Here is a 72,089-nt window from a genome sequence, read left to right on the forward strand (position 1 = left end):
AGGCGCGCTCTAACTAGCTCTTATAACTTAAATTAACCTATATTTTTATTGATCTGCATTCTACCACGCGGCTTTTACCTCTATCTCATTTTCTGTGTCCAACTTGTTCCATGTCTGTCTGGCTTCTCTGATCTTCTTCCCAGAATTCTTTCTGCCCCCAAATCCTGCCTAGCTATTGGCTGTTTTGCTTTTTATTAAACTAATTACAGTGACATATCCACACAGTGTAAAGAAATATTCCATGACAGGTTTCACCTGAATGTGGAGAGTCACTTGAGGGTTAAAGGAGCTAAAGATAGTCTAAGACAAATTGGCTCAGGATCTGTAACATTTTAACCATCTATAACAAAGCTGTAATCATTCAATCCCCCTCTAGGATTTTTAACATTGTTTGGGCTTGCAGGGAGGGACTGGGGGCAGGAGTTAGTCAGTTCCTGTGTTGCACCACACTTCATACCTGCAGAAGCCCATTGTTTTTTTCACACCCTACAGAGCTCCGAAGGCCCCTTTCTAGGCTCTTACAAAAATCATGTAGAGTAGGCAAGAAGGAGGCCTTTAGGAAAAGGAAATAGTGTTAAAGCCTGAAGGTGTAAAGCCTAAAGCGGCTGAATTGTCTTAACACCATTAGTCACCATGATCTGGGTCCCATTTTTTTTTCTTCTGTCCTTTGTATCTGGCTTAACATGCACATGGATATGTGTTAGGAGTTATTATACCTAAAGTTAAAATCATCAAGAATGTTCTATGTCCTAAGGAAGTAAAGGCAGCAGATGAAGGAAACAGGCGTCCTACCCAACCAAAACGTCTAGAATGGTGGGGGCTTCCAGAACCTACTAAACCTGATGGTAGTATGTAGAGCATCTAGAATCTGAGTTCACCAAATCACTCTTATGAATTTGTGTGGTTGATAGGTAAAGTTAGGACCCATACTATGGGATATGTAGCCACTTTTACAATTATGCAGATGGTACTCAGGATAGATCATGCTGTGACAGGAAGTGCCACACAAGCTATAGCACAATGACCAATAGGAATTTGTTGTATCTTAACATTTTCCATATCAATAACAGCATAGATTAGATCCAATTAATAATAAATCCCTTCTGTTTGGAAGGGGTTTTGTTGCTGTTTGCTTGTTTTTTGTTTTTGTTTTTGTTTTTGTTTGTTTTTTGTCGGGGTGTGGAAAGAGTTTTATTGCTTTGGCTCTAGGAGTTTACATCTAAAATAGAGGCACTCTAGGAGGCTAAAGAGATGGCTCAGTGGTTAAGAGTAATTGATGTCCTTCCAGAGGTCCTGGGTTCCATTCCCAGCACCCACATAGTGGCTCACAACTGATTCTAGTTCCAGGGTATCCAATACCCTGTGGCCTTCTAGGGCACTACAGGCACAAGGTCACAGATATGTATCCAGGCAAACATCTATACACATAAAATAAATTAATAAATCTCTTATAAAGAAGATCTAAATGTGAAAGTGCTTAAGAACTATGCTATAAAGGAGAGACTTGGTAGAGCTGTTGGGGACTTTTGAATTTGGTTCTTGGGACACTTAAATGCTAAGGTAGTTGAAGATATGCCAGCTTTTCTCAAGTCCACTTGGATGTGTCCTTAGAAGAGGTCAGCACAAATTAGAAGTGAGTTGTACAAAATCTGAAGTTTCAAGTCACAAAGATTGTAAGGAGTGGCTGACTGGAGTCTTGGATGTGGTATCTCTTTAAATTGGCAACATCATCTGGCTTTAGTTCTCTTTCCTACAGATGGTCACCTACTGGGAGCTCACTGTGGAAAGACTCTGTAACCAATTTTGAATTGTAGCTATTATTTTAAAGATTATTTATTTATGTATTTTATATGTATGAATGCATATACATATATCCGCCTATATTCCTCCATGTCAGAAGAGGGCATTAGATCCTATTATAGATGGTTATGAACCACCATGTAGTTGCTGGGAATTGAACTCAGGACCTCTGGAAGAACAACCAGTGCTCTTAGTCACTGAACCATCTCTTCAGTCTGTAGTTATTATTTTAAAAGTCTCTTACAATAGTGTGCAGTGTTTCTCAATGGTCCTTTGACCATTGTTCTTTCTGTTTCTTTGATAAACACCATCACCAAAAGCAACTTCAGGGAGAAAGGAGTTTATTTCATCTTACTCTGCCAGTTACAACCAGGGATGTCAGGGAAGTCAGCACCTGAAGCAGAGACCACAGAGGAATGCTACTTACTGGCTGGTGCTCGGGCTTCTGCTCTACTAGTTTTCTTATACTTTCAGATCTGCTTGCCTAGGAATGGTACCACCCGCAGTGGACCGGACCCTCTTACATCCATTAGAGTCAAGAAAAGCCCCATAGACCTGTCCACAGGGCATTCTGATTCATGCAATTCTTCAATTGAGGTTCCCTCTTCCAGGTGTCTCTAGTTCATGTCAAGTTGACAATAAAAACACCCATTAATGGTTTTACAAGGAGATAATTGGTGTTTTTCCAAAATAAGTAAATATTAGATTTAGAATTAATGGGAATATTTTGACTAAGGAAGATGAGAGCTTAAAATAATTTTAGCAACTGATTTTTTATGCTGCCACATGTTCATTTAACCACCAATCCAGAGGACTGAAGACCATTGTAGACACAATGACAATATTGTACAACAGCCCAAACTTTACAAAAAGATTTAAACATTTGCCCAGTAAAATGAGTTCCATACTTATGTAATTTAGCAGAAATGCCCCAAGTAGGAACAATTATTTCTAGTAAATTTTTTTTTCATACTTCTCAAGTAGTAACCTTCTGACAAGGGAAGATTCAACCCAATGAGAAAATATACACATTTTGATATCCTCATTTCAGAGAAATCTGGATTAAAATATAATTGCTAGGTTTTAAATGGTCCATTCAATAAAAAGATAAAACACAAAATTCTTTGTGTAAGTTTTTGTAAATGTAAAGACTTATTGCTCTAAGTTGAAAATTAGGTTTTAGTTTTATATCTGTGTTTAATTTTGACCTTAGAATGTTTTTAAAGCAGAAAATGCTAACTTTAAAAATATAAAAAAATTTTTGTTGATGTGTCTGAGTGTATGCCATGAGTGTGCAGATGCCCATAGAGGCCACAAGAGGGCCCCATGGAGTTGCAGGACATTGTCACCCAGAACATGTGCTGGGAATTGAATTTGGGTCTTCTGGAAGAACAGGAAGCACTCTTAACCACTGAGTCATTTCTCCAGCCACAGTAATTTTAATAACTTTAATTATAATGAAGTTAATCATTTACATATTATCTTAATATGTAATTATGTTTTATCTTTCACAAGCTTTCTTATGACATACTACAAATTTTAGTTTTGTCTGAGTCTACTTTTTCTTTTTTCTTATCAACGTCTATTTTTTCTTATCAATAAATATTAGTGAACTAATTTTTAGATTTGTTTAAATCCTGTCTTAATTTCTTTTTCTGATGCTCTGATAAAATGCTTTGACAAAAGTCACGTGGGGGAGCAAGGGCTTATTCTGGCTCACAGTTCAAGGTACAGCCCGCCATGGCAGGAAGTCAAGGAGGCAAGGGCTTGTAGTTTTGTCAGATCATAGTGACAACCAGAGAACAGAGAGGGTGAGAGGATGCTGCTGCCTCTCGGCACCCCTTCTTCCTAATATCAGTCAGGAGCCCAGTCAGGCAATGGCAACACCTATAGTAGGCAGTTCTTCCTGTCCTTATTAATGCCATCAAGATAACGTCCATAGGCTCATCTCTCAGGTGGTTCTAGAGTCTACCAAGTTGATGACTGATATAAACCGTCACAAGTCCTATCAATTAAAAAGGTATTTGTATTGAATTTATATGACTGATTACATAGGAGCCATTTTTTAATTGAAGCTTTTTTGGGGAAGACTTTTATTATATAAGCATACTACATAAAACATATCTAAAACTTGAAATGTAGATAATATAACCCAAATGCATAAATAGTATGAGGATCACCTTTCTCCCTCCATACCTAATCTTATGAAAAATTTTTAATTTAAATTTTATATAATGCACATATGGGTGTTGTACTAGCTAGTTTTATGTCAACTTGACACAAGCGTGAATCACCAGAGAGGAGGGAGTCTTGAGTGAGAAAATGCCTCCATAAGATCTGGCTATAGGAAACCTTTTCTTAATTAGTGGTTGATGGGGAAGGGCCCAGCCCATTGTGGGTGGTGCCAATTCCTAGGCTGGTGGTCCTGGGTTTTATAAGAAAGCAGGCTGAGCAAGACAGTAAGCAGCGCCCTCCATGGCCTCTGCATCAGTTCCTGCCTCCAAGTTCCTGCTTGTTTGAGTTCCTGTCCTGACTTCCCTCACATGATGGACTATTACCCAGAAGTGTGAGTCAAATAAACTCTTTCCACCCAAGTTATTTTTGGTCATGGTGTTTCATCACAGCAATAGAAACGCTATGACAAGTGTTTTGCCTACATGTATGTTTGAGCACCACATATATGCTTGATATCCACAGAAGCCAGAAGAGGGGCACCTGATACCTCAAAACTGGTTACAGGGTATTGAGTGGGTGCTGGGAATTGAACCTGGTTCTCTGGAAGACCAGCCAGTGCTCTTACCCAATGAGTCATCTCTCCAGGATTGAACTATAAAAACACTTTTTCCTTTTAAAAATGACATTTGGGTTGGGGATTTAGCTCAGGCCCTGGGTTTGATCCTCAGCTCAAAACAAAACAAAACAAAACAAAAAACAAAGAAACAATAAAATAAAACAAAATGACATTTGTTTATTTATGAGTCTATGTGTGCACACACACCCATGTTATGATGTCTGAGGACAGCCTGCAGACATCAGCTTTTGTCTTCTAGCACGTGGGTCCTGGGGATTGGGTTCAGGTCATCAGTCTTGGCAGAGCCTCTGCAGGCTTGGTCACCTCACCAGCCCATGACTTTTCTCTTGGACACAGTGCTTCATTCTCCCCAGGATGTTAGAGCACAGAGCAGGAGGAGGGGAGAGGCAGGACCAGAGGAGAGAAGGTTCCTCAGAATTAATTTTTAGTTAGGACACAGTCTCTAACATTTTTTTGTTAATTTGTTATTCTTTAACAGCCCTCTTTAAAACACTTGATACAATTTCCAAATTTGTCTTTGTTCATTTGGTTTTGTTTCTGTGAGAGGAGGTCATAACATGGAGCCTTCAATGACCTGGGACACATGGCAGCTCTCCTCTTGTCTCTGCCTCTCAAAATTCCTCACAGATTAGCAATTTTATTATATTTTTCTTAGATGTTATTTGAGTAGGCTACCATTTCATAATATTTAATTCTATAGCTCAGGACTTCTAGTTTAGTGCAAGTGTGTGTGTGTGCGCACGTGCACACGCGCGCGCACACACACACACATACACACACACACACAATCTGGGAATGTTCCCCATTTTGTTCAGATACTTGCAAGTTAAGTTACCATAATTATCAGAAATAAAACCAGCTGAAGAATAAAATGGCAGTTTTTCTCCAAACATTTCTTTCTTTCCTGAACTTCTGTTTCCTGTTTTAATGTACTTTTTTTTTCTCCTGAAAATTGCAACGTTGTTAGCTATGGAGATTTGTGTTTTGGATCAGATTTATATACTGCTTATGTAGATCCCATAGGTGTCGCTGCAAGGATGGCTTCTCCATTGCACTTTGGGTTTATCCCTCACAGTATGGAGACATGAAAGCTCAAGACACTGGCTAAGCAATGCTTGTGTTTTCCTAGCTAAGGAAATAAGGTTTCTGCCAATGCAGGAATACTGTATGTTGTCTTGGGTTTCCCTGTGAGGGAACTGTATATCCTGAGGAGTTTCCCCTGACACTGACCTACATGTGCCTCTTATCATCATCATCACCTTTATGATCCCTCACCATAGAATTTCGAAACTAAAAGGGGCATGTGCAATAAGCATGAAAGGATGTAGGAAAACCATGAAGTTAGATACAACAGGTGCAGCATGAGGAAGAAGTGGGGAGGGGCAATACTATCAAAGAAATGCCTTGGCCAAAAACGCACCAAAGTAGACAAATGTTCTGAGGCAAATACCAGGTTCTTTTGTTTGTTTTGTTTGAGACAGGGGCTTCTGTGTAGTTTTGGTGCCTGTCCTGGAACTCACCCTGTAGACCAGGCTGGCCTTGAACTCACAGAGATCTGCCTGGCTCTGCCTCCCGAGTGCTGGGATTAAAGATGTGTGCCACCATGTTTTAACAAATAGTTCAGAGGCACATTTGCCTGACAAGACAAAATGGGTGGTTGGGCACACAGACTCAAGTTGGTACTTAGTACCAATCTGGGTGACTCATTTGGTGAACGTGGTTCATTCTTGGGGCCCCATATTGGGTACTCAAACTGTCAATACAGAACACAGGTCTCATACCAAAGGGAGTACGGGATAGTTTTATAGATACAAAGCAGCATGAGAAAGGTTAGAGGGAGCCCAAGAGATAGATAGGGGTTAAATCCTAGCTCTCCCTATGAACAACGTTCAATCTGAAGAGATATTGCCTCTAAAAATTTCATGGCTTTGAAATTTTTTTTTTCTTCAGAGCTGAGGACCGAACCCAGGGCCTTGCGCTTGCTAGGCAAGCGCTTTACCACTGAGCTAAATCCCCAACACCGGCTTTGAAAATTTGTTTCAGATGCTGGGTAGTAGTAGTGCATGCCTTTAATCCCAGCACTCAGAGGAAGGTCAGCCTGGTCAACAGAGTGAGTTCCAGGATGGCCAGGGCTACACAGAGAAACCCTGTCTCAAGAAACAAAACAAAACAAACAAATAAAAATTGTTTCATTAGGCCTGGAATAGGCTCTAGGAGTTCATTTCATTTTCATGGAACATGGTGGCCCACAGAGGCTCTCTAGTGAGACCTTATTGAAGGTCAGAGAATCTTAGCTTGCTTTACCCAGAAGGGCTGCATAATGGGATGATTTGACCATGGGTGAGGTCATCAGGTGTTTGGAAGGGTCTACACTTGGCTGTATGGTATACTTCGATCTTGCAAGGGTAAGATCTTTTGCCTTTCCCCTTGGCCTATTATAAAAAGCCATTTTGAATAAAGCTCTGGGCAGTTGGGTATTGATCCAGGGCCCTCACAAAGCTATCCTGTGTCTGTCTTTCTCCTTGTCTTCTTTCTACCTAATACTTTCTAATTCATCTCTCCTCCACCCAAGAACTCTTCAAAAGATGGGATCAGGTTGGAGCTAGACTCCCACAGACTCCCACAATGGAACTGAGGGCATTTTAGGCAAGCACTCTACTACCAAGCTCCACCTAAGCCCCTGGCTCCCTACCCTGTAGGTGTCTCACACTCCTGCTGCCAAGGACTGAGCCGTGTCAGCATGCCTTCCCCAGAGTATGGACCAAAACCTCGGAAACTGAGACAAAATAGACTCCTCCTGCCGCTGTTTCCATCAGGTATTTCAGTCACACTGATACAAAAATAAATCACAAGCTTGCTCAGCCCGTGTGAAGGCTTGGGGTCAATCACCAGCACCACAAAAACAAAACACACACTCAAGGGCTACAGACAGTACATTTAAAAAATTATTTATGTGGCGTAGCATGTACATGTGGAGGTCAGAGGACAACTTCCAAGAGCTGGCTCTCTCCTTCCACCTATTGGTGAAATTATTAAGGCCACTCCACGTAGTTAAAAGGGAGGTTTATTTTGTGGGGTAACTTACAAATGAAGGGGTAGGTTGCAGGCAAAGGTATAGGGTAGTCCGGCGGTGTTCTCTGGAGAACTCTGCTCGGTCCACCTCTAGTGTCCCGCATCCCGGAACCAAGAGACCACCTCCTCCTGCTCCTCGGTCCTCCGCTCCTTCCTCTGCCCCGCCTTGTGGGCGTGATCATTACTGAAGCCTCAATGGGGGTTGAAACTTCCAGGCCAATGCTGGGATGGCTACCCACTACATCTCCCCCTTTTGTCTAAATAAGAAAGTTCTAACCTAATACAAGACTATACACAAAGAGATGGTTATCAAATATTGTCCAGGAGTAATGAGGGATAATGACTCAGATAAGTTGGAATTACAGTAAGTGCAAACAATATCAAGCAAAAAACATATAGTAAAATCCAGGGAAGTCTAGAGCGTGGGTAGGTGGCATGTTACAAAGATCATTCCAAAAGGTATCCTATCCTAAAGAACCTGAGTCTAATACTTAATATATTCTATCTAAGATATTATATATGTATATATACTAAGTTGTAACTATAACTGTTAATCTCCAACCTCATCAAAGACCTGAGAAGGAATATAATAATACCTGAGAAATGGGAGAAGGATGCAAGCAACTTTCGGGAGTCTTGCAAGAGTAGACAGAGACAGCTAGCAGCCTGGACAGTCACCTAACGGTTCTCAGTATCGTTGGTGCATTCAAATTGGCTACAGGCCTAGAGTATCTGACAGACCATTTTCAGAAGCAGGAATTCTGAAAGACCATCTTACCCTGTCTTGGCAAAGTACAGTGGTTGCTTTCCTTGTGTCCCACTTGTCCAGAAAGGACAGCATTTGTACTGTCAGCAGTTGAGGCAAGGGCATTTCTTTGCCCAGTAGGCCATTTTGTGCCAAGAAGACAAACTTCCAAATGGAAATGTCTTAGAAGCCCAACATTCTCTCGGGATCAAATTGGTGCTGCCAGGAGCAATTGTGTCTCACGTCAACAGAATTCTAAGTTATTTAAATGCCATATTCTCTAGGTCCATGAAGTGGTTGAAGATTACCTGTCCATCTGACCTATGTATTTATAAATCTGGATAACCTAACTAACATAATTATAGAGGTGACAAGCATAGGTGACAATAACTCTGTAAGTCTCATCTACCTAAACAGCCTAAGGACTAAGGCTTCCTATAAATAAGGCAAACAGTCTGTAAGTAATTGTACAGTAAAAGGACAATGACTTCAAATTGTGACAATACACAAAATATCTTTAACAGAGGTAGGAACGTATAGTGCAATATGCAATATGATAATAATCCTAAATATATATCAATATACAGAATATCTTAAACAGAAGTAGAACATACATACAGTATGACAGGCATAAATTTACATTTGTATCAATATACAAATATTTCAAATAAGAGTAAAAATATGTGTACAATATAACATAGTTCTATATTTGTATCAATATACAAATTATCTTAAATAGGAATATAAAAAGTTTATATTTGTATCAACATATAAGAATTCATAACAGTGCAAAGGCTGCTATATTGCTAAATTTGTTTACTAATGTATGTGATAGTCTACCATAATATCTTATACATATCCATTCCATTTCTTCTTTTCCTTTTTTTTTTTTTTTTTTTGAGACATATTTTCTTTCCTTAAGGAGAGTACCGAGTTTGACCATTTCTTCTACCCCCCAACCCTAGAACCATTATCCATAACCCTGAGAAATATGAAACCCAAGGGATAAGGGGCGTCGTTTCCTTAGAATTGCTTCCTGCTGTTTAGGGGGCAATGGTATCTCTGTTGGGTATTGTGAGAAAGCTCAGATAGGTAATCTCAGTCAGACTAGCTGTAGATTCTGCAGCAACTCTTAGAGTAATGGGTAAGATTGTCTGAAATTCTGGCAAGAAGTGTAGTATGATGATGATTACCATGGTATCATTCTGGATTGAGTAGAGTTGTTGTTGTTGTTGGGGCCCCATCTTCCTTCTGGAGACTTCAGAGATTGCCTGTGTAGATTGGTACCAATAGATTCTTTCTTCCTGCTGTAAACATCCGGATATCCAAGGCCTTATGATTTCTGGAAGATGGGTATTTCCATTATCCTGGAAAGACAAAAACAGAAGCCTACCCCAACCTTTGATTGTTAAATTTTTCTTACAACCTGAGGAGATGTCACATTGGTGGGTGATCTTTTATTTCTCCTCATCAAGGGGTTTCTCCTGTTCAAATCGAATTTTTATTAATTTTGTTGGTATCCATAGCTTTTCTTCTCCTGTGGAAACAAAAGCAAAACCCCTTCCCCAACGTAGGACATATCCAGGTTTCCATTCTGAGGTCAACACATCTTTGAAATAAACCGGTTGGTTTAGCTCAGGAGTTTTGTTTGTCGTCCAATGTCTCTCCACAGCTGTTGTTCCTTTCTCATCAGCATTGAGAAAATTCAAGGTTAATAAAGCACTATGCACTCTATTTCTAGGAGTCAGTGTTACCTGTTGCTGTTTATTTAGCATATCCTTTAAAGTTCGATTGGATCTTTCTATGGCTGCTTGGCCTGTGGGATTGTGTGGTATACCTGTAACATGCTTTATATTGTAATAAGCAAAGAACTGTCTCATTTTATTGGAGACATATGCTGGGGCATTATCTGTCTTGATTTGTACAGGTATTCCCATGATGGCCATAACTTCTAATAGGTGTGTAATCACAGAATCAGCCTTTTCAGAACTCATAGGAGTTGCCCACTGAAATCCTGAATAAGTGTCAATGGTATGGTGTACATACTTTAATCTTCCAAATTCTGCAAAATGAAATACATCCATCTGCCAAATTTTATTTCTTTGTATACCTTTTGGATTGCTCCCTGCAGGTAATGGAGTTTGGTTATAGAATGAACAAGTAGGACATTTTTTTCACAATATCCTTAGCTTGTTGCCAAGTAATGGAGAAATCCTTCTTCAAACCTTTGCTATTTACATGGTGTTTCTTATGAAATTCTGAGGCTTCTAGCACATTACCTATTAGTAACTGATCAATCTCATCATTACCTTGTGCTAGAGGTCCTGGCAGACCTGTATGGGATCTGATATGTGTTATATATATAGGATGTTCCCTTTTTCTGATGATTTCCTGCAGTTGTATGAATAATGAAGTTAATTCTGTATTATCAGGAATAAATTCAGCAGTTTCAATGTGTGAAACAACTCTCTCTGCATATTGAGAGTCAGTGACTATATTGAGGGGTTCTGTGAAGTCCATCAGTACCATAAGAATGGCATACAGTTCTGCCTTTTGTACAGAGCTGTATGGACTTTGTACCACTTTACTTAAGTCTCCTGATTTGTATCCTGCTTTCCCTGATTTATTTGCATCAGTATAGAATGTGAGGACTCCAGAAATTGGCTTATGTCGTACAATGTGAGGAAGGACCCATTCAGTCTTCTTTATGAATTCTATCCTCTTGCTTTTGGGATAATGGTTGTTAATCTCTCCCAAAAAGTTACTGCAGGCTCTCTGCCAGTATTCATTATCTTTCCATAGTGATGAAACTTCCTCATTAGTTAAAGGTACTACAATTTCTGCTGGGTCCATTCCTGTCAACTGACGAAGTCTTAATTTACCTTTTTGAATCAAATCAGAGATCTTTTCTATATAAGTCTTTAATTTCTTATTTGGTTTACGTGGTAGGAATATCCATTCCAATATAATATCTTCCCTCTGCATCAAAATACCTGTGGGGGAATGTCTGGAAGGGAATATGACAAGAATGCATTTAAGTTCTGGATCCACACGATCCACATGTGCTTCTCGAATTGTCTTTTCTACTAGAGCCAATTCCTTCTCAGCTTCGGCTGATAATTCTCTAGGACTATTTAATTCTTTGTCCCCTTCTAGAGTATTAGCCAAATTTTGTAGTCCATCTTTGGGTATTCCCATGATACCCAATAAGTTGGAAATGCTTCCTAACAACTTTTGAAAATCATTAAGAGTCTTTAATCGATCTCTCCTCAGTTGTACCTTTTGGGGTCTAATTTTTTGTAACTCTATCTTATATCCTAAGTAATTAATAGAATCTCCTCTTTGTATTTTTTCAGGAGCAATTTGCAGTCCCCAGCGAGGCAAAACTTTTTTTACTTCTTCAAACATGCTTTCTAATGTGTCTAACTTTGGATCAGCTAATAGGATATCATCCATATAGTGATAAATTATGGATTGTGGAAACTTTACACGAATTATCTCCAATGGTTTTTGCACAAAGTATTGGCATAAGGTAGGGCTGTTTAGCATTCCCTGTGGGAGGACCTTCCATTGATATCTCTTGACTGGCTGAGAATTGTTATAATTAGGAACTGTGAAGGCAAATTTTTCTCTATCATTTTCTTGTAATGGTATGGTAAAGAAACAGTCTTTTAAGTCAATAACTATTATAGGCCATTCTTTGGGTAGCAGAGAGGGCAAGGGCATCCCAGTCTGTAGGGAGCCCATTGGCTGAATTACTTTATTAATAGCTCTCAGATCTGTCAGCATTCTCCAATTACCAGACTTTTTTTTAATAACAAATACAGGAGAATTCCAAGGGCTGGTAGATTCTTCAATGTGTTGAGCATTTAACTGCTCTTGAACCAGCTGTTCTAAAGCTTGTAGCTTCTCTTTTGTCAAAGGCCACTGTCCAACCCAGACAGGTTTATTAGTTAGCCATTTTAAAGGTAAGGCAGTTGGTACTTCTGAGAGTTCAACAGCAGTTGTGCTCTGTTTGTGTACAGCCTGAATGGTTGGTGACTGGTTTTTATAGCATGTTATGATATTATTCCTAGAAACATGCATTGGCCTGTATTCCTTTTCTGAGAGTGTAGGAATTTTAATCTGGGTATTCCACTGTTGTAACAGATCTCGGCCCCATAGATTTACTGCTACATTCGCTACATATGGCTTCAGCCTTCCTCTCTGTCCTTCTGGCCCTATGCATTCAACCCATCTCGAACTCTGTTTTATCTGAGATAGGGTGCCAATTCCTAAAAGTTGGACATCTACCTCTTGAAGAGGCCAATGTGGATGCCATGATTTTGGTGTAATTACAGTCACATCTGCACCTGTGTCTACCAGGCCCTCCAGAACCAAGCCATTAATTCGAATTCTAAGCTTTGGTCTTTGCTCATTTATGGAAGTCTGCCAAAATATTTGTTTTATTGGGTTCTTTGTAAACTGTGATTCATCTATCAGAGCTGTTTTATCATCCATTGCAGTATTGGTTTTTACAATAGGCATTGGTTTATTCAGTTGTCCTGGAGAGGAATGTCTTCCACAGTGGCCGGGAATGTTCTTACCACATTTGATTTGGGGGCCTGCAAGAGGCCCCCTGAGGCGTTTCCCGCCAGTAAAGGGTTGCCTTGTATATCTATTTTTGATCTGCACTCACTGGTCCAATGTCGGCCTTTGCCACATCTTCTACATAATCCAGGAGGTGGTTGGGGTCTCCTGTTTAGGCTATTCCTAGAAGGAGTATTACTTCTAGGATTACCCCATGTACAGTTTTTACTTATATGACCTGGTGTACCACATCTAAAACATTTGGTACCACGGGGCCTTCTTTCACCTCTGGGATTTGTCTCTCCTATCCAAGCCTCATTACTGTAGTTAAAAGATTCAACACCATTAGTATACTGAATCCATTCTTCCAAAGGAGCTGATCTGATCTTTAATGGTGTAAGTATTCTTTTGCATTCTGCATTAGCATTGTCAAATGCCAAGGACTCAGTTAATACTTTTCTTAATTCTTTATCTGATACAGCTTTTGTTATAGCTGTGTTCAGCCTTTGTAAAAAATCAGTGAAGGGTTCATGTGGTCCCTGAAATATCTTTGTGTATACCTCAGTTGCTTTTCCAGGTTCTGGAATTTTTTCCCAAGCATTTAGAGCTGCTGTACGGCATAGGGATATTGTATGCTCATCATAAATGGCTTGTACATTCCTGTCAGCAAAACATCCCTCACCAAGTATTTTATCTTGGGAGATCTCAAAACCTCTGAGTTTACCTTGTTGTTCTAAATTTCTTGCCTCTTCTCTCAACCAGCTTTTCCACTGTAACTGCTGGCTATATTCTAGAACAGCTGAAATTAACTGATGCCAGTCATCTGGAATGATTCTATGTGAGGTAGACCACGAATTTAACATCTGTTTTACATATGTGGATTGTATCCCATATGTAACTACTGCTTCCTTTATATTTTTAAAGTCCCTTGTTGAAATTGGTTGTAATGTATATGTCGTATATGGCTCGGGGTGTGTGTCATCTGCTGGCTTCTCATGGATGATAACAGGATAAGCCATTGTATGAGAGCCATTTGGAGATGTTACAACCTGTATGATCTTGCCCTTCTGCTTATTAGGTCCCTTGTCATGTTTATTGAGAGTTTCCTCCAGGGCTTGTAAACGAGCTCCTAGGGTCTGTTCCAGGGAGTAAACCTCCTCTCTTGTAAGGGATTCCAGATTTTTCATGGAATCATGGAAGTTTTTATGTTCTTCTGAAACACATGATTCCATGGACCTTATCTTATCAAGTAATGATAATTTTTCTTCCTTATATAGTATTTGAGTAGCTACAACTTCGCTCTGGAGAGTTAGTGTTCTATCCATTAAATACTCATATTTATTATCAATAAAAGCAATTTTGGGTACAAGCTTGTTTCGTAAATTCTGGTTAGCAGATTCCAGAGAGAGAATCTTTTTATGTAAGTCCTCATTGCTATCTTTTAAAACCTGTAATTCCTGGTTAGCAGATTCCAGAAAGAGAATCTTTTTATGTAAGTCTTCATTGCTAATTTTTAAAGCCTGTATCAGTCCCAATAATGACTCATCTTTGTTCTTACTATTAAACCAGTGTTTGAACACTGTGTGAATTATTACAATGAATGTCAAAATGGTACAGGCCAGCTATGTCTTAGGGAGGTCGTATATTTCCAGGAAAATGTCATTCATCATACAGGCAAAAAGGTTGTTAAATTCTTGTGAGGTAATGTTGTCAGCCATATTACAAGAATTACTCAAGATTTGTTAGTTAGTTTTAAGGTGTAAAATTATCAAGGACTTTTACTTGAAAGAAGCTTACCTTTCCGTGGTTTTGGGGGGTGCAGTAGCACTTTTCAGCCAGCAGGAGGTGTTGGTATAGCTCCAAAGCAAGGCCTGCTAGTGACCTTGGCTGGCGGCAGCTGAAGGCAGGAGCCACCGGAGCCGAGGTGGCGGGGAGCCGGCACTCAGGGAGGAGTGGGAATGCCTCACTCACAGCAGTTTTCGCTGGTCTGGGGGCTAAGCCAGGAAACTGAGACCAGACTTGCTGTTTCCTTTTTCGGGAATGGGACCGTATAGGCGTTCCCTGCTTAAATGGAACTTTGCAGGTTTAGGTGCCCGCCAGCCGGGAGGAGGCTGAGGGAGGGAGCCGAGCCGCCTGGGCCTTTGGAATTTGCCCCACGTGAGCGCCAGATATTGGTGAAATTATTAAGGCCACTCCACGTAGTTAAAAGGGAGGTTTATTTTGTGGGGTAACTTACAAATGAAGGGGTAGGTTGCAGGCAAAGGTATAGGGTAGTCCGGCGGTGTTCTCTGGAGAACTCTGCTCGGTCCACCTCTAGTGTCCCGCATCCCGGAACCAAGAGACCACCTCCTCCTGCTCCTCGGTCCTCCGCTCCTTCCTCTGCCCCGCCTTGTGGGCGTGATCATTACTGAAGCCTCAATGGGGGTTGAAACTTCCAGGCCAATGCTGGGATGGCTACCCACTACAGCGTAGCATGTACATGTGGAGGTCAGAGGACAACTTCCAAGAGCTGGCTCTCTCCTTCCACCCATGTGGGTTCTATTGATCAAACCATGTTGTTAGGTGTGGTGGCAGGTGCCCTAACCCTCTGAGCAATCTTGCTGGCCCTAGATAATACATTTTAAAAGTATTTATTTTATTTTGTGTGTATAGGTATGCCCCTGACTGTATTATGTGCAGAAGCTTGTGGAGTTCAGAAGAGGCATTAGGTCCACTGGAACTGGACTTACAGCAGTTGTGAGCCAGCATTTGGGTGCTGGGAACCAAATCCAGGTCCTCTTCAAGAGTAACAAATGCTCTTAACCACTGAGCCATCTCTCCAGCCCCTGGACAATACGTTTTATGGACAACAAAGGGAAGGACTATTCATGGACTAAGATGGGGGTGGGGGTGTTCCAGAATGGGCTGTAATTTTACCAGAATAGGAGGCCCCTTCCCCCTCCTGCTTTTCTGTCCCTTATATGTGGTTTTTAGATGTGTCATGGCATTAGATGTATGATGGGAATGGTTAAAACCACAGTGCTGATAATATGGAAATGTCATAAAAAAGTAAAGAACAGTTAGAGCTTGTCTGTTGACCAAGTTGGTCTCTCTCTGCTGGTTCTGGCAAAGTCTTATTTTTTCACTAAGAGGTCACACTATGCCCTGACGTAATGTTCTTAGCTGTTGCATAGCTTTTAGGCATCTTGAAGTTGCTTAGATTATGACATCCTAACTGTCTCATCTCAATTCAGAGTAGTGATTCCCAACCTTCCAAATGCTGTGACACTGTAATACAATTCCTCAGGTTGTGGTGACCCCCAACCATACCATTATTTTTCTTGCTACTTCATAACTGTAATTTTGCTACTGTTATGAACTTTAATGTAAACATCTGTTTTCCAGTGGTCTTTTAGGTGACCCCTGGGAAAGGTCATTAACGCCCAGGTTGAAAACTGCTGCTTCAGCGACTTCACCCCTTCAGATTTAAAGGCTGTAGAAGGGCAGACATCTGGCACTCCGAACTTCTTCCTGCTGAAGTTAAGGTGGCTGACTTTGCTTGCTTGGAGAGTAGAAATTTCTGGTTGTCTAATAGGATAGCCAGAAGCACCACAGGCAGTTTTCAAGTTGGGATGATCTCAAAACTTTGGCAGAATCATTATTTTAGCACAGAAATGTTGAACCTTGGAAGGTTCCAACTTTACAAGGTGTGCTGGTTCAATCTTTTTTTTTTTGTCGACTTAACAGAAGCTAGAGTCATCTGGCAAGAGGGGGGTCTCAATTGAGAACATGCTTCATCAGATTGGCCTGTGGGCAAGTGTATGCAGCATTTTCTTGTTTAATGACTGATGTGGGAGATCCCAGCGCAACCTGGGTGGTCCTGGGCTGGAGAAAACAGGCTGAGCAAGCCATGAGGAACAAACCAGTAAGCAGCAATCCTCCAGGGCCTCAGCTTCAGTTTCTGCCTCTAGGTTCTTGCCCTGACTTCCTTCAGTGATAGACCATGATCAGGATATATGGTATATAAGCTAGATAAATCCTCTCCTCCCCAAGCTGCTTTTGGTCATTGCGTTTATTGTAACAACAGAAGGCCAGTTAGGACCCAAGGCTAAAAATACAGGGATCAAATACTGGAGGTAAAACAATGGCTTCCATAATAATAAAATTCCTTTGGCAATTATTCCCTGACGGTCAGAGGATGAGTATTGGGGGAAAGGCATGGTCAGAGACAGTTACAGTTTTGTCTGAAGTCAATGTTCTGCCATTTGGTTTCAGCTGACACATAGCCTACACTAACCCTTATCCTGGAACTGGGCAAGAAACATCATGCCAGAACCAAGGGAAAGAAGGCTACTCTCTGGTCTACATTAGGACTTTTCTAAGGTGGGATTTTGAGAGGGGAAGAGTGGAGGACATCAGCTGCTGAGAGAACTCTTCTTTGGACATTGTGTCCTTAGTCTGGTGATCGCCTGTTACTTGCCTTTCTGCTATGGTTCCAAAAACCTCTTTAAAAACTACATTTGTTTAGTGTGTACGGCATAGCATGCTTATGGAGGTCAGTGGACAACTTAGGGGAATTGGTTCTCTCCTCCTACCAGGAACAGAACTCAGGTCATCAGGCTCGGTGGTGACTCTATCTGAGGCCATGTGAAGGAAACAGCACAGAGCTGGAGGGTCCTGTGTTTTGTTTTGTTTTGTTTTTTCCTTTTTTTTTTCCTTTTTTTTTCTGTCCTTCAGAAATAAAATTCCATCCCTGAGTACTTGATATCATGGCTTGGGGCTCTCCTGGGCTCATTCTCATGGCATGAGTTACTTCACATAAGGAGGAGCTCTGATAAAACTGAAGTCTGTCACAATATTAGTAAGCCAGACCACAGATTTGGATTAGAAATTAAAGAGGCTGGGCAGTGGTGCACGCCTTTAATCCCAGCACTCGGGAGGCAGAGGCAGGTAGGTCTCTGTGAGTTCCAGGCCACCCTGGTCTACAGAGTGAGTTCAAGGACAGGCTCCAAAGTTACACAGAGAAACCCTGTCTAGAAAAAACCCAACACCCCCCTGCCCGGAAAAAAAAAAAAAGGAAATGAAATAAAATAAATTTCTTTTGTTTGGCTAGCTAGGGGCAGTGTAGGGTTAGGGTGGTTTGTGAACTTTGTACAGAAGAATCTGTCTAGAGACATCTTTTATGCTTGGAGGAATTCCAAGTAAAAAGAGCCTAATTCCCAGATGTGGTTGGCAGTGAAAAATCCAGCAACTAGCCAGACTTTGGCCCCGAAAGCTTATGTGATTCATTGTTTACTTCTCTCTCCATTCTGTGACTCAACACTAGACAGCAGCAACACGAGAGGAAGGGCTGATTCCCAGCTTTAGCCCAACACTGTTGGAGGCATGTCGGAACACATGTGATGGGAGCACAGGATAGAAATCCTGCCATCTTAGCAGACATGAACCAGAGACGGGCTGGCCCCCAGTGGCCCGCTCAAGTCCCCAAAGATCCCACAACCTCTGAACAGTGCCACCAGATGGAGACTGAGTGTTCAGACATGGACGCCTGTGCGGACAATACAAACCCACTATAACAGGTGAGGGGATCTAAGTATTATTTCAGTATCTGTGTGTTAGGAGGACGTATTATTCCATTATGTTTGTTAGGGGGACGTAAGTATTATTCCATTATTTGTGTGTTAGGGAGAATTGGGATATCATGACTTGGAAAGACATTAGCTGAACAATTGGGGTAAAGTGGGCTAGGACGACCTGCAACAGAAAAGCCCCCTCTGGAAACACACAGGAACTTATAGGAAAAAACTATTAACAGAAAACTTTCGATTTTCAGAAAAACTATTAGTAAGAAACCTACTTCAAAGGGGGACTCCTAGGCAGAAGCCTTTAATCATATTACTTAAAATTGACGGATGGCTTTTACAGGCCTTTTGAAGAGAAGCCTTCCCTAGAGTTGCAGGTCCAGTCATAATCTGCTACCTTTCCTGCGAGCCCTTAAGAGATTCACAATAGTGAATAGGGCTTGGGCCACCCTTCTGTTTAGACTGATAGGGGGTAAGCCTTCAAGGTTTTAGCAGGGCTGTATCTCCTAGGACTAAGCAGAGAGCTATGGCTCAGGAGCTGGTAAGACGACCATAAACAAGATCAACTGTAAAGCAGCTCACAAGAACTAAATTTTAAGGAATTAGGAGCTCTTCATATCCCAAGAAGGCATGTGGGTAGCAATTCTAGTCAGGACTGAGTTCTCTGAAATAAATGAACCAGGATATTTTTGTCTATGATTAGCATTAAAAAAAATATTTTTATGTGCATCAGTGTTTTGCCTGTATGTCTGTGAGGGTGTCATATTCCCTGGAACTGGAGTTACAGTTGTGAGCTACCCTGTGAGTGTTGGGAATTGAACCTGAGTCCTTTGGAAGAGCAGCCACTGCTCTTAACTGATGAGCCGTTTGCCAGCCTCTATGATTAGCATTTTTTATATGATAGCATATGTTACATGAAAGTGACTGGTGATTCTCCAGTACAGAAGAGACCTGTTGGGTTAATTTGCTGTAAAGGAAGGCCTGCTACTACTCTATAGGGACCTTGGTAGCTCAAAGAATGATTCCTTTAAATGTAGGTAGGGTGTCATCTTTTATAAAGCTGCTACTGTTAATAAACCATTCTTCCATGGGTGGTGGTGGTGGTGCATGCCTTTAATCCCAGCACTCAGGAGACAGAGGCAGGTGGAACTCTGTGAGTTTGAGGTCAGTCTAGTCTACAGAGCAAGTTCCAGGGCAGCTAGGGCTACACAGAGAAACCTGTATCAAAAAACCAAACCAAACCAACAAAACAAAAAACAAACCCCATTCTTCCTCTAACAGCTCACCTCTTAAGTAACGTCTTGTTTCTACATGGGTGAGCTAATCTGTTGTCCTGGGCAGGCGTGAGGCTAGACAGAGTTAAGATCTGACAGATTCTAAGGATAACTTCTGGGAGGCAGGCCCCTAGAGCCTGACATCTGGCTAGGCATTCTCCAGTTAGTCTTCAACCTCTAAGATCCCTTATATTTGACGAGGGGTCTGAACCTGTAGAGGCTGTCCCAAAGTCAGCTTAGAAGCCTTTCAGCTATAAGTGGAAGGCTGCTACAGAAACATGACACAGCCCATTGTCTTTCAGTTTGGGGGTTGGCATGATGAGGGCAATCCCTTGCCTCTTAGCAACACAAGGTGAATGATGTTTTAAATTAGGGAGGCTCGTTCAGGAGATAGCTTTTAGTTAGGACCTGTTACTATTTTTTGCATTTCTTTTGAAGAAAGAGTATCCAATACCTATACTATCTTTGCATTTTGGAAATATAATAATTTGTTTAGTTTTGCAGGCTCATACATTCTCAGGATGAATTCTATCTTATTACCTGTATCCGACTTACACGACCCTCTGAATTTACACTTTTGAATTGGTGCTGGAGTAAGAATTTTGGAGCTATTAGATTATTTTCTAGGTAAGAAAAAAAATTTTTCCCCTGGATGCTGGGGCAGAATTCTGTGGCCTGAATATATGCCCTCAAATTCATCAGTTGAAACTGATTCACCAATGTGATAGTATGGGTGGGGCTTTTACGTAGTGATTACACCATTTGGGTCAGAGACCATATGAACGAACTGGAGGGAAACTGTTATGTCTTGTTTGGATTTTCATTGTGAGGATGCAAGAGGCACCATCTCGGAAGCAGAGAACACTTACTGTAAGTCTGCTGCTTGCTTCATCCTGGACGTCTGACCTCCAGAGATGCTGAGAGTAAATTTCTATCCTTTACAGAACACCAAGTTTCACGAATTGTTTTATGTGTGTATGTGTGAAGGTCTATATGCATATTTGTGCATTTGTTGGCCAGAAGCTCAACAATTGGGCTAGATTGCCTGGCTAGTGAGCCCCAGGAATTCTCCTCTGTCTCCTGTGCTGGGATTACAAGTATGTGCCAGCACACCCCACAGGTCCTTATACTTGTAAGGCAAGAACTTTACCAACTGAGTTATCACATGTTCTTTTACAGCAGCAAGAACTAAGGTAGATATCCATATGTATTAGTTAGCTTTTTATCACTATTTTGAATACCTGAGATAACCAACTTATAAAAAGTCTTTTTGGGAAGCTGGAGAGATGGCTCAACATTTTAAAAGCACTGACTATTCTCCCAGAGGGCCCAGGTTCAATTCTCAGCACCCATTTCTCCAGCTTCACAACTGTCTGTAAAGTCCAGTTCCAGGGAATCTGACACCCTCACATAGACATACATGCAGGAAAACACCAATGCACATAAAATAAGAATAAATTATTAAAAACAAAACATTATTTTGGCTTACAAGTTCTGAAGGCAGGTTTCAGATGATGACTGGTCACATTGCTTTGGGTCTAACAGTAAGATGGAAATTTTAAGGTGGAAATAATACTGCTCATCTCACTAGCTAGGAAGCAAAAAGAATGGGTGATGTCACACCCATTCCTTCCAAGGGCACATCTGGATCCTTCCAATAACCCAAACACCTTCCATTATGACCTACCTCCTAGAGGTTCCAGTGCACCTCTCAATAGTGACGTCTGCCTTAATGCACAGAATTTTAGGAGGATATTCAACATCTAGGTCATAGCAACTTAAGACATTAATGACAGTAGAGTGTGGTGGTTTAAGACTATAGTTCCAGCTACTGGGAAGACTCAGTCAGGATGACTTAAGCCAAGAAGTCTGAGACCAGCTTATGTAAGACAGACCTTGTCTTCAAATGGCTTGTCTCATCTAAGGAAACAGGGTCTAATGAGATTTTGCTACTTAACCAAAAAAAGGCACAAGACTACCAGTATTATATTTTAATTGACTTTAATGATTATTGCTCATCTGCAAGGATTAATATTGCATTCATTAAAAATCACTCAATACAAAATGAATATTTTCCTCCCAAGTTGGTCTCCACATGTTCCCTCTGATGCCAGACATTTTCCAGTGTCCTTTGTTACATGGCTTGACAGAGACGAGCCCTTACCTATTATTCCTATGGACACAGTAATAGACACAGGACCAGAGGGCAGCAAGAACTGGGCCCCTTCCCTCCAGCAGAGCTGACCAGATGGATATACTGTTGTTGGCCAAGATAAATCCCTACTGAATGTGGTGTTCTGACTGGCTGGTTAAGTGCCCTAGGAAAGGGTCTTTAAATGTTACCATACATACAGAAGAAAGCATGATCACATTGGCAAGGAGTAGGAAGGGACTGGGTAGGGACGAACGGGAGAGGAAAGGCAAAGAAGTTTTGGCAAGCTAATTGTTCCCTGATAGAAAGGTACAGGGTAAAAGCTTTCCTTTCTTGTATTTCTGTCTTTGATGCCTGTTTCTCTGATCAGTGAAGAGAGAGAGAAGTAAATATTTCTAGTACCTAGAATTGACGAATAACCCATCTTTAAAGGATCACAAGCTACGACACGTCGAGGACTTAACATCCTGGATAATTATATACTTAAAGCTTGTGAGCATGAAGCTCATTTGACCATGCAGTGATGCTGGCAAGCAGGGTGAGTGGCCTGGGAATCAACCTCCCTGATCGGTAGAGGGCCTCTTGGAATTATCTTGGAGCATGAATCAGGATTGTACTTTCTCTACCAACTCTTCCTTAAGATCTCAGCTTATAATTTTTATTTATGTATTTTTTGTGGCAAGTATCAATCAAAAGAGGCACCATGTCTATAAAACTAACACCAGACAAGGCCCACAGCTTTGGACAGATTATACACTTGTATTTGTTTCACCTTGGCCCAATATATCATTCTTTCTCCCCATCTGTACAGATTTCCCTTCAAATGTTTAGATTGCAGAAGCACAGCTGCCCACAAGTTTGCTCTTAAAGACAGGGCTCAGTATTTTATACTGAGGAATGGCTCAAGAAATTGGCCGTCAGCATAAGCTGCATGAGGCAGAGCTAAGAAATTCTGCTTATGGCTCCAGTTCACTGATGCTTATAAACTATGGGCTGGAAACATGAGGGGCTCATCAGAGTCTGAGACTAGTATTTTTCTAGCCCCAAATCTTCACACTTTGTTTCAAAGGTTCAAAGAGATATTGGTAACCACCTGAGCTGTTCCTCAGTGTTAACACTAAAATTTTTCCTTAATTAAAAGAAATACAGCAGAAATAAATGCTAAGGGACAAAATTCAACTTGACAGAATGCAGTTTAGTTAAGAACTAGAACATGAGGGAGATTGGTGGAAGGAAGGCAGGGCTGAACTACAAATCCAAGTGACCCTCTGAGTTCAACAGTACAGCTCTACGCCAGACATGCCACCTTACACAGGAAACAGGGCTGAGAGTGTCTGGGGAAGCTGACATGCACCACCTACATCTAACCTACCCGGCTGGGAAGTACGTCCTGGCTCTTCTGAAGGAGTGAAAGAGCACTAGTTCCAGAAGCTAGGAAACTGGCTCTTTTAAGGCAATTTAGACACTGCAGACGGTTCCACATAGAAGATACCTTAGCATTTTTTGTTAATATGGTAATTAAATATAACCAAAGTCCCCAGAAATGGTTCAAGAATCAACTTTCTGGGCTGCAGAGTTACCCTTCTTTAGTGACTAGGGTGAGAAACCTTCAACCTCAGTTTCACCTACAGAGCCATGGGGCAAGTTCCTGTGTGGTCTGCAAAACTTAAATGACAGATGAGAAAACAAAAATGAAATTATAGAAAAAAAAATCAAAAGGAAAGTAACAAGAAAAGAAAAATTATCTTAAAAAATATTCTATTTGAGTTGGGTGGTTCATGTGGACTGGTCACTGTAATACATCCATTAGTATCTGAAAAGAGAGAGATAGACTAGTTAACATGTTTCCTATATGAGAACCAAGAGATTAGCTATAGCATCTTCTCCAAGCTTCCTCCCAGCCCAGACTGGGGAGGATTCCTACATGGGTTCCTCTTGGTATGAGGCTCCCCTTCTAAAACTGTAGAATCCTCTTAGTCCTTTACACTTATTGGTAGATACATGACTTCTCTACCTTGTTAATTTGGTATTCTGCAGGGCTGGGCACAGAACCCAGGGAGCATCTCACTGTGCTAGTCAAACATGCCAATACGGAACCACCTGGTCATTACCATGTTAATCTGCAGTGGTGGCCTTATTCTCTTCATTATCAGGCACAACACATCTTTACTGAAGGAAGTTGGCTATACTGGCTGATCTAACATTGGGGAAAAGGGCTTTTCATTGCTTTCTCTCAAGTTACCTGTAATAATTAGGTTTGAATGGCCCATTTTTGTTGAGTCCCAGATACTTGGCTTGGTCATCTGTCAGCTCTGTCAGGTGGGCATCGAATGATGGCAGGTGCAGGCTGGCAACATACTCATCTAGGAAAGGAAGTAGCAGGGAGCACGAGACTTGTCAGATACGCCTCCTAGGATACAGCCTCCTCTCTATTTTCATTTCTTAAAAGCTATGTAGGAAGAGGACAGGAATGGAATAACCCTGAAGAAATTCACAACTTGAAATATTTGCTTAATTAAGAAAACTTTCAAAGCTGCATTTCTGGGAAATTACTTTTAGCACCAACAAAGAGCAAGTAAAGGGTCATCTACCAGGTCAGTAAATGAGGTGTCTTACATTTCCCTGTCTTTCTGTCAGATTTTGGCTTCACCTGAGTGGTTACCCATGTCATATACTGCACTCAGCTTCCTGTGGCAACTTCCTTAACTAGATTAAACTATCAAATCATGAGTCACAAAGATGATTCCAGTAGGCTCAAAAGAGCCTATTGTCACTGACATTTGTTTAGGACAGGAGTCCTAAAACCACAAGTTTTAGGCTCATGGATTTCTAAGGCACATGTTTAGTAGCGTTCCATAGATAAACTTCCCTAACTTTTATGAATACAAGTTCTTTTTCTTTTCTTTTCTTTCTTTTTTTTTTTTTGGTTTTTCAAGACAGGGTTTCTCTGTGTAGCTTTGGAGCCTGTCCTGGATCTCGCTCTGTAGACCAAGCTGGCCTTAAACTCACAGAGATCCGCCTGCCTCTGCCTCCCAAGTGCTGGGATTACAGGCATGTGCCACCACTGCCTGGCTGAATACAATTCCTTAAAAAAAAAAAAAAAAAAAAAAAATTCTAGAGGCTAGAGATATGGCTCAGCTAAGGCACTGGCTGTTCTTTCTAGACTCAGGTTTGATTCCCAGCATCCATGTGGCAGCTCAAACCATCTGTAACTCCAGTTCTAGGCAATCCGATACCCTTTTCTGACTTTGACAAGGAACAGTCATGCCTGTGGTCAGATATACATATAGGCAAAATACCCATACACATAAAAAAAATTAAATAAGAACAACAAATCCAAAAGCAATTTGAGGTAATAAGCCATTTGAAGAAAACAGTAAGAATTTTTTTTTCCCATTTTTCGAGACAGGGTTTCTCTGTAGCTTTGGAGTCTGTTCTTGACTAGCTCTGTAGACCAGGCTGGCCTCGAACTCACAGAGATCCACCTGCCTCTGCCTCCCGAGTGCTGGGATTATAGGCGTGTGCCACCACCGCCCGGCAAAAAATTTTTTTGTGCGTACCCATCTTTACCTGCATATTTGGACCACATGTGTGCCTGGTGCTCATCGAGCCCAGAAGAGGGCACTGGGTCCCTTGGAACTGAAGTTACAGATTGTTGAGAGCTATCATGTGGGTGCTGGGACCTGAACCTGGATCCTCTGTAAAAGTAGCAAGTGCTCTCAATCACTAGCATCTCTCCAGCCAGCAAGTTGTTTTTTTAGCTTAAAGCCAGGCATTTGGACTGGCTGTAAGTTATGGGTTGGGTATCACTCCGTAGAAAGGCAAAGGACTAGAGATGGTTCACGCCACACGAGCAAAGTGTAAGTGCTCCTATGGAGGTGCAGAAGGTTGAGAAAGATGATGGATAATACAACTTGTTTCTGTTTCTCTCACTTTGGTCTAGGCTGTACTTATTTGCCCTGGCAAGTCTGCTGAGCTTTGGAAGGGTACCTGAAGATAAGAACATCTTCCTTATTTAGCTCAGATTCTTACTAAATTCTGTAAAATACACAATATTATCCTCCTGTTATTACTCACAAAAATGGAGGCTCCTGGTGCTAACAGAACATCTCCTGAGGCCAAGCATCTAGTAAGCACTAGAAGAGCAATCAGAACCCTGACTCTACATCTTCTTAGGAAAGTCATTTTACAAAACCATGCAGCCAACCAGGATCAATGCAGTTTTTCACTCACCCATTTTCTTAGGAAGTAAGTACACATCCTGTTTGTAGCGTCCCTCTGGTGCATTATAGAGTTCTATCAGTGCCAAAGCCTAAGGTGGGAAAGAGGGTCAGAGAACAAAGCACTTCTTAGACAGGGACATAAAATAAAACTAGGTTTAACAGTGATTTAGGATAAGCATGACAGTAATTGATCATCCTGAGAGCACCCACGACTCTGTCTTGAGATACAGGCTAGCTGATGTAAGAGGAAGTGATGTTTTTGTTTAGTTTCTAACAAAAGAACAAACTAAACATAACTAACCTGGAACACTAAAGTTTCAGTTGAGTAGTCAATTCAGAGACACAATCACTAATGCTCTTTAGAGGAGAAAGTGTAAGCATCAACAACTTAGGAGACAGAAAAAGGTCAGTAAGAACGTACAGTACACTCATCAGAACCATGACTGGTGCTGTGCCAGCTCCACACATCCCAGTGTAGGAAAAGCAGGCATCATGTCACATACCTGTGTTGTAGCTGTGATGGAGAGAACAAAGGTAGGAACTGTGGAGCAGCTCAAATTGAGTAAACGACCCTGGGAAGGGAAGAGAGATGGAGTGAGCTGCTGCCTTTCTTTCAGGTTCTCATGGTACCTGAGTCAAGCAGACCAGGAAAGGCTTTACACCTCTATGCACTCCACTTGGAGAGGAAGAATTACATTTTCAGATCAGGACTCCAGACTTTACAAATCTGTGTGAAGGCTGAATTCAGCCAAGGGCAGGAAACAGTGTGTACTTAGTGAAAAGGAGGTTTTCCTGGAGTGCTTCTCTCTTAGGGGGTAGACAATAGGGGAAATACACCTCTATTTGAAGACAGAACACAGGGAAACACAGGCCCTAGTATTTCCCACTGCCTCCCCTTCCTTACTCTGTGGATCTAGTATCCTGCCATAGTCCTTGGTGTGTATTACCTCTGCAAGAAGGACGACCCGTTTGCCATCAGGCCAAATGACATGGTCCACCTGAGAACGTACTCGCTCCCATGTTAGCTCTGGAGTGCGGAGGCTGGTCTGGAAGGAAGAACAGACAGTTTGTTGTGACTCTAGTGAAATGCAGAGAAAAGTGTAACTCTAATGGAGAGAACCTCACCACATCGATTTCCGTGTTGGAGTGGCCCATATTGCACACGATGCAACTATTTTTCATTCGGTCCAAGTGCTCCCGTGTCACTACATTCTTATTTCCTAAAGTAAAAAAGAATGGCTGAAGAAAAAGATGCTGGGCACGATGGTACCAGCTATTTCCACTAAAACCTGGGAGACACTGCTACCATCAGAGAGCTTGCACACACTGTGAGAAAAATGTGGACAGCTAAAGCTTGAGTGCAATTATTTGGATTTAAGACAAAGTAATATGAAAAATCACCAAGGGAAAAACTCTTTCTTTTGGAAAATGTTCAAAGTTCTGAGCACGTACTCCAAGACTTGACACTGAGCACAGGTCTTACCTTCTGTGTCCCTTTTGAGATTTAGCTTGAGAGTTAACATTGCTCTACACATACCAAAGCACTGCTACTCACCTGTGCAAGTTATTACAACATCCACCTGCCGGATGACTTCATTTAGCTTCACCACCCTGAAGCCATCCATGCTGGAAGGAGAGAAAGCAGCACTATAAGCTTTTAGAAGAAAAGTGTGTGTGTGTGTGTGTGTGTGTGTGTGTGTGTGTGTCACACTGATAAAACTTTCTGAAACAGTCACAAAGTTAGACAACAAAATCCCCTTCTGAAGTAAAAGCTAATGCTATCTCCCAGAAGTGGTAAGTGATAAGCTATACTAAATTACACCCTGGCTTCTGCAGAGTCCCAAGATTCTACATAAGAAGAAAAAAATGTCAAGAGGCCCTAGAAAAACATGAAGGCCCTAGAATAAATGTGAAGGGAACAAAGCCATATTACTCTTTTCTTCCTGGGAGACTTCTACAAAAACCAATTCAGAGATTCAATCATCAACTCTCAGAAATGTAAAGCACCTAAATCAAATCTAATAGAGTATCATTACTCAATCCTTACCAGGCCTGCAGAGCACAGATGGGGTCAATTTCTGTGATGTAGACAATTGCTCCAAGGGCCTTGAGAGCAGCACAGCAGCCCTTTCCTACCTGCAGAACACAGGAAAGGCAAAGTTGCTGGGTCTAATAAGACTTGGTCATTGGGGGCAGACAAGCTCTTGAGGAGGTAGGAATTAGCCTCCTTTAAATTACTCATCATTTAGCGAACACTTCAACCCCAGCTGGAGCAGAGAGAAACCCAAACCAGGTTGTAAACTTCAATTAGAGATAATTTAAAAGACATGTTGTAACAAGAATTGGGGAGAGGGAGGCTTTGGCTAACAGTTACCATTATGGAAACAAGATCAAACAAGAACAACTCTGAGTTCTTGCTCCACAAAAACCTGGTAAACTTGCTTGCAATGTGTCCACTGACAGCCAGTAGCACAAGAACTTGAGTGGATCATTGCTGAAGACAATAAGACTTCCCAGAACCTATTCCAGTTTAGAGACATTCTAATACAGTTTCTCCATTCTAATACAAGTCAGAAAATGGGGATAAAATAATGCTACTTATTCACTTGAATTGTATTTCAAAAAAAGTTGTAAGTAGGGGGGCAATAATGCTGACATCAGTCAAGACAAACTGGTGAAATATGAAAATTCAATACATGCTATACCTTTAATTCATGAATACAAAATTGACTTCTGACACTATTTTCAAGCACAGTATTGAGAAACATACTTTGACCAATTCATCAATGTTTCTAGACTGTCTCCTTCATCCAACGTTTCTACTAAGCCCCTTTAGTAAGAAAAAACAAAGACATGGGGGCCCAGCTATTTACCTCACCATAACCACACACCACCACTTGTTTCCCACCAAACATCACATCTGTGGTCCTCTTCAGGCTGTGGAAACAGACAATGGCTCAACTCAAACATTATTAGCAACTCAATCCCTTTGTACCAAATTAAAGTGTAGGGCAATGCCCAAGAGAAATTCATTTGGAAGATGGCTGAAGTCAGTCGGAAACAGGCTACTTTAATAACATGTAAAGGAGGGAGACCACAGAGGCAAGCTGTAGGTGTCAGACTCTGTCAAACAAACCCACTGGTCCCCGGAAGTCTGTACGTGCACATTCCAACATACCCATCCAGAATGGATTCTCGGCAGCAGTACAAGTTATCAAACTTCTGTTTGGTAACAGAATCATTGACATTCATGGCTGGAACACAGAGCTTCCCAGCTTTGGAGAGCTGATACAGCCTGAAGGGAGAAGAAGCCACAAAAACAAACACACACCAAGTTAGGGGATAAAACAGTACACAGCAAAATCTGCTTCAAGTGCCACGCTGCCCTCCCTCCTTAGTGTTTTTTATCGCCTAAGTCTTATTTGGAAATATGATTATTTTCTTGTCATCTCTCCTCAACTCATTTTCTTCTATCTTTCTCCTTTAATTTTGGAAGGAAAGTAAACATTTTTCAGTTGAAGTAATTTACTGCACTTCCACAAAGAGAACACGATATCCTTAGGCCAGCATTTTTCTAACTTTAAACACTCATGCCTACTTCTGGTAAACAAAGATTATGATGATTTTGATGTGGTTTACTGTGTCTGTGAGAGCAATCATGTGCAATGTGCCCCCGCAGAGTAATACTCCTAGACATCCTTTAGTTATTTCCACCAAGCCAAGAGTATGTCTCCAGTTTTACTTTTTGTTGCATCACATGTGGTTTTTCAATAGGCTTTCCCTCCATATTTAAAATATAAGATTAAAATACAACATTGAGTGCAATTTTTCCAAGACACAATCCTCCCTACAGCCCTTTCCCCAAGTAATTAATAATTAATTACTCAGTGGAGTAAACGGGAGATAAAAACATGTGAATTAGAATCTGGAAAAAGTTCCTTCTAAGATCACTTTGATTTTTAAAAGTGAAAACTCAGTTTTATCTAAGGAAGACACTCCCACTTAGTTCTTCTAAGTCTGAAACATAGCCCTGAAGCCTAGAAGAGACCAGAAGAATCTGATGAGGCAAGGACACAAGGGGCAGCTACTCCAGAATCTGTTACCTGTGAACACCAGTCACGCTCTCTTCCACAATGCCTCGGATCTTCTTAAACACGTTTGGATACTTCTTATAAACCCAGTGGGTTAAGTCTCCCCCATCATCCAGGATCTACAGAACAGCCAGAAGACTTCTATGGGCATTCAGGCTGCTAGAGCTAGGGGGAACTTTGAGCCCACTTTCTATACTAGTGAGAGAGCCCTGTATGTTTTGGAAGAGCACTTCTTAAAGCTCCACAGAGTAGGCTTAGACAACGGAAATATAGTTAAATCTGTTGGTGTAAAGTGGTTGAAAGAATTCCTAAATGTGTTCTAGGCTACAGTGGAAAGATTTTTTGTTTTTGTTTTTTTAAAGATTGAATTTGTTATGTTGCTCAGGCTGGTCTGAAACTCCTGAGCAAGTACTCTCCTCCGCTTCAGCCTCTCAAATGCTGGGATTATAGGCATGCATAACCACGCCCAGCTATGGTAAACAAATTTTACAAACCACGGATTCATTTTCAGTCTAGCTGAAATATACAGTTCCTTTGAATGCAAAAGGAGAGCTGGAGCAGGAAGGTAAGAAATACAACTCCTACTCCAAAGAGGGACCACATCACTTCCTTCTGTTCATTTTGCTGTGTTTTGAGCCATGTGTTTTGAGCCATGTGTCTACCTAAGCTTACCCTTCCCCCACCTTTCCATTCAGTACTCAGAGACTTTTTCTTTTTCTTTCTTTCTTTCGTTCTTTTCTTGGTGCTGGAGATTGAATCCAGGGCCTTGTGCATCTCAGACCCACACTGAGTAGGTATTGTGTTATAAACACTTCAGCAACAGAAACAGTAAATAAGACCAAACATACAAAACTGTATGTAGGGAACCATGCTTTAAGGGAGAAAAGGAAATAAATCCATAGTCAGAAGTATGGAATGGACATGAATCATTACCATGTTGGCTTGCCACCCATCCATGTTGACACAGCGGTCAATGCACCACCAGAAATCATCTTCGGACTCGCCCTTCCAAGCGAACACTGCAACGCCTATGGAGACAGAAATAAATCAGCTCATTTTCCTTTGAGGTGTATCCTACATCCATCAGTACCACTTTCTAAGAACGGATGTGAGATCGGAAGGCAAAAGGAACAATTCTGAAGATGGAAAACTTAAAGACTAAAAAGTAAAAGTCAAATAGGACTTTCAGTTCAGAAATTACTTTAGTTGAGAAATTAAGAGGTTTTTGTTTTAAAAGTGTCTTGAAGCCATAAAGGCCAATTTTGCACTTTATACTGTATCTTAAGGACGTAAAATGAAATATGAAAAAGCTCCTTCTAGAGCACTGTACATCAGCAAACATCTCACAATAATTTAAATGTTCAATTCTAGGGAAATGAGGAAGAAAATCATGTGGCCATATAAATGAATGATGTGGTCAGTTTTTAGTAATATGAAAAAAAAAACACTTTTGAAAATGCAATGTTTAGGTTATAAAAATGTAAACATACTAAGATTTGATTCATCAATATAATGCATAGGGAATAGCTTGTCAAATCTTGTTATTTTGAATTTCCTAAATCTTCTACAATAAACACTTATCACAGAAAAAAATCAGACAAAGTCCTATAATGTGAGTTTCTAAAGATCGTAGGAAGGTGGAAGTTACTCAGACAAACTTCATGGTGATGTTCTTCTGAATATTTTAAGAATAAAAATTTTTATTTTTAACTAATTAAACTTATCAGCACATACATTTTAGTGCACTAATGAATACCAAATAAATAATTAACTTTCAATATAAAAGACATTGTTTATAATGTTCTCTCAAAATTGATAAAACTTTTGGGAAGAAGAGACCAGCTAAACTCATAAGTTCATTATTTTTTCCCCCTCATCTATTTCACATTAGAATTAAGCATCTTTGTGTTTTTTCAAAGTATACCTTGACTTTAGCATCAATCTCTTCCTGTCCTCTCCACCCCGCTGGTGGTGTTGGGGGTGTAATTCACTGTTGAACTGCAGGGAAACAGTCCGTCACTGAGCTTCCTCTCCAGCTCTATTATTTTAAGACTGCCCAAATTTAGCTGGGCGGCAGTGGCTCACACCTTTAATCCCAGCACTTGGGAGGCAGAGGCAGGCGGATCTCTGCGAGTTCGAGGCCAGCCTGGTGTGCAGAGCGAGATCCAGGACAGGCTCCACAGCTACAGAGAAACCCTGTCTTGAAAAAACAAACCAAAACAAAACAAAAAACCCAAAAAGAAACAAAAAAGAGTGCCCAATGTATAGTTCTCAGGCACACATGGTAATGGCAGTTTTGGCACAGATTAACTACCTGAGGCAATGCTGTGAAAAGAAAGTGGGACTTACCAGCCTCGGCCAGAGCTGCAGCCACTTCGTTCTGAGTGGAATAGATGTTGCAGGCAGACCAGCGGCACTGGGCCCCCAGGGCACAGAGCGTCTCGATCAAGACCTGGATGGGTGTACAGACAGACTGGGTGAGGAGGAAGAGCGGGGCTATCCAGGAACAGGGGCCAACCTCAGCAAGAACACAGTATCTGTAGCCCACAGCAGCTGGCCCTAACTGCAGAGTTACACAAAGGTATAATTCAGCAGTGTGGCACAGAATTACTTAACTATATCCAAAAGATTATGTTCCTAAAAGTCTTAAAACATTTTTATAACAGCCATTTTACATCCTCCTAAGTCGGGTATGCTAAAAATGGGTTTAGTATATTGAACAAAAGTAAAATATGCTACATCATTGGACAGGGAGGGCCTCTTCTATGTAATAGCATTTGGATTGGCTAGGTAGGAAGAAAAGGCATATTTATTTTTAATAAAAAATTTTCTTCCCTTTTATATCAGAAGTCCCCCTGTTTTTCCAACAAACTCACCGCTGTCTGGGCCGTGATGTGTGTACAACCCACTATTTTAGCACCAGCCAAGGGCTTCTCTCCCTGAGCACGTTTCCTGAGTGAAATCAGAGCAGACATGTCTGTGGAAGAACAAAGGATCTGAGCCAGGTCCACACTACCAACACCATTCCATCCTACCCAGCCACAGTCAGGGTTGGGTCTGCTGAGACATGGTGAGATGGGGTAGACATGCCAAGTGCATTTCCTTGATGACTAGAGGCTTCACCAATGGAATGACTGGAGAGTTATAATGTAAGCAACTGGCAGAAGTCTTGTTTCTGCTTCATATATACAAAGGACTGAGCAGAGAATGGGCTAAACTTTCAAAACTGGCCCAAGTAGACACAGTGAGTCTTCCCAGTCATTAAGAGGAGAGGGAAGCAGTTATGGACAGATTTCCAAATGTCCTCTTGAAACTAAGAGTAATAACTTTGACTTCAGTGGACGACTCCTGCAGCTATTTTTCTCTGCTGTCTTACCCTAGCCTGTCAAGCTTGCAGTATGGAACACACCTTCAACATTAAAAAAAGAGCAGAGACCCTTGGGAGTAGTGTAGTGGAATAGAGAAACCAAGGTTCAGCTGACTGCCAGTCCCCTTTACTTTGTTCCAGTAGAGGGTACCTAGGACTTAAGGAGACCTCAGGCTACCACAACCTTAGCTTACAACCATGCCACATCAGCAACTTCTGGGAAAGTTGGCTCTCTGGTATTGGCAGCTTCAAGAATATCCCACATAACTAACCACTATGTTGTGATCCAACATTTGCTGACTACGCACTGTAGATCTGTGAATATGGTGTCATGATGAGGGAAACAGAAACCACCCTGTAATTACCGTGCACTGGGAAAAGGGAAAAAGGACAACAAACGTAAGAATCCTAAGGCTCGGTTTCCATACAGGGAGAAGTATTTATCCAAAGGCTGAGAAACTATCTTTTCCAGGACACTTATTGCCCAGGTCCTGAGAAGAGGCACAAAGGGTGCTTCTGGTCCTCCACTCACTCTTTCTTTACCTTGCTCTGCAATCTCAATCTCCCGGCGTCCAAACTCTGCCTGCTTGATGTTCTTCACACAGAAATTGCTGCTGCCCTTCGAGTTGGTTTGCTGCTTCTCTCGGGGGGAAACCTCATCATCAGAGCTGTCTGTGTAGGATGCAGCTAGAGCCAGCAAAGAACAGGAAGAAAAAAAACCTATTGGTCCAAATTCCACTGAGTACAGCCCCCCAGGGACTCCCATTAAGTGAAGAGAACACTTTTAATTGCAGGTCCCCTTACGTCATCAGTTCTGCTCCTCCAGGCTCTAACAGCTGGTGTGACTGAAACCGCATCTCTTAGCACTGCAGCTCTTCCACCCATCCCAATGACAGTGTGCCACCGTGTCTGTGATAAAGAACTACACAGCCTAATCCTACACCACCTGTGGTGACCCCACGTAACAGTGACAGTAACCAGATCCCACAAAAATGGGGTAACAGGGAGAAAGCATGCTATTTCTCTAGGTCACTGGTTCTCACACATCTATCAGAATGACCTGCTTCTTGAAAGTCCAGATTGCCAGTTTCCTGGCCAATGTTTCCATTGGTAGGTTTCAGGAGGTACTCAGGAGACGGCATTCCCAACAAGTTCCTAGGTGCTGCTTCTGAGAACTACTGATGTAGATGAAAGCAATTCTTAAGGGATTTTATACCAGGTTGTGCTCACAGAATACAGACAATGATGGAAAACAAGCAGATCTTTCTGGCAGCTTTGAGAAAAAGTTTGTCAAGAAGATAAATCTGAGATAAAAGCTTCACATAAAATTGAAACCCATCCTTCAGACAGATCCGCAACAGGGTCTACAACCACTCATTACTTCTCCAGTCATGTCTCTCCTTTCTGAACAGAATGTTTTCCTGGTCAACATTCTGACCACTGGACTAATAATGTTCTCTTACTGACAGAAGTCTGGGCAACACAAACACTACTAAAGGCCATTTTCTCCACCCTATAAATTCAGCTGTTCAATGGGTTTCTATAAGATGACCTTCAAGACCTCTGAAAAAGTCACTCATTCCATCTCTCTCCTTCCAGAACTCAGTTTTCCACCTAAGATTTCCTTGTCTGTTTAGCTGCAACTGCTCTGCTTACCACACTAGTTTTGCCTGTCACTTCAAGATACTTTTTCATTTATGATAGCCATTATATTTGGGATTGTTTCTTGTGTGTTTTAGCCCCCATAGGATCCACACAACCATTATTACAACAATATACCCTGTATACCTACATTTGTTTGTTCTTCTTTGCCTGTCCTGACTATACCGGTTGGGTTATCAGTGGCACAGTGAAGAGATCAATTTTCTTTGATAATTGCTTTTTTACATTCCTTAAACCTCACATCCAGCCCTTAAAGTTAATAATACAATGCAAGCAATACTGGTAAGAGACAATGAAGGGCTTTTCATACAAATCCTTCATTAACTCTAATAGCAACGTGGACCTTGGGCAAGTCTCTTGGTCTTTTAATTATTTCTTTTGTTGAATGATGAAGAAGTGGTATTAGATGCCTTTAATGTCTCCTCCAGTCCTCATTTTCTACAATTCAAAAGCTTTTGTGAAAGTATGTGTGTGCAGAGTTATTTCATTGTGGTGCCACTCACCTTTCTTTTTTTAAGGGTCCTTTACTGGGAACTGGAGCTTACTGATTAGGTTAGGACAGGCAGCTGGCCAGCCTGTGATTAAAGACTGCATCACCACACCTGGCTTTTTAGGTGGGCGTTGAGGGTTGAACTCAGGTCCTCACACTTGCACAGTAAATCCTTCACTGAGCCATCTCCCCAGCCTCTCAAGAGCCTTTCCAGTTACTTTCTATACTTTCTCTGTAGCTGAGACAGGCACAGATGGACCAAAACAAAGACTTTCTCCAGATGGCTAAGATAGGAGCGGAGGGAAACAGCTGGAACCACATCACTGTACTTTATTTATATCTCCACTCCAGGAGTTAACAGGGGAAGACATGTCAACATAAAGGGTAATCTTGTAAATAAGAGAAGACAAAATACTAGTTTTATTGTCATAATTCAAGCAGTCTTAGTGACAAGAAGAAAAAACCCAAGTGGAAGGATATATTTTATACAATTACTTTTAAAAGTATATTTCTTTTTAAATGCTGGTTTTGAAAGTCAGAATTCCACAGATTCTCCCCCTTGCTAATGTGGACACAGGAACTTCTCAATACCACCAACTGGATAATGGCCACCGACCACACAGAAACTGCCTGGGAAAGAAAGTCTCAACAAAAGCATCCTTAGCTACAAGTCTTACTATGATAGATTTTCATATTCTAGATAAGTGAAGAGCAGTAGGTAGTGAACAGGAAGAGAAAGAGAAGACATAAGTTCATACCTACCCGAACTGTAGCTGTCTGTGGAGGACTGTGAGATGGAGCGAGACAAAGATCTCCGGCCAGTCTTAGTAGGGAATTTGGTGAACTCCTGCATGTCATCAGCAAACTGGATTTGCTAGAAGAGAAAGGTAAAGGGCCGAAAACTTAGTACCAGGGAATTCTGTGGATTCTATTTATCCTGTGTGTGCACACACATGCAATCAGAAGACAAACTGTGGGAGTCAGTTCTCTCCTTCTACCGTGTGGGTCCTGGGGATAGAACTTAAGTTGTCAGGTTTGATGGCAGGCACCTTCACCCTCTGAGCCATCTTGTCAGTCTTTCACTTTCCAAAGCCATACACTGACCCCCGAAGTCAGTGTTGCCATGTGGTCCTACTACAGCAGTGGTTCTCGTTGGAAAGGAGGTGGAGAGGCTGCTTTCCGACCCTAAAAGACCAGCTACTGTCACTTCCCAATCACTTCAGTAAGACGTGGGGTGGAAGAGGAGGAGGGTCATTCTGAAAATTACCAAAATTTACCAAATTTTCTTAACACACCAACTCTACCCTTCCGCCCAATCCTATCAGAAAACAGATACAATCCCATATCTGGTTTTTGCTCCAAAACTTATAGCATACTCTCTTGTAGCAAATTCTTCTTCTGAATTTGGCAGTGGCCTTGCTTTGGATAGAAAGCCTAGCAATGGCAAAACACATTACAGTGTTCACATCTCAGCCCAGCTATGTATCTGCATTCCACAAAACCAATGCAATATGGACAGAGTTTTCCACACCCAGAAAAAAATTCAAGTATCAGAGTGTACTGATGAAGGAGAAGTTTAAGTTGGGCTGTGGTTGGTGGCGCACGCCTTTAATCCCAATACTTGGGAGGCAGAGCCAGGTGGATCTTTGTGAGTTTGAGGCCAGCTTGGTCTACAGAGAAGTTCCAGGACAGCCAGGACTGCTTCACAGAGAAAACCTGTCTCAAAAGAGAGAGAGAGAGAGAGAGAGAGAGAGAGAGAGAGAGAGAAGTTTAAAAATAAATACTAAATCCTCTATTATTTAAATTCTAACTAATCAGGATCAATTTAAAGGAAGAAGAAAAGAATGGCAAGTTTTAAAGGTCTCTGTAAGTAGAATAAATCAGAACTAGAGGTCTTTTTTTTTTTTTTTTTTTTTTTTTTTAAATAAAGACAGGGTCTTTTAAAAGACCTAGGCTAGCTCAGAACTTACAATTCTGCATCAGCCATTAGCCTGGTTAGGGTTATATGTATGTGTCAGCATATCAACACTGTAGAACACATGGACCACTGTTTAATAAATTGAAAATAGTCTGCAATCAGTATTATTTATAAACAAAACAATGTGTGAAAATATGGAATTATATGGCTTAAACCAGTGGGTCTCAACCTTCCTAATGCTACAACCTGCTTCTGCCTCCAGAATGCTGGGATTAAAGGCATGCACCACCATTGTCTGGCAGGAAATATATATTACTATAGGTGAAAATCTTTCCTACACAATATAAACAGTCTGATCATCACATCACCACTTTTAAGCTAGAAAGACTAAACTAGGAACTAGAGCAAAGACTCGATAGTTCAAAGCATTGGCTGCTCTTCCAGAGGACCTGGTTCGGTTCCCAGCACCCGCATGGCAGCTCACAACTCCACCTAAGGTGATCTGACTCCCCTTTCTGGCCTCTGAAGACACTGAACTCACCTCAAGCTCATACATGCAGACACGCAAAACACTCATATACACAAAATAATGAATTTTAAAGAGTAAAATCTACATTAGTTAAAGCTACACAATCTTCCTCTCCTGACACATCCATTCTCTGCTGGGGTACCACCAGGCTGCAGTGTAAAACCAAACTTTGGGGCTAGAGGGATGGCTCAGAGGTTAAGAGCACTGACTGCTCTTCCAGAGGTCCTGAGTTCAATTCCCAGCACCCACATGGTGGCTCACAACCATCTATAATGAGATCTGGTGCCCTCTTCTGGCTTGTAGGCATACATGCAGGCAGAACACTGCATACAAAATAAATAAATAAATCTTAAAAAGAAAAAGAAAAAGAACCAAACTTTGGTCTGTGGCCTTGGCACAGGTAGGTAGTATAAGCAAATGGAAAACAGAGCTGGCAGGACTCTACGTCACAAACAAAGGGAAGCTGGTTTGTGTTTTCCACTTTCTAACTAGCATGATTCCCACCAAGAATGAATACAAAGAACAGAATCAAGCAGCAGACCAGAGAAGGAAACCTGGGTGTATTTGTTTAGAACTCATCTTGGTTCATGTTTAACAGGAGACGTGTTTCCTTTGGGCAACTCTGACACAGGAAAGGAGAGTGCCCAGTCTGCTTTCTAAGCCTAAAGAGATACTGAAGGTAGAAGAGCCACACACCCAGAACAAGTCAGGGCCTCACACAAGGCATTTAACGAACATCTGCAGAGTGAGTGAGTCTTTAAAACTCTTCTCATGGAACATCAAATCAAGCTTCAAAGATAAATGACTATTACAATCAAGCTGAGCCACGTAGACTATGCCAGAATATGATTGACAAATACCTGCAGCCCAAGACATTTTTTACTTTTGTGTTAAAACCTTAATTTGGGGGTTGGGGATTTAGCTCGGTGGTAGAGTGTTTGCCTGGCAAGTATAAGGCCCTGGGTTCGATCCTCAGCTCCACAAAACAACAACAACAACAAAAAAACAAAACAACAACAAAAAAACCTTAATTTTAAGAACTTTAAATATCAAGTACTTTTCAAAAGGAAAAACAAACAAACAAACGAAACCCTCCCCGCACTGAGATGGCCAGAGCCAGCTTTTGCCTTCTAAATAGGATTTCCAATGACATGTTCACATGACTTCTCCAGTCAGCAAGACACAAGGCAAGGAGAGTGGACCAAAGCAGTGAATTCCAACCTCATCTGCAGTTCCTTTGGCAGGAGTAAGGCACAGTCAAGAGCCCATCAGGGGCTCGCTCTTAACAGTTTCCAGTGCAGCACTGCGTTCACCAGCCTCCCTTGTGGCTGGCAGGGCCAGCCTGTTGGGAAGTGCTCCCTTCTCTAGGCTGTTAGAGTCCCTCTCCTGTTCATCTTTTTTCAAAAGGTTCTGGGCATGTTTCCAGATACCACCTACATGGTGGTGAGATGGAGGAGGGAACTTCGGTAATAACATTTGCAGATTTTTAGATAAAGAATCTAGAGAAGCAGTGTAGCAAGCTAGAAATATTTCTTCAGCAACCTAAGAACTGAATTAATAGGCATAATCTCGCCTTGTACTAATAAAGCTTATCAGCAGCCCAAAGCTTAGCAAGATCTTTCCCATCTAAAAATATTAGACTGTGGCAAGCAGCTTACTATTCTGTGAAGTGCTACTAACACCCAACTCTCCAATACTGGACAGGATCCACATCTGAAGTAAGCAGTGTTAGCTTAAGCCATGGCATAGTGGACAGCTGTCTATACAGTGGCCCAGCAGCATGCAGATGCATGTTAACCCTGTCCTCTCTGCTACCATGAACTACAAGCTGCAGAGACTTGCTTCAGAGCAGCTGCTACAGAGTGCTGTGTCTCTGCCAGTTTCATCAAGGAGTCTAACTCTACAGATTCTTTCCAGCTAGCAGCTGTTTCTCCCTTGGTGGAAAGAATCCTTGCATGCTGCTCACCTTTATACTGTAAATAAGGATACTACTGCCAAAAGCAACTTCTGGATGTCATAATTTCTAGCGAAACCAGATCTAATAGCAGCTTTCTGTTTGGGCTAGACTCAAGGTATTTAAGTGGAAAAAAAATATGGTAATTAGGATAAAAGAAAATCCAAAGACAACTGCAAAAGTGTGGTTTGTATTACTTCTTGTCAACATGATTTCACTGTTGTTTCTCCAAATCTAGAACTTTAAGAACTACTAATACAAACAAGTAAGTATAGGGAGGGGTAGAAGGAAAAATAGACAAAGTGCCCAAAGTACTATACAGTTCCACTCTTATACTAACAGCACATCTGAGAAAGGCTAGGTTAGAGCGATCCAGTCTCCAAATATCACACCCAAATACAGATGTCTACTTGCTGTGTCTTAAAAACCCAATTCGATATCAGGCCAGTACAGTGTGCTATTTTAAAGCCCTACTTATTATGGTTGACTGACTTCTGTCTAATACTGAGGCTTATTTAGGAAAAGCTTAACCTAATAATTTGGGTCGTATTCCACTTAGAGTGGGGTTTGGTGACAAAGCTACAAGAATGGTACAGAACTTACCAAGACAAAGGCAACAGAGCCAACCCCCAAAGTTATAAACCCCAAGAGAAAAATAATTGTAATTGTTTGTTTAATTGATCGTAATTTTTTTTTTTTTTTTTTTACCATCCAGAAGTTGAGTTTACTTCTGAAAATGTATGGCCTACACACTTAAGCAAATAGCTCAGCTACCCCCCTATCAGGCACTTGAGAGGTTGAGGCAGATGGATCTCTATGGGTTTCAGCCTGGTCTACATAATGAGTTTCAAACCAGCCAGAGCTATATAGTGAGACCTTGTCTCAACAAAACAAACAAAACAAAAACCCAAAAGAAGAAATATTAATAGCAATTCTACAAATTTAGAAACATTTTATTTATTACTATTGTGTATGAAGTGCATGGGGAGCAGGGCATTCCTATGCCACAGAGCACAGTGGATACTTACGGAGCTTATTTTTTCTCCTTTCACCTCTGTGTGAGTTAGGAGTGGGTAAAGCTAGCAGGCCAAGTAGCTTGGCACATGCAGCAGGGAACAAATACCATTGTCTCAAGCAAGGTGCAAAGTGAGGACTGACACCCGTGGCTGTCCAGTGACTTCCACACCTGTGCCACAGTGCACACAAACACACACAAAGGTAAAGAGATTTCCTTGCAATTCTTTTTGTCCTTTCAGTACATTTCATGAAGAATGTACAGTCCAAGTACTGTTTACTGGGAGCCTGCACAACCAACTGGATACACGAGTTTAGATGTTTAGATGCTGTTTTAGTTGGGCTCATTTGTGTTTCTAAAGATTTGTAATGTTTCATTTCTTTCCTCTTCCATTTAATCTTACTGGTGTATAAAACAGACATAACTCAAGCTTTACAGAGTCTTGTTTCTGTCCACACTATTTTCAGTGGCTTCTGTATGTTTTCATGTTGGCTTTCTTCCAGCAAATACATATTTACATTCTCATTTTCCTTCCCTTACTTTTTCAAAAGTTAAATTGGCATATCCTACTGCAAGGTATGCGGAGATGCTTTTTTTAGGAGGAGGAAAACGTGTCAGTTGCTTACAAACAGGCCTATCTGTACACTTCACACAAATGTCTATGGAAGACAACTGAACATGAGACATGAACATCTATGGGTAGTCGGAAGGACTGCCCACTTAGTTCTCTGGCACCATCGGGTGATGTGTAACCTAACAAATTTTCCTTCCTTGGTCTGCAAGTACAGCTTGTGTGAGGTTTAAAAACCAATTACGCCGGGCGGTGGTGGCGCATGCCTGTAATCCCAGCACTCGGGAGGCAGAGGCAGGCGGATCTCTGTGAGTTCCAGGCCAGTCTGGTCTACAAAGTGAGTTCCAGGAAAGAAAGGCGCAAAGCTACACAGGGAAACCCTGGCTCGAAAAGCCAAAACAAACAAACAAACAAACAAACAAACAAAAAGAAAACAAAAACAAAGACCAAAAAACAAACAAACAAACCAAACCAAACCAATTACATTTTATGCATTTGTTCACTGAATAAATGAATCATGCTGAGTAAGCTCAGCATTTGGGAAGGCTAGACTATGTCTAACTGGAGAAGAAAGAAATGGAAAGTCTTTGCCAAGTACAGAACTATAAGCAGCTACCCACATGTGGCAAGCGAACTGATGAGAAATAGTATTTTAAATCCTGGGCTAAAAGACAGGACCTACATCACTTTTTTTTTTTAAATTTATTTTTTATTTTTTTTAAGTTGCCATCCATTAGTTGCTTCCCATAAGCTCATAGGCTCAAGAGAAGAAAAAGCTATCAAAATAACAAGATAAATCTGACTTCCAGGATCCCATGTTAAATAGTAACTATGTAGCAACAGCAATTATTTCTAAAGGAGTCAATAGGACCCTTCACAATCTATCCTGTAGTTGGGTTACATGTTTTTAAGTTGAAAGGATAAAGTGAAACTCTGTCAACAAAATCAGCTTCATCCGATTTTAGTTTCCACTCAAGTTTACATAAAAGTCTTAGCATGAAACTACTACCTACGTGGATCCCCAAACCGAATAGAGCTGAAAAGGATTGTCAGTTGTGGCTTCTCTGGAGTTGTTTAAACAAGAGTTACCCATCACTCCAGGATGAATAATGTGCATTTTCCACCCAGGCCACCTTTAAAATCAGCATATGCAAGTTTGGGTTTCCCTGAGCCCTGGCTTTCTGCAGTCATTTCAAACCAGTGAAGGGCACAGGAACACAAAAATCAAGTTCTCTTACTAACACCACACAGCAACAAAAAATCAAAATTAGATTTTGCTTAAGAAGAGCAATTTTTTTCAATAAGTAACACTGCCAAGGTATCAATAATCTGAATAATTTTCATTAAAAAACAAAATTCTTGATACACAAAGAACACTAGCTAGAACATTAGATTAGAATTTTTACTTAACAGTTGATGAGAAAGGAAGTTTAAAATCTACATGTACTAGTATGTTGAATAACAAAATCCTGAATATTGGGCTGGTGAGATGGTTCAGTGGGTAATCGTGATTGCCACCAAGACTGACAGCTGAGTTCAATCCTGGGACAAAACATGGAGGTTGGAACCAATTCCTGCAAGTTGTCCTTTAACCTCTACACGCACATTTACTCATATACATACAAACAAAAACAAAAAACCCCAACCAAGCCATAAGCTCAGTAGCATTTCCCTGCCTTTGGAACTGGGTAGGGAAAGGAGCCACCTGCTGTCTCAGGGGCTAGTTTACTCAAGACTGTGGTTTCAGGAAGGCTTGTGGAAAATAACAAAGTACAACTGTGACCACCGCAGAAGGTAAACAGTTCTTTCAAGACCCACATTTTGAAATAAATGGAAGGATAGGGACAAAAAAATATGATGTTCTCAATTGTTAATGCCCGGCTGCTGAGACACTCCTGTGCAGAACAGCAGGGTTTACACTCTATAGAGGCAGAAAGCTCTGCTCTGATTCCCGCTTCCTTTGTTTTCTTGTTAAAGAGTGATGGACAATGGGAGGGCAATCCGATACTGACTACTTACTAAATACTTTCCTATTTATATCACAACCACCTATCTTTGCACAGGGAGGATTCCAATTTGTTATGGTTAAAACTGACTACTGATTTGTGTATGTATGAGAAGGGGTTTACCTGAGAAACTCATGGAGTATTTTCCAGGAGGAGGTACCATATTTTAAAATATGCATCAGATGTATATTTCAAATGTAGTTTTTAAACAAGTAACTATCCAGTAGGCAGTGGTGGTGCATGTTTTTAATCCCAGCACTCGGGAGGCAGAGGCAAGTAGATCTCTGTGAGTTTGAGGCCAGCCTGGTCTACAGAGAGAGTTCCAGGACAGCCAGGACTATTATATAGAGAAAACTTATCTTGGAAAACGAATAAAATAAAATAAAATTAAAAAACAAAAACACTGTAGTTCTTCATGTTGTGGTGACCCCTAACCATAAAATTGTTTTTATTGCTACTGTTATGACCGTAATGTAAATATCTGTGTTTTCTGATGGTCATAGGCAACCTCTGTGAAAGGGTCATTGGATCCCCAAAGGGGTTTCGACCCACAGTTCTAGGAGCACTTCCTGGAGAGTGCTAGCAGCACTTCCTGGAGAGTGCTCAGCTGTACTGTCTCAACAAAACAGCTAGGCAGTGTGCTGGAAATTTTCACAAAAGGTAACTGAGGAAATGGTTATGTAAACTGGCTTGATCATAGTAATCTCTTGACAATATATACAAATATCAAAGTATTACATTATGGCCCTTGGGTACATATAATTTTGTCAATTATTATGTTTAAAAAGCTGAAAAAAATGATGAAGAAAAATAAAACTGAATGTAAGGTTTAACTATATACCTTTACAGGCTGAACAGAAGTGTAAAATAGATTTTTAAATCCCTAGGAAGTGAGGCTTAAAAATCCTTTGGTCATTGCTGGGCGGTGGTGGCGAAAGCCTGTAATCCCAGCACTCAGGAGGCAGAGGCAGGTGGATCTTCGTGAGTTTGAGGCCAGCCTGGTCTACGGAGCGAGATCCTGGAAAGGCACAAAGCTACACAGAGAAACCCTGTCTCGAAAAACAAAACAAAACAAAACAAAACAAAATGCTTTGTTCATTAAAAAAGATGTCTTTTTATGTGTATGATAGATGTGGGCCTTGGATCCCCTGGAGCGGGAGTCACTGGTAGTTGTATGCTGCCTGACTTGGGCACTGGGAATGGAACTCCTGTCCTTTGGAAGAACAGGAGATGATTGCTCATGACTGCTGAGCCACCACTCCAGTCAGTAAGGAAAGACAACTGGTACATGATTATACCCCTTTAGCTTTAAAGCATCACTAAGCAAACCATGAAATAGTCTTGTGTTAACAGCAGGCTTCCTGTTTTCCCACAGAAAAGCATTTAGAACTGGTACCAGGTAGAGCCGCCTGACTTCTCTGGGGAGAAATGGGACTCTGTTAATGGGACCTGAGTCTAATACAGTTAGCTTCGAACACCCTGATAATACCCCTTATTTAGTAGTCTTTCAGTATGGGCGTGGGAAGTTCTCAAGATCCTAAAGAAAAAAGTAATCCTTGTAAGGACCCCTCAAATAAAGGACATCATGGGCTGTGGTGACCCTAAGGTCAGCTTTCCGAGGAGGCAGGAAAAGCTCCAGCCTCAACTGGACATGTCTTCCTACTGTGTTCTTTCTTAGTGCCCCAAAGGAGTTCTGCCCTTGCTCCTGCAGCACTTATCCTGAGGCAGGCCTGGCCGTGCGCTCAGGTCAAACACCAGGCATATTATCGATGGCTCAGCTGGTACCATGGCTCATGGCTTCTCAACCATCTTCCCAAAGTCTGCCTTTTCCCCCTAGCACATGCTTCTCATCTTTCTTCTTATCTCTGCAACTCCTCAATAATCAATTACATCTTTCCGTGCTTTTCTTAAGTCAGAATTTCACCAAAATGTTTCTCAAAATCTTTAAAATACTATTATTTTCACTCTAGGAGTTCATAATATAAACTAACAAGTTTAAATTCTCATATTCTGACTTGACCATGCAGAAACTAGATTAGAGGTGAGGGTATGTACAAAGCATTTCAAAAAGAATTTAGACTGAAGAAATGGTACTGGCTTAGAGAAGACTGGTGTTCCCTGTTTTTCCATAGCTACCTCCTGGCACTTTTTTGTAAATGGTCTTCCTGTTTTGATAAAGACTGTTTAGGAGATAAAGTCCAAAGAGCACAGCTCAGGGCTTCCTTTGACCCTAACACATCCTTAATTCTAGATAAGCAATCATTCCAGGTGCTTAGCCTGGGTCCACGAACAGGCTTCAGGTTGACACATATCCTATCTTGAAATTGTTCTGTTTACTGTATTTGTTTTTCTGCCTGGAGTATGTACACAGCTCTAAGAGTGCTCTAAACTCTAATGGTTAAGGGAGCCTAGAGTAGATTCCAATGACCTAAATAGTCTCATGGGAATCTAAACTCTATAGGACAGGTGACAGGGGTTACTCAAAGTTGACTCCACACTCTCCTTGAGTTCTGTTCTAGGCCTACTCGGAATATGTGAGAAAAGAAGCAGTAGGTTATTTTTTGTTTCTGTTTGTTTATTTGTTTTTGAGAAGGTTTCTTTGTGAAGCCCTGGCTGTCCTGGATCTCGCTCTGTAGACCACGCTGGACTTGAACTCAGAGATCCACCTGCCTCTGCCTCCCGAGTGCTGGAATCAAAGGTGTGCACCATCACTGCCAGGCTGGAGAAGCTATTTTAATACCAACTATACTTATCAGTACAAACAATGTATCTGATGGATCCATAAGAGGTTAGGAGAACACAACAGTCTATCTAAACAAGACAGAGATTGTTTTTGTTTTGTTTTTATTTATTTTTAAATATGGTTTAGTTCAAATTTAGTAAAAACTGGCAATATGCTCTCATTCCAATCATGCCCAGCACTCAGCTAATCCCCTCTCTATGGAATCAGAAAGGAATGTGCGTAATTATGAGTTCCATATTCTCCAAATAGGAAAAAAAAAAAAAAAACAACAAAAAAACCAAGGGCTGAGATTAATTTCAATATCATCCATTCCCTATTACAAACCAGCAGACATAGGCCTTCTCATCACAGGTGCTTTTCACCTATCCTTATTTTTGGTTGTGAGCCTAGCCTTTAACGGCTGAGGCTGGGCCATCTCTCCAGCCCTCACCTATCCTTTATAACCTGGAAGCATCCTTTACCCCACAACATTAAAAATCAAGTCTTCTTTGTCAACCTCAATTTACTCCCAATTGGAAAGCAAATAAGAACAGAAACCACCTCCAGAGTAACGTTTCCTCCCGGGAAATACTTGAGAAGGGGTATAGTGAGGTCAGCCCCTTCAGGATTTGTTTTTTCTTGGACTTAGCCTACAGCTTATTACAGTGGGAACATAATGTCCTCGACCAACTTAGTCTCTTTCTGTTACAACCCTGAAGTAAACAGATTCTACAGCAGCTACAAGGCTGTTACCAAGGCCACTGTATTGATCAGTGTAATTAAGATTCACAATTCATCAAGACCAGTACAAGAAGCCAGCTGGGTCACTCTCTTCATAACAAGCCAACACTGAGAATCTTCCTGTCTTGCTTGCTAAGAAGTCCGGTACTGATGTTGGTACTAAAAACTCAAGTACTGAATTAGAAGCTGGAACCACCTGGACACCAACAGGAAACTGAATGTGTTACCAGAGCAACCGCATATAGCTGCCATCTCTACAAAGCACTTATTTCATCTTCCAAAACAAGGAATTTTGAAAGTCTCCTTCTCCCCCAAATCTTGCCAAAGTCACACACTTTACAGAAACATCACAAAATTTAATGCCAACCAGAGCCTGAGCTCATGATTAAGACAGCACTGGCTCCATTCCCAGAAGACTGTAGTTCTAAAGGTGTGCTTCAAAGACAAGTGCACATCAGGCCTTAACTCTCAAGTTCACCTTTGATTCAGCATAATGGACAGCCAGTACTGTAGAGGAAGAAAGCTGGGAAATTTGCTCAGCATTGCCAGCAGGGCTGTTAAAACTTTCAGAACCTAACATACACTCCAAATCCAACTGTTCAACTCTTCATTATTCTTCAAACTTGCAACTCCCTAGGCCTCCCAAAGTCCCTGTCCCTTAAATCCAGGACACCAGTTTGAACTTTGAGCAGACGGCCCTCCAGTGCTAAAGACTTACAGCGGTGAGAATTTCAAATTGCATCCCTCATTACATCTAAGGATATGTTTCCATGCTATTAAGCCAGTAAGTGAAGAGGCCATGTACTGTGTATTCTCTTTTTCCTCCCTTACCTTCCATTTCTGGCATTAGAAAGAGCCCTACTAAATGAGTGGAAATTCTCATTAAGTTCTCCCCTGCTGTCCCTAGTTACTGCCTTATCCATTCATAAGGGAGGTGTAAGTTAGCTTAAAAAAAAAAAAGCTCAGGCCAGAAGAAAGGGAAAGCAAGTCAGTCACCACAGGAGTCCAACTTATTTTTTCCTGGGGACAATCATTTCACAGTATTTGATTCAATAAACATTCAAACACTACACATAAGACATTATGTATAAAACATGGTCCTTGACCTCAATAAGCTCTATCTAGAGAAATCCAATGGTAAAATTCAGATTTCATCAGCTCAGTTTTAAAAATAGTTTTAAAAGTACAGTTTCACATGAAGAGTAGTAGGGTTGAGATGGTACTCACCCAAAGTTGCTGAAATGTTGGTTTCTGTGTGTAAAAGTCTCTGAGTTACACTCTGAGTCCCTTGGAAAGGCAAGGAACCTCCCAAAGAGGAGGGTGACAATACCACCATCCTCAGCTTTATTCCAAACCACAAGGACAAAAGCAGATTCTAGATCTGTAAAGAAAGGAGATAACTAAGCAGAGAAGCCTGCCTAGTTAAAGCAGGGTTTTAAAGTCAGGGTCTCTGAAGGAGTTGAATGAGTTCCAGGCAGTCCTATTATAACCTCTAGAATCAAACATGTGTTTCTGTGCTCCTCTGAACTTTCCTAAGGTCAGAAATTACGATTTCACGAAATTCTTCACAGATTAAAACTCACAAGATTAACATTTAAGCACAATCACTAATGCATAAACTACTAAAGGCAATTCCTCAGACAGGCCAAAGTGAGGCAGGTTCCAATTCTCTGCTGTCTACACACTCTGTATGTAGTTACCTCAACTAGACTTAGAAACAGAGGTGAGGGGTTCCATTCTGAAAATACAAAATAAACTTCTCTTCTACATCTTCAACGTTAACAAGTGAGTTCAAATGAGTTTTCCCTATGGTCTGCTAAGGAAGGAGCTGAGGTATGGCTGGTGGGGGGTAGAGGGGGAGACGGAGGATATATATTAAATTTGGGCTCCTAGGCCTATAAAAAAAAAAAAAACCAAAAAAACAGGTCACAGCCCAAAAGCTTGGACTTAAGGTCAAGCCAGTTGTGGGAGTAAGGATAAAGTAATCCCATAATGCCTATGGAAACCCGTGCCTTGAAGGTACACTGTAATGCAATTAATAAGTACTAGAAGAGTTAGAGCCAATTATTAAAAACAGAACTTTATAAATCTTGTCATTGCCCAAAATCTAGTATGAACAGCTTCATTCAGGTCAAAGTCAATGGAAGTTACTGTAATCTCCTCCAGTCCTTCAATTCCTTTATTCTGCCATTTCACATTTAGGTCACAAAGAACAGTGCACCACTGTGGATTAGCACAAGAGCATTCTCCTTGGCACTTTGAGAAGCACAGGCTTGTTGGGATGTCAATGCCTATACCACTATAGCCTTGCAGGTACAGGACAAGAGAGAAAAGCAAGTAACAGAGCATGCTTTACTAACTAAACCATCATCCTTCAGTTCCACCTAGTTCTGTAGGTGCTGTGGAGTGAAGGGCACACATTTCTGTGGAAAAACTCAAAATTACAGTTCAAAAGTCTGTTTCATGCGATTCAAGGATTCTACTTCAGAAAGACCCACCAAATCATTACAATTAAAAAAAGAAAATAAAAGAAAAAGTCCCCTTCCCAGACCCTTGCTAGCCAGAGCTTGCACAAAGTGTATACTTGAGAAGCACAAGTTGTACCGCATTCATAGCTACCACAGATGGGTTTAACATGCCTGCCGTGATTATGGTTCAAACATCTTTTTTTAGATAACTGGACAAGAATATATAATGGGTAACATATTGGATCCAGGTGACACCCTTTTTGGTGGATCCAAAGCACATTTACTTTCTATTTGCTTTTGTTTTTAGAGACAGGACCTCTCTGCAGTCCATGCAGGCTGGCCCTGAATTTATGATCCTCTCTTAGCCTTTTGAGTGCTAGGATTGTAAGTGTACACTCAACCATATTTATAATTTTGCCAGCCAAAGATGTAAACAATGAACCTATTAGAAGTTAAATGTCTAAAGGTCAGAACAAATTCATTTAGAAATTAGAGTGTATCTAAGGAAATCAAACCAAGTAAGAGGAGGAACCATCGCCTGTGGAGAAACTGGGGGGGGGGGGGATCTTTTGGGCTATAGCTCTGAGGCAGGGCACCTGCTTAGCATATCTAAGGTCCTAGGTTCGAGCCCTTGGATTTCAAAAATAAAAATAAAAATCCTCATTCTCCTGACTCCTATTCAGAGACGACTACTAACAAAGCAGCTGCTTTAAAGAGACTAGAGACACTTAACAACATAAAGATGAGATTGAATCCCAGCACTCTGGAGGCAGAGGTAGGCAGATCTCTGAGTTCGAGGACTGGTCTAGAGATAATAGCCAGGACTACAAAGGGAAACTCTATCTCAAAAAACAAAACAAAACAACAACAAAACAAAACAAACCATAAAGCTGAGAAATAGCAACCAGTCTAATTTCTTCTTGATGACTTTGAGGCAAAGGTATAAAAATCTACAGAACAGCATGAAGACTGTACCATGAGATAATTAAAGAGAAAAGGAGCACCCTGGACTTTCCCTCTTATGTTTGTTCCTAAGCAGTACTCACTGGGCTCTGCCTGGTGTGCTTCTCATGGCTCATGATGAACTAACACTATATACAACTACATACACTTTACCCAGATCAACAACTATGCACAAAAGTAGTTTAATACACCACTCAGCAGAAACCTGTGTCTTTCTTCCTCAGATTTCAGAAATTCAGAGAATGATTAATATTCTGAGAGGTATTTAGAGAAACATATCCATCAAAGGAGATTTCATCAATAAATTGGAGATTTGGGTTTATCCTATGGAAAAACAACCTGGCACAAAGTCAATTTCTGAAGGTTGGAAAACAGTTACTGTCTCTGCAACAATGTAGCAGATTTATTAAATCCGAATAACTGCTAACACTTCTTACAACTCAAGGATGTAGCAGATTTATTAAATCCGAATAACTGCTAACACTTCTTACAACTCAAGGACTCCTTTCTCATTTCAAGCTTTCCTGCCATACTACCTGAAAACACTGTGAGTTGTGAGTAAGTTTTAATCATGTGAGTTATACCACAGCAGTCAATGTGGTCCCATGAAAACTGCCTTTGCAATTCTGGGTCAGGGAAAAAATGTCTTCCATTATTTCTCATGTCTACTGAAGGACATGTTCTTAGGGATGTTAGGATATTTATATGGAGTTGCTTGTGTTAATCAATCACATTAATTATCTTATCCTTCAAGGTTAACAATTTTTCCCATCATTTCTCAAGTTTTGTCTTCCCTATTGTATCATATTTATGACTCCTCACAAGCTACCTCAAATGCTCACTGAAAAGAGGCAAAAGGCCCAAGAAGATGCTCAGCAGGTAAAGACATCTGCTGCTAAGCAGGACAACTTGAGTTTGATCCCCGGCACCCACAAGGTAAAAGGAGAGAACAGACTCCTGTAAATTATTCTCTGACTCCCTACATGCAGTGGCACACATGTCCTCTCTCCATAAATTAATGTAGTAAAAAAATTTTAAAGAGAGAATAAAATATACTTAAAAAAATTACTGTTGCTATTTTAACTTCCAAGTGTCTCTAGCTTCACCTATTCCAAACAGGCACTTTTTAGGCAAATGAAGAAACAGAGGCATACAAGTTATTCACTTAAGGGAATACAATTAACAGTACTTGGATTCTTGACCGCCAATTATTTCAAGCCTTAAACCAACAACCCCTGTAATATCCATAGCGCTGGGGTAGACACTCAAGGATACAAACTGAGTATCATTATAGTTGAAGAATAAGATACATATGCTTTTACTTGATGGGCATAAGCTGTATTTCAAACAAAGCAAACAATAAATAGAAGCTGGCAAGGAAAGTCCACTGGGATCTGATCTTATTGAGAAGCACAGAAGTCCCCTATCTTCTCTGCCCCAGGAATGTCCTCAATTCCAGAGGGGCCTCGGGAATGGGAGTGATCCAAGGGTTACTTGGTTACTTGGAATCCTCATGGGTGAAGGATTATACCATTTGAAAGAGGTCTTTTTCTCACAAATTCAGTACCATGCCAAGCTCTCTTCCAACCTAACCTTTCCCATACTTTGTCACATTATCACATGGAAGAGGTACAAAAGTGACCGAAGTTGTTAAGTCCAGCTGAAATTCTCAGGGGAAATAAAAAATCCAAAACCAGATTACCTAGAATTTACTACATGACCTTGACTAGTCCTTAACTGGTCCATTAACTAAATGCCTTTTATCATCATTAAGGTAAGGGTAATTAGTCATCGTAATGCATTTTAATACAAGTACAACGTAAATGCCACACAATAAAGTTCAAAGAACAAGATTAATAACCTGAAGACAGATATCCTAGCAAATGGAAACTTACAACAGGGTCTTCCCACACTCCTGGCAGACTTGCTTATTTTAGCTAATGGGAGTCTCTAAAGTCATTAGCACTTGGCTTCACAATAATACTCATTTGTGATATTCCTTACAGAAAGAAGAAAGAGAAAAGGGATCTTTACTGCTGCTGGCATTCAGCATTTCAGTTACTGGTTAGCTAGACTGGCAATTAACAATTGAGTACTAATGCAAGGTACAGAGCTAGGTTCCATAGATATAATGGTAAATACGAGTCCTTGCCTCGAGGAGTTTACAATGTATAATACAGATTTTGGCTTATTAGTATTGGCTTGCAAAAATATAGTTACACTGAAATAAAGGAAAGAAGGTGGGCTTATCGCTAGAGAGGAGAGTCAGAGGGACTGGGCTGTCAGGGTTTGCCTACTCTTTCCCTGAACTCATCTGAGGTACTATGCTTAAGCATTTTGCTTGTAAGAACTCTAACTGCATATCCAAACAGTGCAGATTGTAAAAGGTCACTTCTCCAACAAAGCAGTCAGAGGCATGAGAGCACTGAAAATGAGGTCAACTGGATCCCTTAGGATCAAGGGATCTTCCACCACCTTTTAAAGGCACTACTGGTAATGATCCCAATTTTGTGAGAAAACAACTGAAACACACAGTGGTGACTTCTCTTTTCTAAACCTGTCTATTAATCAGTTTCCTGGAGGAGGGGGAAAAAGCCCTCTCAGGCATTTAGAACAGCTGAACTAGTTCGGGTGCAGGAACCTTGGGGATTAACTACCCCTGCAAACCTTGCTCTGCTGAATTTATACCAGCCCTGAATCCCAACAAGTCCTGTAGGCAGGGCTAGCTTTGAAATGCCTTTATACAAGAGGGAAATATTTGTCCTGGTTTTCACTGGCTTCAGAAAGGTCACCTCTTTGCAAAGGTTCTTTGGTCTACTGTTAATTGGGTGCCAGATAAGTGGAAGGTCAAGGAACGTTTGAGAGAAAGCACTGGGGATCTCTCAGCCCTCCATAGATCACCTCTTCCAAGAGCAATAGAAGGATGTCTTTTGAGCTCAACCCACAGCACAATAGGCCGACCTTGTTCTGCTTCAGTAAGTGCAGTAAAGAATGAGCAATCATTTCTTACCACCCACCTCTCCAACCCACCCAAGCTTCTTTCTGGAGGGATGTCTAAATGATCTATTCTCATGACTGGGATCAACCTGCATCTCTGACAGTGTCTACTGTCACCAATCCCTAAATTTCCCTTTCTCGCATACTTCCAAGCAACTGGAAGCCTGGAAGTCGAAAATCATTTTGACTCTCAATTTCCTGTTGCCTTCAGAGCCTTCAGCAGCATAAAAAAGGCCAGTTCATACAGTCTTTGCTCTTGCCTCTAAGCTATCACGCAGTTGTTGGTTAAACGGCCAACGCTCCCCAAGAGATGCCTTGAAAAGGCGCTGATTTCCCCACTCACTTAAGGGGAGATTTCCTGCACGCCCTCATCCCCTGGAGAGGTCACAGGGGTCAGATGAGCCGTTCACCCCCTCCCAATCTCTTCCTCAAGGCCATCCATGCAGAAAAAGTCAGCCGCAAAAGTAAGGCCTGGCCCTGTCAGGCTTCAGAAAGATCCAGGAGGGCTCCGGCCGAGGGACAAAGAGAAGCGAGGTCAGGGCGGCCTCTTCGGCCCGAGATAGGCCCATGGCCGCTCACCGGCCACCCCCTACATCGTGCCAGTGGTCCCCGAGCACCCCAAACCTTGGCCCCAAGTCCCGAACTACCCGAGCCCGGGCCCGGGGCTTGCTCGCGCCCCTCCCGCGAGGGCCCCCGCCGCCACCCAGAGCCCCGCACCTTCTTGGGAGCCTTGGTGACTGTGGCCATGAAGGAGTACTTCTCAGCGTCCTCGATCTCCTTGGCCTGTTTCAGCTCCTCCCCGACACCGGGCAGCGGCATCGCGTCAGGCATCGACATCCCCCGGCCGGCCCGGCCCGCGGCTAACCCGCCGCCCCCGCCTCTTTCCCTCACGGGCGCCCGCCCGTCCGCGCGGCACCCTCGGCCACGCGCTCGCCCGCCTTCCCGCCAGGCCCCGCGCCGAGCTGCTTGTGCTTCCGAAGGGCTGTGACCCGCGCGCCTCGCCGGCTCCGCAGCCCAAGACTGCCGAACAGGGACCGCGACCACAGAAGAACCAGAAGCAGCAGCGCGCAGCTCCGACCTGCCCGCGCAGCGACCTCCGCCGCACGCAAGCACGCACGCAAAGTAAGGGTAGAGGGCGGAGACGCCACGTCAAGTACTGGCAGGCCCAAGGAGGGTGGGGAAAGAGGCGGAGAGAAATGGCGCGCTCTGGTGACGTCACCACGCTGGGCCGGGCCGCAAGAACCGTCCTTCCTTCTTTCTTGCTCCTGGGCGTCGAGCTTCCCAGGGTGAGTTGTACCATGTACACCGCCAGGTGGTGCCATCAGCCCTATTGAGCCGTGTATGGTTCCTATAAAGCTGCCACAGGACTGAGGGGCCTAGGAAACCTAGGGTAGGGTGGAGGACGAGGACGAGGACAAGGCGCGGGAGGAAGGACGCATATAGAGCGATGCTTAGTAGCATAGGCCAGAGCCCCACAGGACCTATCTTATCGCCCTTCCTGGGACAGCCTACTCATTCCCAGCCCACACCATGGCTGGACCCTTTGGACCAGAAGCCCATTTCCAAGGGACAGTGTTTGCTTTTGACTTCAGAGGGAGCAGAACAAGCTGAGAGCCGTCCGGTTTCTACACAGCCCTTTATGACCTCCGCCACTATCTCCTCCTGGGCCTTGTCTGTTTACAAGACCTTCAGGCCGCAGTGCTTGCTGATGTGAAGAGGTCATTAAGATAGGGTTGATGGGTCAGAGGGTAGAGAACTAGAGGCAGATTGAGAAAAAGCTCCTGCCAAGTGATCCTACTGCTGCGTGCTGTCTCCAGGCATTAGTCTCCCCCTGCCACAGTGAGCATGCAGGGTGTTCATGTAGCACTCTCAGTTTCTGGATTCTCCTGTGTACAATCCCCATGTAAGGCCCTGGATGGCAGAGGTGCATGTGGCACATTTATGTTTTCCAAGAATTTGTTCATTTGGAGAGGGAAAGCCTGTTTGTAAGCTGGTGTCAGCTGAGGTAGTTTATCCTTTGAAAGTCATTCAAATGACATTGGCTCCAGTTCCTATGTCCTGTGGAAAGTACAATGTTATCCCCAGGCTTTCTGTGAATTACTGCGGGGACTTAGGTTTGCATGGTCCCCTCTGGCTCTAGTTGGCTGCCTAATCTGAAATGTTATTCCCTATTCCAGCCTTATGACTGTTTCTTTAGCTCTTGCTGTCACATCAGCCCATTCATTCTCTTCCCAAATCCCACCCCTAAACCACAAAAATGAGGCTATAACATGTAGCAGAACTTTTAGTGAAGGTTTGTGGATCCCAGGGGAGAGGTTACATCACATAGCAAACAGTCTTCAATCACATTTCTGAGATGTTCCGAAAAGTTATTTCAGCCATCTCACCCTTGGGATTCCTCAATGGCCACAATATCCCACAAAACTCACTAGTACACTACATGTTTAGCTGCCTCCTGCAACTCCCTTTCCATGCCTTTCCTTCACCCTTCTCTCTTCGGTGGATTCTGAGAAGCCAGACTACTGTGCCAAGAGTAAGTCTTCCCAATGACCTTTCCCTAAATTCCTGTCCATGTCTACTCTCTTATATCCGGCACCTCACCGGGTTATGGTTTATTTGTTTGTGATAGAGGTTCACTATAAAGCCCAGGCTGGCCTTGAACTCTGTTTTTGTTGTTGTTTTGTTTTGTTTGTTTGTTTTTTGAGCTGAGTATTGAACCCAGGGCCTTGTGCTTGCTAGGCAAGCGCTCTACCATTGAGCTAAATCCCCAACCCAGTGGCCTTGAACTCTTATGCCTGGTCTTACCAGGTTTGTAAGAATCAACTCTATCAAGAAAAAAGTTGTGATCTTAAAAGATATCCTCCTCCCCAGCCCTCATATTGGTTTATGTTCATCGTTGGGGAAGGTGTGAAATAGTTACTTCTGGAACCACTGAATTCTTCCTATGAGAAGCCTGTGTGTCTTATCTACTCAGATTCATAGCCGTGGGGATGTTTGAAGAGGTCCATTAAAGTGCCAGAAAGGACCCCTATGTCTTAAAACATGAGGATTCTCTCATTTCTTCTGAGTGTTCAGACTTCTCTGTTGGGAAATCCTATGGCCATTGGGCAGAGAGATGAAATCAGAACACTAGGCACAGCCACACAGGGCCAGATAGGCCCCTTTATCCTTATAGTTGGGGCCTGGAAACCACACCTGGCTCACTCAGGAGCTTTCATCTTTTGGGGTTTGTCCAAACTGTTATCAGAGCACTTGGGTTCAGCAGAGTCATTAGAAATCAGCCATGAAACTCTAAGTCCCTTGAATAGAAAAATATGTGTCTTGAGACAAATTATTTTTAGCAAGCACTTGTGTATCTATATTTTGGATTTGATTTTTTTAAAACTTTTATTGTCCAAGTGCTTTGCACTTTCTCTGTGTATGTTAGCCTCCAGGCCTTGAGCTTCCTAGAGATTGACAAGTACCTCTCTTACCGTCCTCCCAGAAATAGAGGATTGTTCTCATTCCAGGGTCACAGAGCCAGTGCTGGTGCTGCAAGAGTAGAACTTTGTAGAGTGGGCCAAGATGGAGGCTAGCACGTGATGCCACCTATCCAAGTGCCTGACTGGAAGGGAGGCTGATGATTTGGCCTCAGGGGGCATGAGCAAGGATGCTTAGTCGAAAGGTGAGAAAGGCAGCCCTGTGATGCTGGAGAGCCAGTAGGCCTCTGCGGTTCATTCCAGCCCAAGGCTTGGGCATTCCTGAAAACCAGCCACTGTAGAAGGCAGTGGTGGCTGCCATACAAGGTGTAGGCTGGAGATCAAAGTGCTTACCCAGCCAGGGAGTGTGACAACATAACATCCGTGAGAACCATTGCATGCCGCCGACCTCATGCCCAACCCCCAAGACAGCCTCACACGGTTCAACTGAAGAGACTGCCACTCTGGATGCCAAGAAATGGCTTGTCTTTGCTCCCTCACCTGGCACTGCCTTCATCAGCAAGCAAGTTAGCTCCTCAGAACTTCACAAGGCACATAGACTAGACATATCCCTATGCCAGTGTTTGAGAAGAGGAGGGACCTAAGGATAATGCTATTCGTTATGTGGCGTTAGAAAGTTTTCAAAAGGTCTGGGGATTAGAAGGGACCCTGCTCTCTAAAGGGGTGGCTGGCGGACAAAGGTGGACCAGAAGCTTATCTTACTAAAAGTGTAATAGCATTGCAGCTTTTCTCATGGGCTTGTTATGATTAGTCTAGTATAGTTAGTCTGCCCAAAAATCTATGGTTTTTATTCATAAAACATAGTCATACAGTGCATGATGATTCAGTCAATGCCAGACACTATGCAACAGTGGTTCCATAGGATTATTGTGGAGCCACATGTAGCACACACCTGTAGTCCAAGTAGTCAAGAGGCTGAGGCAGGAGGATCACCAAGAGTTCATGGTTACAGTGTGAGTTTGCAGCTAGCCTGGGATATATAGTGAGACCTCATCTCATCAAAAACGACAACAAAACTCTCCTGGTTAGGTTTTTTATCAACTTGAAACAAACTTAAGTTATATGGGAGAGGAACCTCATTTGAGCATGCCTGCACCAGATTGCCTGTAGGCATGCCTATGGGGCATTTTCTTGATTAATGATTGATATGGGAGGGCCTAGCCCAATGGAGGTAGTCATACAACTGAGCAGGAAGTTCTGGGTGGTATAGAATGGTAGCTGAAATTTTGTTACTGTGAAATTCACTTGTTTATCTACTTACCTGTCTGTCTATTTAGTGTGTGTGTATACATGTGAATGTTAAAGGATAATTTGTGGGATCTGTTCTTTCCTTTGTTAATCTCACCAATTGAGATTAAGACCACTGCCACAACTTAAAGCCAAATTTTCAGCAAGTTTTAATTAAAAACTGACCAGGTGTATAGGCTCCAGCCAGGTCTATCTCTTGGTTTCCAGGAAATGGTCCTCCCTCCAAAAATAATGCTAGCTGAGCAAGTAGCAAGCCAGTAAGCAACGTAGTCCATAGCCTCGGCCTCTGTTCCTGCCTCTAGGTTCCTGTCTTGGTTGTTGTATAAGAAGCTGTGATCACACATGTAAGCTGAAATCCTTCCCTCCCCAACTCTCTCTTTGGTCATATTCTTTATTACAGCAATAGAAAGCAAACCAAGACAAAAACCAGAAACAAATGAAGATCGCAATGATATTGCAACATTCCTATAATTTTATGACAAAGCAGCCATTGTAGTGTTTCTAGCACTATGTATTTTTCAAATGTTCATGGTGCTACAGATATAAGCATACCTTTGTGATATGTTTAAGGTTTTCAGTACTTAGCGTTGTAATACAGCTAACTGATATAGTCAGCACAGTAACATGCTGTACAGCTAGATGCAATGGGTGTACTATATAGCTTATATATTGGGCCATATGACCTATAATATAATCTGATATAATCCACAAACATATACTGTATGGTGTTAAACAGTGTTGAAACTGCCCAATGATGCAGTTCTCTGAATGTAACACTAGGGATAAGTTCCATGACTATAATGAATGCTGAAGATGCACAGTGCTAGATGTGTCTTGAAAGACTAATAAGATGAGGCACTGGCCTCTAGCTGGGTACAGGTGCTGTGGGGCTCAGGGGATGAACAAAAGGGGCTTCACTGATAGAGATGCTTCATGTGCTGCCTTGACAGTAAACAGTTGGATAAGGTTGAGAAAATCCAGGCTGAAGCCACAGTCTTAGGAAAGGCATGACAATTGAGACAGCTTGGCATGCCATGGTGTGTCACTATTTTGGTGTGTTTAGGGCATAAGGTATAATAGCACAGAGCTAAGGCTGAAGTTGGAGACATGGCCTTGTGCACCATGGGTGAGTAATAGTGGTAATCACCAATTTGGAGAAGGGAAGAAGAAACACTCCTTCATGGAGAGGCTGATGAGATATGGGATCATCTTGAAACGCATTGAATTTAATGTCTTTGTGGAGAGCACTGTCTCTGAGTCTTAGGGAAACCTAGTTTTTGCCTCTGTATACCCAGATAGCTTCAAGGTCTAGACTTGTTCTATAGGCCTTTTGCCTCTTGTCAGCCAGACCTCACTTTAAGTGCCTCATAATTGTAGTGACATGCGTAGTACTAGAAACCCTTCCTGCACCCATCCTTTTTCTGACCCTAAAGAAAGCTGTGCTGCACAGCTCTTAGAGGCACCATTGACAAGGTTATTGATGTGAAGGGTCCCCTTGGAGCAGAACTCCAGATCATCACGGCCAGGGCTATGTAAGAATCCTGCTTCCTGCTTCTTGTGGTACTCTCTGAGCCTTCCGCCCTTACCAGACTGCTTCTTCCATTTCAGCAGCTCTAGCAGGAATTCTTCCTCCTTCACAGTTCCCTCTCTGCTTATTATGATAATCACATTTGCCATGTGCATTAGGAAATTGTTATTATGAGTTATTATTTGAATATTATAGGGAAAACTTACAGAGAAAAAATTTTTCATTCATCTTTCTCAGTTGCTTCTTATTAATTTGCAGATGCTCATTTGTACACACCTGTGATTGGTAGGTGCCTGCCATTGTGGGTTCTGCTCTGTTCAAATCACAGTATTCTAAAAATCTTACCATGCATAGAGATGGCTTACATACTTGCCATTGTTTATGTTACCCAAGCATTTCATCATTTACCAAAGTTTAACTAGTTTTCCGTTATTGGGCATTTTGAGTCATTTCCAACTCACTGCAATTGAATTTCATATTTGGGAGTGAGGAGTAGGAATGGGTGTGATTGGCTTTCAAGCAAAACAGACAAAGTTAGGTCACAACACAGAGGAAGGGAACAAAATGTAAGTGGCAGGGGCAGTTGTTCTTGTCAACAATTAGAGTTGACCCAAAGGTGTTGGATCAAGTACCTTTTTTCCTTCAGGCTTCTGAGATTCTGTACTGGGGACTTGAGAACTTCTGATGTCTGTCTGTCTGTCTCTCTCTCTCTCTCTCTCTCTCTCTCTCTCTCTCTCTCTCTCTCTCTCTCTCTCTCTCTCTGTGTGTGTGTGTGTGTGTGTGTGTGTGTGTGTACATGCACACTTGCACATATGTGCCAGGTTTCTAGGTGGATGGAGACAAGGGCTCAGATTCTGACTGTGCTCCCAACTTGGCCACAGTGATCTTAGATCTTTCTGGATCTGTTTCCCATGCAAAACAAGAAATAGCTCTCCATCTAGGGCTTGTGATGACTTAATCCAATCAGATAACAAATACAAGGGAGCTTGGAGCAAGCTGCAAAAAGTAATTCACACAAACATAAGTTACTAAGATGTAAGTTCCAGCAAAAAAAGCTGGAGGTTTTAAAGGAGCTGCTGACAGAATTCTAAATTCCCTTCCTCTCTCCCTCCCCCTCTGCATGTGTTGTATGTCTGTCTCTGTCTGTCTCTCTGTCTCTGTCTCTCTCTGTCTTTCTCTGTCTGTCTCTGTCTGTCTCTGTCTCTCTGTCTCTCTCTCTCTCTCTCTCTCTCTGTCTCTCTCTGTCTCTCTCTGTCTGTCTGTGTGTGTGTGTTGAGCAGTTTACCATAACAGCAGAAATTGTGAAACTGGCTTTGGACTTCAGCCTCTCCCTGGTAAGTCACTTTAATAACTCATGACTTGTGGCAGGAGATGTGCTAGGGATCCCATAGAAAACAGGCCAGCCACAGCCCTCTTGTCTTCATGGGGCTTGGAGTTAAGATCAGAACTTTGTCAGAAAATCTGCCCCCACCCCCAATATATTTTCAGAGAGCTCAGATTCTCCTGTCTGTGTGTCCCATGCTGAGAAATTTTTCATAGGAGACTGTGTCAATTTTAAAGGTGGGAAGGGGACAGCGGTCTAACTCAAGAGTTCAAAGATGCTTGTCCATCCTTGAAGCTGGTTTTTATTTTTTATTTTTTTTTTAAGAAGCTTCTGGAGGGTTTCTATTCCAGGATATACCCTCTCCCAGGATGATGTAAGTGGGTTCACAAGGTGGAAGGATTAGAGATTGTCTGTGCCTCCCACGGTCCTGACTCCTCCACTCTCTGCTTGCCACCTGTCCCTAAGACTGAAAGTAGTCTTGGAGTCAAAATAGAGAGTGGCTGGCTAGACCAGTTAGGTACCCTGATGGATATACTCCAGAACATGTGAAGGAGGGCTAATGGAAAGGTCTGCTTGACTGGAAAGGCTCAGAGGCTGGATGGAATAGGGTAGCCAGAAGCTGCAGTTTCCCACAGCTCAAGCAGACAGGGTCTTTTTTACCTGCAAGGTCCCACCCACCCTGTGGCTGGTTTGTTGGGACCAGAGGAGAGAGTGGTCGTCAGCTGGTTGTGTGGAGGCTGCTGCTAGGTGGGAGTCGGCCTTCCTTACCCTCTCTGGTGTGCAGGGCGGGCCCCATTGCATCACCCTTGGAGCCTCTGCTCCTGGCTTTGCAGCCAGCTGGGCCCCTAGAGGAGGGACTCTCCCTGTTTTTCAACAAGCTATTAACTATTTTGGCCTCCTAACTCTCATTATGCCAGTCTGGATTTCCAAGGTTAGCCTTCATACCTCTCTGCCCTGAGGGTGATAATCCTCTTTATGCCCCATTAATGACCAGAAGCTCTGCCTGTGCATCTTTTGGACAATTGCAGGCTCCATCATACCAATGCAACCCTGGTCTCTTCTCTGGAAGAAGAGTTAACCTCCCTCAGCCCCACCCTCATAATTTGTCCCATTCTGCAGTGGTGAGAACAGAGCTCCCGGACCTCTAGCATGAGCTCATGCCACTTCTACACTCCAGAGTCCCGACAAAGGGTCAACAACATTTTGGGCTAAGAGCAAGTATGTAGCTCAAGCCAGAGACCAGGAGCTTGGACACTGGCCTTTCCCCAAAATCCCTCCAATCATTTTCAACAAATGTACTCAGGCCTTTGACTTGTTAGATCATAGGGAAGGGATGGGCGAAGTAAGGTCCCTAAAAGGCCCAAAGGTTCATCTTGAAGAGAGTCCTGAGGACACAGTGTTTCCTTGTTCCTGTAGGGCTAGACAAGGAGGAATTAAGCTGCTGGGGCTATTGCAAGCACTGAAGCCCAGGTCATATTCATAGTCAGAACTCTTATCTCCCAGTCCCAGAATTCTCTTTGTTATTCCACCTATTCCAGGGCCTGAAATAGCTTGGAACTGCATCCAAACCTAAACCTAGGTCCCAATATTAGTTCCACAAACATTTGGCTGATAAAACTCCCAGAATCTTGAGTTGAATCCTGTGGCAGAATGCACAGATAAACGAAGCACAGCCCCTGCCTTCAGGGAGCTTGCAAAATGTACCAGATGACTGCTCACTGGTCTTAGATGCCTGTTTTAAGAGGAAAGAAAGATGGCTTCCCATGGGCGAAATAGAGGCAGCCTTGTGAAAGGGTGTCATTTTGTTGAATCTTAAAGGATGAGTAGGACTTGAAAAGGCAGTGAGGCATACCCATGCTGGATGGTGGGAATAGCAAGGGTAGTACCAAATTGATGATTTGTCTAGGAACAGGTCAATAATACCTGGTTTGACTGAATACATGGGAGACTACAAGCTGCTTATACCATCTGTGGATGTATAAGAGCTTTGCAGATCAGAAGATGGAGGATGGGGGCGGTGGGGAGTGGGGTGGGGTGGGGTGGGGGTGGCAGGGCATGTGAAGAAACTTTCTCTGAGCTATAAAGCATGTTTGAGAGGGAGTGAGGCCAGACTCAGATCTTGGCCCAGTTCTAGTTCCTTAGTCCAGGGGCTTAGGCCACAGGGTTGGCTGACCCAGCAGACCTTGCTGCTCCTTAGGGACCAAGAAGACATCAGAGGTGAACAATCAGTGGTCATAGATGAACATGAATCAGAGTGTCATGGAGTGGCATGTAGCAAGGAATGAATAGCTTCATGACAGTTGGCAGGAAAGACATGATCATATTCTTTATTTTCTTGAAATTTATTTCAATCTGGTTCCAAACCAGACTCACAGTTAGTTAGAGGTCTAATAGAATTATTAGGCGGTCTTCCCCATGACTCATTTGAGTTTTCCAAAAGTAAACTAAAGCAAAATTCCTAAGCAGGCAAATTAAAGTAGAACTGGACAGCTGGTCCTGATTTGAAGGAGCTTGGGCAGTTAATGGCTGCTCCACTGCTACCTGTGGGATACCTTTTTGTGGGCACTGATTCAGCAGGAAGGCTGCTGAGCTGCCCACTCACCATGCTGCATGCCTTTCCCAGTGGCCAACCACTGAAAAGTCTTCCAGTTTCTCATAGCCATCTGCATACCAGGTTTTGCCAGCTTCAGGGAGGGGAAGGGGACCCATCTGGGTCTCAGTGTCTGCTGTCCTTGGTCACTCATGATTTCTGACCCTCTCCCCAGGTGCTAGAAGCCACTGCCCTAGGTAAGCCAACTTCCCAAATAAAAAGCTACTTCTCAACCTCTTTAACCTATAAGACTTGAAGTCCTGGCCTCTCTTGGGAGGATGTGGGGGAAATACTTCACATTCCTTTCTGAGGAGTCCACAGCCAAGAAAACTAGATATGGTTGATTTCTCAATCAGGTTTTTCTACCACAATAAGTGTGTAATTAACCACTCTGTTACACTTCCAAAAGGAAAAGAAAAATTCAAGTGAATTAAAATTTGTGACAGGTGACACTGTGCAGCCAGATAATTAATGACATGTGTGATAATTTTACTACCTGAAAAATTTTAGCTTTTAAAACAGCATCACAAGGTTGAGGATTTAGCTCAGTGGTAGAGCGCTTGCCTAGCAAGCACAAGGCCCTGGGTTCAGTCCTCAGCTCCAACAAAAAGAAAAAGTAGAAAAAAGAGAAAAAACAAAAAACAAAAACAAAAACAGCATCACAGTATAGCCTACTTTTTGAGTAAACATAAAATCACATGTTTATATAAAGTAGAAGCAAGAGCTAAAAGGTTAAAATAAAAATACCTGTCTCCTCTGATGAGGTTACAGGTTACACATTTTTCTCACTTTTGCTTTTTTTCCATATTCTAGAAATTTCTGCAATGATTCTTCATGACCTCTTTTTGGTAAGTAAAAAGCTCTACATGAATTTTAACTTACTTATTTCTCTCTCACTCTATTGAGTAGACAGTAGTACTCTACAATGGGATAAGTGAACAATTAACTTCCTTGTGGAGGGTTCTCCTTTTTCTGCTTTCCACTGTCACCACTGACGACTTGGGCCAGCCTTACCATGAAGGGACCAGCCACAGGCTATGCTGTTTATTTGTTTGTTTGTTTTGTGATGGTGGTGGTGGTAGTGATTTTTCAGTTTTTGTTTTATAAGGTAGGTTTTGAGATGCAGCCTCTTTATATAGTATAGGCTTGCCTTAAACTCCTAGCAATCCTGCCTCAGCCTTTCAAGTACTGGGATTACTAGCATATGCCACATGCCAGGCTGCATTTTGTATTTTTCTAGAGACAAAGGAAACAGGTATGTCTGGAGCTCTCTGGAACTCTTCACAGTTGTGAACTGCTTGAGAGTCTTGGCTATCTTGGTTTGTAGATTTTGCATAGGTGTGGCAGCAAAACAGAAGACAAACAGACTGATAATGAAGCTGTAGGAAAATGTAAACATCTGCTGCATCAATCATTAAAATGTGTCATCTGGGAAGACTAGTTTTTACTGTCAGCAAAAGAGAGAGGACAAAAGTCCGTTTCCATTGAGAATATATGACTCCATCTTGTGTTTTAGATTCAGAAGCAAACTATAAAGCCATATCTAATTTACAGACCAGCAAATGCGACCAACCCAGAATCCAAGAAACATATTATCTGAAATATTTGCAGAATCCTTGTCATCAATCATATTTTTTATGTATTGACAATAAAAGTCAAAAAAGTAGTGCCATTTAAAATAGCAAATAATGCAATATTTCCATAGAGAGCTCCTAAAACAAGTCCAGGAACTACATGCTGAAAACTATAAAGCATTGATAGAAAAAAATCATGTAAGATCCAAATAATGTCCTGAAGATTTGAAGACTCAATAGATTGTTTTCCAAATTGCTAGCTAAATTTAACTTTGTTGTATTAGTCACTGTTCTATTATTGTGAAGATAAACCATGAGGAAGGCATTTTTTTTTTTTTTTTTTTTTTTTTTTTTTGCCAGAGCTGAGGACTGAACCCAGGGCCTTGAGCTTGCTAGGCAAGTGCTCTACCACTGAGCTAAATCCCCAACCCTGGCAATTCTTATAAAAGAAAACATTTAACTGGGACTGGCTTACAGTTTCAGAGGTTTAGGCTATTATCATCATGGCAGGGAGGGCTATGCACATGGTACTGGAACAATAGCTGAGAGCTACATTCTGATCTGCAAGCCTCAGGAGGAGAGAGAACTGGGCCTGTCATGGGTTGTAGAAACCTAAAAGCCCATCCCCAGTGACACATTTCCTCTAATAAGGCCACACTTACTCCAACAAGGCATAATACATCCTAATCCTTCTCAAATAGTGCCACTCTCTGATGAGTAAACATTTAACCATATGAGCCTATGGGGGCCATTCTTATTCACTACAGCAGTTTCAATCAAAACCCTTTAAAAGACCCACTCAACCTAAAAAATATGCAGATGCACAGAAGATTGAGAATAGCTGTTTTCTGTCTGTTTTAATGCCCCCCACCCCCAAATCTGCTGTAGGATGTTCTGTATGTTAAATGTGTTGCTCTGATTGGTTAATAAATAAAACACTGATTGGCCAGTGGCCAAGCAGGAAGTATAAGCGGGACAAGCAGAGAGGAGAATGCTGGGAGGTGGAAGGCTGAGGCAGAGAGACGCTGCCAGTTGCTGCCATGAGAAGATGTTAAGATACCGGTAAGACATGAGCCACGTGGCAACTTATAGATTAATAGAAATGGGTTGATTTAAGATATAAGAACAGTTAGCAAGAAGCCTGCTGTGGCCATACAGTTTGTAAGTAATATAAATCTCTGTGTGTTTACTTGGTTGGGTCTGAGCTGCTGTGGGACTGGTGGGTGAGAGAGATTTGTCCTGACCCTGGGCCAGGCAGCACCAGGAAAACGCTAGCTACACAAATCTACCAACCAGACCAAAGATAAGAGCACTGCTTTTACAGAGGATCTGAGTTTGGCTCCTAGCACCCAAATGGCAGCTTACAATAATCTGTAACTCAAATTCTAGGGAGTTGAAACTCTTCTCTGGCCCCCACAGACTCCTGATAACATGTGATGCACATAAATGCACACCGGCACACAAACAAATAGATAAATCTTTTCTACAAAAATGACCGTGGAAAGAGTCTCAAAATTAGACAGTAGGAAAGCAAACAATATAAAAACTGACTCAGAAATAAGCAGACACTTGACTAAAGAGGATATGAAAAACAAAAATCTTCAGCATCATTAGTCACTAGGAAAATACAAAATAAAACCTTGAGATAATGACACAAATATTAGAATGACTAAAATAAATGCCAAATGATGACAAACATGCACTCATATACTAAAACCCTTACAAACTGCTGGTGGGAACACAAACATGGCTCAGCTACTGGAAAAGGTTGGGTAACTTTTTTGGGGGGGGATTTTCGAGACAGGGTTTCTCTGTGTAGCTTTGTGCCTTTCCTGGAACTCACTTGGTACCCCAGGCTGGCCTGGAACTCACAGAGATCCGCCTGCCTCTGCCTCCCCAGTGCTGGGATTAAAGGTGTGTGCCACCACTGCCTGGCTAACTTTTTCTTTTCTTTTTTTTTTTTTTTTTTGAGCTGAGGATCGAACCCAGGGCATTGTGCTTGATAGGCAAGTGCTCTACCACTGAGCTTAATCCCCAACCCCTGGGTAACTGTTTATTAAATAAAACATACAATATAACCTAGCAATTGCATTGGCAGGTAACTATCCCAGATAAATGAAAATTTATATTCACACAAAAACCTGTACAAGGGCTGGAGGGATGGCTAAGAGGTTCAGAGCACTGACTGCTCTTCCAGAGGTCCTGAGTTCAATTCCCAGCACCCACATGGTGGCTCACAACCATCTGTAATGAGATCTGGTACTCTCTTCTGTATACATAATAAATAAATAAATTAAAAAAATCTGTACAAGGACATAACAGAACTATTCATAATTGCCCAAATTGATACAATCCAAATATTCTTCAGAAAGCAAGTAGACAAATTGGCTCATCCATGCATTAAAGAGAAATAAACGATTGACACATGAAATAAATTTGATGGATCCCAAAGGCATTAAGCTGAGCACAAGAAGCCAGTCTTAAAAGTTGCATGATGTCAGATTCCAGTGATAATGACGTTCTCCGGTGATAGAGAGCATAGCAGTTCTGTCAAGTGTTAGAGGTAGAGAGAAATGTAATTCCAAGGGAAGGCACAGAGAAATCTCAGGAGTGATGACAATGTTCTATAGAGTGATTATGATGAGGCTTACACAGATCTCATAGTTATTTATATGCACCTCAGTGTAACTTAATGCTAAGTTCAAAACCAGATTCATTCCCAGAGCAGCTTTTGGGCCACAGAAGAATGGAACAGGAGCAGACGAGATGGCTCAGTAGGAAAGAGCACTTGCTGTCAAGCCTGACAACCTGAGTTTAATCCTCCAAACCCACATGGTGTAAGGAGAGAACTAACTCCCACATTGGTGGGGCATGGGCAGGGGGTTGGGCGGACAACTGGAGAAGACACGAGATTTCTTATAAAACCCTCTTGTATGCAGCCTCAACGATGACCCACCAGAGTGGTACATTTGTTCCAGTTGATGAGTTTTTCTTTTGAATATAAGATGTCCCCCACAAGTTCATGTGTCAACACATTTTGGAAGGTTCTGGAAATGTTAGGAAGTAAGTCCTAACTAACTAGAAAAAGTCTGTCACTGAGGTGGGGGTCCTTAGGTGCATTCTTGCCCCCTTTCTACCTCTCTTCTTCCTCCATAAGGTAAGGTGGTGCTGTCATGTGCTCCTCCAGCCTTCTGAAACCATATGTGCAGATACGTCTTTCTTCTTGTAAGGTATTTCTGTCACAGGCATGAGAAGAGTAACTCATACAGTGAACCCACATTAGCATACCACTATCATTTAAAGTCTACAGCTTAAATTAGGACTCACTTTTGGTGTTGTATATGGGTTCTCAAAAATGCATGGTGACATGTATATGCCATTGTCATACAGAATACACTTCTTGCCCTGGAAAATTTTTATATTTTGCCCAAACATCACTTCTATTGAGCCCTTTATTTCATGTGAGCTTTGTAGTTTTTCTCATTTAGAGCTTACACATATTTTATTAGATTTGTACCAAAATATTTCATTCTGACAGAAGCAAAAGAAAATGGAATTGTTCTGCATTTCATATTCACTTTTCATTGCTTGTGTGTAGGAGAGCTGCGGACTTTAACATAGCCTTGTATTCTGCAGCTTTACTACAACAACTCCCCACTTCAAGGTTTTGTTTTTGATCCTTTCATAATTTTATATACAATTATACCACCTATGAACAAACACAGTTTCACTTTCTCCTTCCTAATATAAATACCTTTTGTGTTTTTCTTGTCTTTTTTTCACTAGCTAGCACTTGTAGTATAATGTTGAAAAAGGATGAGAGAGGACATCCTACCTTGTTTCTCATTTTAGTGGAAGTTTCTAGTTCCTCACTTTAATTATTAGGTTACCTCTAGAGTTTTTGTAATTGTTCAATCTCTGTCAAGCTGAGTAAGTTCTCCTTTATTGCTAGTCTATGATCATATTTTACCAAGAATAAGTGTTGAATTTTGTCTGCAAATATTGATATGATTTTTATTATTTAGCCTATTGATGCAATGGGTCACATCAACTGGTTTTTTGAATCACTATGTTAACTTTGTATGCTGAACCAGTCTTGTAATTCTTTTAATGCACTGTAGGATTCAGCTTGTCTATATTTTGTTGAGGGTTTTTATATCTGTGTTCAGGAGATGTATCGGTTGTAACTTTCTTTTCTTGAAATGTCTGTCTGGTTTGGGCATTAGAGTGTGCTGGTCTCATAAGATGAGTAAGAGCGCTCTCCTCGCTTTTGTCTTCTAAAAGGGGTTGTAGAGATTTGATGAATTTTATCCCTTGAATATTTATAGTATTCACTTCTGTTTTGCAATGTTATTAATTATTGATTTAATTTCTTTCATAGATGGGCTTATTCAATTTTTCTTTTTTTTCCCTGTATGAGTTATGGAAGACTGTGTTTTTCTAGTAACTGGTCCATTATATCTAGATTATCAAATCCATGGGCTTAGCCAGGCATGATGCACACGCCTTTGATTCCAGCACTCAAACCAAAAATCAAAACAAAAAAATTGTAGGCATGGAGTTGTTCATGCATTCTTTTATAGTCATTTTACTGTTCTATCAGACTTACGTCATGTTACCGCTTTCATTTATTCTATTAGTAGTTTCTACCTTCTCTGCTTCCCTTCTTTTCCATTTCCTCCACCTTTCTCCTTTTCCCTCTTCCTAACTTTCTTTTCTTTTCCCCTGTCACCCAGATGATGAGTGTGTGAGTTTTATGGTCTTTTTAATCAACCAGCTCTTAATTTCATTGATTTCTCCAAGTTCATTTTCTGTTTTCAACTTCATTGACTTACCGTCTCATTTTTACTGTGTCTCTTTATCTGCTACTCTATAGTTAATTTGGTATTTTCTAGTTTCCCAGGGTGAAAACTTACTGTCTCGGCCAATTTAGGCTAAAATACCATTGATGAAGTGACTTAAACAATGTATATTGATTTTTCACACTTTTGGAGACTGGGAAGTTCAAGGTCAGGATGCTGTCATTGGTGGACTCTCCTGAGGGTCCCCTTCCTGGCTTTCACTTGCTTTTTTCTCTTTTTCTTTCCTTCTTGCAATAGCCTCACATGGTGGAGAAAGCACTGGTGTCTCTTCTTATAAGGACACTGATCATTGTGGATGCTTTACCCTCATGACCTCATTTGAACTCTATATAGCCTCAGGGATAACCTTGATCCTCCTGCCTCTACCTCCAAAATAATGGGATTACAGGTATGTGCTATTATACCTGGTAGATAAGGTGCCAATAATTGAACCCAGGGCATGTTAGGAAGGCACACTATCAACTGAACTATATCCCTAGACCATGTTCCCCCAAAATTCCTTACTTCTTCTTGTATCAATTACACCCCCCCCCCCAAGCTGAGGACCAAATCCAGGGCCTTGCACTTGGTAGGCAAGCGCTCTACCACTGAGTTAAGTCCCCAACTATCAATTATATTTTAAAGAACATTTTTTTTTACCGTTTCCTTAAAAAATGTATTTTTAGCCAGGCAGAGATGGTGCACACATTTAATCCCAGCACTTGGGAAGCAGAGGCAGGTGGATCTCTGTGAGTTCGAGGCCAGCCTGGTCTACAGAATAAGTTCCAGGACAGCCAAGAATGTTTCACAGAGAAACCCTATCTCAGAAAACAAAATAAAAACAAACAAAAAAAAATGTATTTTTAGTAGTTGCTCTAGAGTTTGCAATATATATTTACAACTAATCCAAATCCATATTATATAATATCTCTTTCATTTTTTATTTTTCTTCATTTGAAACACTTTTGTTTTATTACTTTTTCTTCTTTAAAATTTTTTTCATATTGTAAATATCTCATAATAACAAAATATTCCTAATTTCCCCCTCCTATCCTTTGATTCCTAAGTTTATACTTGGAAACATACATAATATATTATTGCTATTATTTTGAACAAACTGTAAGTTAACTAAGATTTTTGGAATTGAAGTTTTAATTACCGTCACCTTAATTACTCTAATTACACACTTTAGTCATACACACATGACAAAGAAGGGTCTTCCTTCTCTGACTCTTTCTTTCTTCAGGGAGGTCTGTCTATGCCCTCTGCTGCTTTTCTTATCTCTGAAGATCTTTTAACATTTCATGCAAGGCAGTCAACAAATTTCCTCAGTTTTTGTTCCTCTGAGAAATCTTTACTTCTTCTTCTTCTTCACCCCCTTTTAAAAAATGGAATCTTGAATGTTGCCCAGGCTGGTCTTGTACTCTTGGGCTCAAGTTATCCTTCACCGAGCTTTCTGTAGCCAGGTCTCCAGGAATATGCCACAGTGCACACTGCTTCACTTTTGAAGGCTCCTTAGACTCTAGAGGTGGTTTTCCTCTCTCTCAACATGGTAAGCATTTCATTCCACTCTCTTCTCATCTGCATGGCTTCAGAGAAATTCAATGTAGTAATTCCTGTCTTTGCTCTTGAATAGATAAGGCTCTTTATCCTCTGGCTTTCAAGGTTTGTTTTTTTTTTTTTTTTTTTTTTTTTTAATTTTCTGAAGTTTAAATCTAGTAGGTGTAGTTTTTGTTACTGTTGATGCTTGTTTATTCATTACCATTCATTCCCCTTTCTACCTCAGATGGGATGTTCTGGTGA

The 72,089-nt window shown here is 41.7% G+C and overlaps 1 protein-coding gene across 3 annotated transcripts; it reads right to left on the bottom strand.

Moving 5' to 3' along the window:
• Nucleotides 1–21,817: 21,817 nt before the first annotated feature.
• Nucleotides 21,818–54,819, bottom strand: Ahcyl1 (adenosylhomocysteinase like 1). 3 transcript variants are annotated; one of them, XM_036189925.1, is made up of 18 exons: nt 54,420–54,476; nt 48,502–48,655; nt 36,581–36,692; nt 34,210–34,353; nt 33,176–33,276; nt 32,649–32,751; nt 31,233–31,327; nt 30,312–30,418; nt 29,387–29,503; nt 29,082–29,145; nt 28,256–28,344; nt 27,764–27,834; nt 27,334–27,428; nt 27,156–27,254; nt 26,712–26,780; nt 26,219–26,297; nt 24,228–24,348; nt 21,818–23,798 (listed from the first exon to the last, which is right to left on the bottom strand). In XM_036189925.1, exons 3-18 carry the CDS (start codon nt 36,669–36,671, stop codon nt 23,792–23,794), a joined length of 1,452 nt encoding a protein of 483 aa, XP_036045818.1. In that variant the 5' UTR covers nt 36,672–36,692; nt 48,502–48,655; nt 54,420–54,476; the 3' UTR covers nt 21,818–23,791. The 3 variants fall into 3 exon arrangements, with proteins under 3 accessions (XP_036045818.1, XP_036045817.1, XP_036045820.1); XM_036189924.1 differs by lacking the exon at nt 48,502–48,655 and having other exon boundaries at nt 54,420–54,819; XM_036189927.1 differs by lacking the exons at nt 21,818–23,798; nt 30,312–30,418; nt 32,649–32,751; ... (3 more) ...; nt 48,502–48,655; nt 54,420–54,476 and having other exon boundaries at nt 24,224–24,348; nt 31,233–31,291.
• Between the last annotated feature and the right edge of the window lie 17,270 nt (nt 54,820–72,089).

Source organism: Onychomys torridus, chromosome 6, assembly GCF_903995425.1.
Source record: "Onychomys torridus chromosome 6, mOncTor1.1, whole genome shotgun sequence".
Taxonomy (NCBI): domain Eukaryota; kingdom Metazoa; phylum Chordata; class Mammalia; order Rodentia; family Cricetidae; genus Onychomys; species Onychomys torridus.

Bases quoted from the DNA above. Each gene is read 5' to 3' on its own strand.
- Ahcyl1 (XM_036189924.1), bottom strand. From the start codon at position 54,539: ATGTCGATGCCTGACGCGATGCCGCTGCCCGGTGTCGGGGAGGAGCTG. The intron at 31,328-32,648 runs GTAAGTCCCACT...CTGTCTCCATAG, and splicing joins TGCAGCTCTGGCCGAGGCTG to GCGTTGCAGTGTTCGCTTGG. The intron at 27,429-27,763 runs GTGAGTAGCAGT...TTTTTACTTTAG, and splicing joins TGTTGTAATAACTTGCACAG to GAAATAAGAATGTAGTGACA.